General features: G+C 40.7%; 2 protein-coding genes and 1 long non-coding RNA gene across 8 annotated transcripts; 1 reads left to right on the top strand and 2 right to left on the bottom strand.

Moving 5' to 3' along the window:
- Positions 1 to 2391: 2391 nt before the first annotated feature.
- LOC114548810 (uncharacterized) lies at positions 2392 to 14389 on the bottom strand. 2 transcript variants are annotated; one of them, XR_003691418.1, is made up of 4 exons: positions 14361 to 14389; positions 13750 to 13917; positions 10771 to 11194; positions 2392 to 2550 (listed from the first exon to the last, which is right to left on the bottom strand). It is a non-coding gene; the product is annotated as an uncharacterized LOC114548810 (long non-coding RNA). The 2 variants fall into 2 exon arrangements; XR_003691417.1 differs by lacking the exon at positions 2392 to 2550 and having other exon boundaries at positions 10634 to 11194.
- Positions 14390 to 30647: 16258 nt separating this feature from the next.
- Positions 30648 to 46069, bottom strand: LOC114548505 (uncharacterized). Of its 5 annotated transcripts, none has more exons than XR_003691373.1 (7): positions 45645 to 46069; positions 44276 to 44343; positions 43779 to 44138; positions 42531 to 42872; positions 41920 to 42087; positions 38969 to 39392; positions 30648 to 30802 (listed from the first exon to the last, which is right to left on the bottom strand). XR_003691373.1 is itself a non-coding variant. In XM_028568495.1 (7 exons), exons 3-7 carry the CDS (start codon positions 44325 to 44327, stop codon positions 39379 to 39381), a joined length of 936 nt encoding a protein of 311 aa, XP_028424296.1. In that variant the 5' UTR covers positions 44328 to 44343; positions 45645 to 45710; positions 45871 to 46069; the 3' UTR covers positions 38073 to 39378. The 5 variants fall into 5 exon arrangements, 3 of the variants coding, with proteins under 3 accessions (XP_028424296.1, XP_028424288.1, XP_028424307.1); XR_003691374.1 differs by lacking the exon at positions 30648 to 30802 and adding an exon at positions 38073 to 38908 and having other exon boundaries at positions 39200 to 39392; XM_028568495.1 differs by lacking the exon at positions 30648 to 30802 and having other exon boundaries at positions 38073 to 39392; positions 45645 to 45710; positions 45871 to 46069.
- Positions 46070 to 47373: 1304 nt separating this feature from the next.
- Positions 47374 to 54661, top strand: LOC114548600 (myelin-oligodendrocyte glycoprotein-like). The gene is made up of 6 exons (XM_028568591.1): positions 47374 to 47720; positions 49841 to 50068; positions 53175 to 53513; positions 53610 to 53696; positions 53847 to 53948; positions 54455 to 54661. The coding sequence occupies exons 2-6, from the start codon at positions 49987 to 49989 to the stop codon at positions 54601 to 54603; spliced, it is 759 nt and encodes a 252-aa protein (XP_028424392.1). The 5' UTR covers positions 47374 to 47720; positions 49841 to 49986; the 3' UTR covers positions 54604 to 54661.
- Positions 54662 to 72089: the final 17428 nt, after the last annotated feature.

Here is a 72089-nt window from a genome sequence, read left to right on the forward strand (position 1 = left end):
AACCGATAACAATAACTTATTTCACTAGTAAATTGCCGTTGAACGACAAAAACAACCACAAGATGGGAAAAGGGTATTTTACAATAACTTTGAATGCACCCATTTCATTGATTGTTTTTTCAACAACAGCAGCTGCAGACTGTTACGTCCCGCTGTTGGAATCCCCTCCAGTGAAATACAGACACACCGTTTAGCGTTAGCGTTTAGCCGTGTTTAACCCAGCTACTAACTAGCGCTAGGCTAACGTTAGCTGCTGTTGAGTGTTGTGTTAAAGCAACTCTATGTAACTTTTAGCTGAAGTTGTAGTTCCAATGAGACAATCTGTAGGGGGGCCGTCCCCCTACAGGGTCCCGCACAGCGATGTTTCTGTTGTCTCCAACGTCTGTTTTCGGAGCCTCAGAGAGAAGTGCAGGCATATCAGTGGCCCCGAAATGAGGAACCAAATTCCGTGTTGCTATTCGGTGGGGTAGATACCGGACGTTAGAGGCACCGGTGCCGTAGCTATTAACACCGCGTTCAGTACCCAACCCTACTGGAATCTTAGTCCATGATAATAGTATAATATCAATGTTAGTTCAGTTTAGAAACTGGGCAGAAATATAAAATTTAAACAACATGAATAGACATGAAAAAACAATGGATCTGCGCAAACCAAATGGGGGTGTGGTCTTTAATGAAATAACTCATAACGTTTTCCGTTTTATTAAAAGGTGCATGACTCACTGACAGACTAAATGTCAAAAAAAAAAAAAAAAAAAAAAAAATATATATATATATATATATATATATATATATATATATATATATATATATATATATATAATGGATTGAAGCACAAGTCTGAAACAATCCTATGCAACCACCACTGGAATCTTAGTCCGTGAATAGTATAATATCTATAATATATATAATGATAGTTTAGCCTAGGATACTTTATCTCAAACTGGGCAGAAATATCAAATTTAAATAACAGCATGAATAGACATACAAACAAAAAAATGGGGGTGTGACTCGTTTCCCCTTTATTTCAAGTGACAGTGGATAGACATGAAAGGGGGAGAGAGATGGGGGACGACACGCAGCAGGTCAGACTCAAACCCACTGTAGGACTCTCCCACTGGGTGAGCCAGAGGCCTCCCCAGAAATATCAAATATAGACTGGATGATCAATATCTGGATGGAGGACTACTGACCGGGATCACGTGATGTTATTGCTGAAATGTCCTGATTGAAATGTTTGATGCTGAACACCTTGGTGGGTTTAATTGGGCCTTTCACACTTTGACTTCAATAAAGGATTAGTGAACTTTCTTCACCTGTAAATCATAAAGTAAACACAGAATCAGAGCAGAAAGAGAAAACTACACACTGAGCAGCACGTTCCCTTTTTAAACAGGTTTATTTGAAATGATAAAGATAAGTACAAACATCCAGAAAAGTGCTACAGAGTCAGAAAATGATGAAAAGATGTTTTACATGGTGTGCTTCACAGTACAGTCAATAAAATAAATATGAGTTCAACAATAATCAGAGAAAATAAATATTAGGAACAAGGAAAAGAAGTAGACATTTAGGAAATATGCTTATTTGCTCTCTTTCCAAGAGTTAGATGAGATGATCATTACCATGGTTACAGTTCAAATTTGATTTTAAGCTTCTCCTGTTTGTCTATAAAGACCTTAATGGCTGCACCCCCAACCAATTCCCTTTGACGGTGAGCTTGAGAAGAGTGGATCCCGACTCAGGTTTGAAAGACAGTTGGTCAGGGATCAGTTAGGGGTCTGTCAGCAAAGTAACGTGTGTGTGTGTATGTGTGTGTGTGTGTGTGTGTGTGTGTGTGTGTGTGTGTGTGTCACACATTCAAGTGTGTGCTTCCTGCTTTCTATTTCCAAGGAGAGGCTTCTGCTGACAGCGAGACTGAGTCTGAGGATGAAGATGTAGCAGAGGTTGATGTTCCAGGCCGACCCCCGCTGGAGAACACTCCACAATGAAAACCTAAATGCTAACCCAGAATGGCAGGGCCTGCTACCAGGATCTGATGATATCATGTCCCCCCTCCAGTACTTCAGGTGTCTTTTTCTGGAGACAAGTAGATTGAAGCAGTACCTGCCATCAAAAAAAAAAAAAAATGGGGCTACAAGATACTCATGTTGGCTGGTTGTGATGGTGTACCGCACAACCTAGAAGTCTACACAGGGAGAGTTGTACAACCCCCGAGCTAGCATACGTGGGGGCAAGTGGCAACGTTGTTCTCCGCCTGGCTCAGATTACACCAAACACACTGGAGCACACCGTGCCACCGAGGTGGACAGGTGGGATCACCAAAGTCCCCTGCCCTGCTGTAGTGAGAGAATACAACATGAACATGGGTGGGGTGGATCTGCTTGACTCACTGACTGCACTGTACCGGACCAAAACCAGATCAAAGAAGTGGTACCAGCGGCTGGTGTTCCTCTTCCTGGATATGATCACCGTGACCACCTGGCTTCTCTACCGGAGAGATGGTGAAAGCACAAACATGAGAAAGGAGGAACAAATGAAGCTGTATACCTTCAAGTCATACATCGCTGGAGGCCGACGCAAGAGAGGGAAAAGTCTGGAGCACAAGAAAGGTCGTCCCAGTTCCACAACAGCTGGTGAATATGAGGAGAGGAGGAGATAAAGGCCCCCCTACTCCAAGTCCAGGCCCTGATGTGAGCCTCGATGCTACAGCTCACTGGATGGAACAGGAAATCAGTGTGCTTTACCAAAAACAGAAACACTGATTCAAACAATAACCCACACAAGATTAGATTAAACTTTATTGTCATTGTGCAGAGTACAAAGATGATGAAATACAGTTTGTGTCCAACCAGAAGTGTAAAAAAGCAGAAAAGTGCAATGTGATATACAGAGTATAGACAGGTGGTGCATAGGCAGGACAAGAAATATATGGCAGTGTTATAAGAGCAGAATACATACAGTACAGGCCAAAAGTTTGGACAAACCTTCTCATTCAATGGGTTTCCTTGTATTTTCACGACTATTTACATTGTAGATTCTCACACATAGGCAGGACAAGAAATATATGGCAGTGTTATAAGAGCAGAATACTGTACATATAGTTATGTAATATGAACCATGAAACACACACGCACACACACACACACGATTGAAGTATTGCCAGGGATTTCCAAAAAATGAGGTGGAATATTTTTTTTCACCAAAACAAAATAATTCATGCCACAGAGGGTTCAGCTGATGCGTGGCTCTCCGTCCTCCTCCGTCGTCGGGGGCCTCAGGTGTCTCTAAACTATCAAGTTGTCGGACCTCGTCTCTGCTGCTTTCCTCTTCTTCCCTGTGAGAAGATGAAACCACTTTGTGACACACGACATCTCAACAGTTCAGGAAGGTTTGTGTGTGCTGCTAACAAGTAGAGAGCAGGGTTTCTGCAGCTTTCAACAAGTCACATTTAAGACTTTTTAAGACCTTTAAATCGATGAAATTTAACACATATATAACAACATTAAAGAACAACGAAATGCAGAGTCACAAAAGTATTTCAAAGTAAATAAATCTATTCAAACTGAATAAAAGAGAAACCGACAGTAATAATAATCTGTTCATATATACAGCAAATTATATTTGGACTATCAGAAGAAAGAACTACAACACCACAGAATCGCTCTCTGATGCTTCCAACGAGCAGCAGAGGCAGCGTTACAGGGACGTAGGAACATTTAACACCTGTTCATTATTTAAGAACACAATACTTCAGCCAATTTAAGAGTTTTTAAGGCCTAAAATTATGAGTTGGAAATGTTAGACTTTGTTAGAAACGGACGTTATAATAATATCACCACAATATTAATAATTTATGATGTCACATTTTAGCAAATGTATGCAAAATAGGGCTGTAAATGATGATCAGCCGTCCTACACACAGACTACGCCAGGCAGACACACAGCTGACAGCCTCGCAGGTGGAGCTAGTTTTAAACCTCGTGTTGTCTTCCCGTAGAGCTTTCAGCAACTTTTAGTTTTTCTGGGTCTAAATTTAAAGTGAAGACCTCCAGACACTTATCTCACTTTTCCTGAAGTTCTTTGTCAATTTCTTTGGACATTTTGGTTGTTTTGACCAAGAAGGACTTTTTACTTTTGATGAGGAGGAGGAGGAAGACCCAATGTCCTTTAGCGCAGACTCAGAGGTACTATAGTCCATGAGATCAGGCTCAGAGTTAGAAGTTCTCAACCGTCCCCCCCCGAGTGAAAGCTGTGCTCATGAAATACAAACACCGCCACACCACCCAGTGCCCCGGTGGAAAGGCTGGTCAGCCTGGGAGGTCTTGTGCTCACCCCCAGAAGAAACAGACTTTCAGATAAACCCTCCTGATGAGGTGTAATCACCCATGTGGTGCTGATGTGGAATAGGTTGCCTGCCACCCATGCTAGAGACATAGATCAAGTCTATACCTCATATCCTCTTTTCTATCTAAATGTCTTTGCCTCTAAGCTGTTGGTGGAAAACTCCCTGCTGGACTGATGAGCCGACATCACTCCTTGGACTCATGCGCAACTTCACCATTTCCTTTTGTAGTTCGCTGCAGACACGAGTACAGCTGCTCCTAAAGTTACAGGTTACTTGTATAGCATTCTGTTGTGTTGTTGTGTGCGTTATTGAGAACGTAAGCGCACAATTTTATGTCCATGCTGGTGCTGCATGTATCTTTGTTTGTATAGTTAACATGACAGGATTTTTCTTTATTATAGTTCAGGATTGCATGCTTATGTCTACTGTAATGCTAGGAGTTTACTGCAAATATACCATCCAGAAACAATAGTTAATACTTTGATTCATGGATGTATGTTAGTACAGTGTTGTACATTCCTTAATTACAATCCTGCTGAGGATTAGTTCAGCTGCTGCTGGTTTAACTGTTGGAGAGCATGTCACCGTGCCATTCACGCCGCTGGTCTATCACATGACTACTGTACCTGTATGTAGCTGTTATGTTCATGTGTGGTCTTAGAGCGCCATCTAGTGGCCAATAGATGTAACTACATAATAACCTGTATTCTTTACTACATGTGATCGTTGCATAGCAACTATTTATTGCATAGCAATTACGTATATTGCATATAATTATGTATATTGCAGAGTGAGTGGTTGCTTATTGATCTTTAATCTGTATATATGTGTATTCGTTATGTACATGTTATATTTATATATTCTGTATTTCTTTAATTTTACAGAAAACCCCCCCCCACACACAAACCTACTATCACAAGCAACAAGCACTGTATTCACCTGCTGGAATTTTATATTAATAAATCTGTTGAACTAAAACCAAAGGTTGCAGCGACTCTCTTACCGGAGTACATAACGTACACGGACTTCACACTGTATTAATGCCATTTTATTTTATTTACACAAGCCATGACATCAAGCCATTTTGAAGTTATTCTTCTTTCTGTTGGATTTAGATGAGGCATGTTTTATTTTGAGACATATGACCCATTTTGAGGTTATCATGTTGTTCCTAAGCAGCCTATTGATACTATTTTCTTATAAGAGCACAAAAGAAATACCCATTATGTCCTCCATAGTAGAACTTTATGTAGGCCTACACATGTAGGAACAGATATTGGGTTCTGACCCTAGTCAAGCAATATAAAAGTAATGTAAAAAGTTACTTTCCACAGGGGGTAACTAAATAAAGTACCGGATTACTTTATTTCAGACATAACGAGTAAACATTACTTTTTAAAAGTAACTTCCCCAACACTGTTCAGGAGTAAATGTACCAAGTTACTTTCCCCACTGATAATAAAATGCTGTAAAGCAGTTTGTAACTTACAGATGACTCCACGTTTCACCAGGAGAAGAAGAAGAACACCACCAACACCACCAACACCACCAACACCACCAACACCACCAACACCAACAACAACAGCAGCAGCAGCAGCAGCAGCAGTACCAACACCAAAGACACAGGCCTTGAGTTTAGAAGGACAGTTTCCAAAGGTGATGAAGGGGTTTATCAACATACACATCCACTGTCAGAATCTCCCTGCCAGTGTTGGAGTAATGGGTTACAAAAGTAACGCAATTACAGTAATGTATTCCTTTTTGCTGCAACCATAGGCGTCGCTAGGCTATTTTTAGGGGTGCTGAAGCACCCCTAAATATCATCTCAGCACCCCTGAAAATAAAGTCCTTATTGTGATAATGTGAGATCGTTTAGTGCTCAAAGTAGTGGCGGTTTTTGGCACGGGCGAACCGGGCAGCCACTTAACTTAAAAAAAGATATAAATAATCCTCTGTGCTGCGAAGCGTTTTTCTGTTTTCTATCATTTCACTGTGTGGGGAATATGCAGATCAGCGCCCCCAGCAGTTGCAGGCGCCCTGCTTGCTGAGAGAGGTCAGCCCCCCCTACTTTCACAATGAAATGGACTAGTCCGTCCCACAGGGCGCCGCCAAAGATAAACAAACGGTGACAGGAGAAATGGGAAGTACACAGAGACGGAGAAAGACGAGTCTAAACGGTCTAAACCTTTCTGTTATGTCAATGGTCTAAACGCCAAAATGAAAAAAAGTTACCCAAGCGGCTCATTTAAAAGAAAAAAGCGAAAAGACATGTTTTCGGGAGTAGCAGGACCTTCATCAGCTCTACTTTGGTAGCCTACACAATGCTTTCTCTGTTGATTAGTTGATTACATTTGCCTTCTGGTTGACAGCACAAAGGAGCGAGGAGAATAGAGAGGGAGAAGGGCAGAGAGAGCAAGATGAACAAGGGGAGAAAATGGCTAGGTAGCCTATAAGACATGTATATAGTAGGACTACTGTGTTTTATTTTTCTTTTATTTGAAGATTATTTTCTAGTTGATTACAAAATGTTTTGTGTGTGATTGTCAGTGATAGGACGGAGGGAAGGATATAGAGGGAGAGAGGAGGATGGGGGGAGAGAGAGGATGGATGGAGAGAGTGGACAAAGAGAGGGACCTGAAAGAACCAGGTGAGAAAGTGGACATATATTATACGGGCAAAAACACTTAAAACATTCCATTCACATTATATTTACATATGCATTTCATGGAGGACTAGGCTCTTAAGAAAAAGAGATGTTGAGTTTTCCCCATCTGGTTCAGAGGCATTATTAGATTAGATGAAAAAGTTGAAAATTAACAGCAGAAAAAAACATGAATAATCTTGTCTAAAAATATGTTAAGGCTTATTTTACCATTCAAGGTATGTGCAGGGGTGTAGCTCCAAATTCTGGGCCGTGTAGAAAGGCATTTTGGGCCCCTCCCCGCAGCCAAAGCTATGAATTCTAGCATATTTTTGGGCCCTCCTCACATGAGGGCCCTGGGCACTCAGTCCCCCCTGTCCAACACCCCCGGGTATGTGTGCTGCAATAATCATGCTTTGTAGTTTCCTCCTTTTTTCACAGCAGATGCCTTGAATCTGTTGATAGTTTGTCATTATTGCATATCTCAATCTGTCTATTTCTTTCCCCAAAACTCACAAGAAGTCATGATTTAAGGGTTTAAAAAAAAATCTTACGGGAGCATGCCCCCAAACCCCCCTAGCTTAACTGCTATCAACTTTTCATTAGGGGCTGAGCACCCCCAAAGGTCAGATCCTAGAATCGCCCCTGATATCAGGGACATAAAGAACGCTGCTTTCCATCTTTTAACAACATTCAAAGTAACTAGAATCTCACACCTTAACCCGGGTTAGATCACCTAGAAGCTTTGGCCCTTATTTTTACCGTCTGTGGCCTTAACCTCACCGTGAGTTGGACTCTTAAAGGAGAAAATAATTCAACACGTAGCTCTGTTGTTTGTGGTCACGGAGGTCTGTCAGTATGGAGAAAACCGAAAATAATCGGCGTTGCCTTCACCGAGTTCTCCTCCTGCTCCAGTTAGACCCAGGAGGCTGAAACGGGGCAGGTTTGAAACGTGCTTTTAGCCTCTGAACATGTTGGAGATGTCATTACAAGTGCCTAGCCATGTGAACTGATTCCTTCTGAGTCAACACAGTGAATATGACTGCAGTAGATGTGAAAGAAATGCATAAAAGTCGTGTTAATTCAGCCAGTGCACATACCTCTGTTTAGTTCTGGTGTTCTGGTGAAGTCCACACAAGTCGATTGTCGAACTCATACAATCCATTATTCCAAAAACATATCAGGGACATAATGAAAGCTGCTTTCTATCATTTAAAACTATCCAAAGTGACTTGAATCTCCAGCTGGTATATATATATGTCTTCATGTGAAGCTGGTTCAGACTGCTGTGAAGATCTCTCTGCTGGACAACAAACTATGTGAAGGCTTCAGCTCCTTTATGACTTCATCTCTTTAATATCTGGGGCTGAATCAGGCCGTCAGGGGAAATGGTGACAATCAGTCAACACAACTGCTGGATGATGACACAGGATTTTATTTGCTGCACTTTCTTTTGGCTTTTGTTGATGTTAACTTTGTTAAAACATTTTACATAACGTATTTGTCTGATTCGTACTTGGATGTACGAAGCCAAACTTAATGTTCAACTGTAGAACTTATTCCTCCTTAAATCTTATTTCTAAATGCCTACATGATCAAGCTGCTTCTCTCTTAACCGAATGCATTTGTTACCAGACACCCTGTATCTTTATAGATGTATTTGTGATATTTTTGGATGTATTTGTGTATGTACTTTTAACTATTCTATTTGTATATCCTTCTTCTTAAAGCTAAATGAAGTGTTTAAAAAGCCTCTCGGATCAGCTAGTAAATCATCACTAAGATGAAAACTGTTTTGTGGCTAATTAACAGGAAGGAAAATGACTCTATAATCTGCATCTTTCATTTTTTAAGTACAAACTGAGAAACTCCATTTCTCCTGAATCAACTTACCCTGTCTGGTCTGCTCTTTCTCACGTTACTGAGGTTTAACATTAAAGCTGTAGTGTTTCGTAGTCTCTGTCTCCCCCAGGAGGAATTCTAAGTAATGACAACAACACTGTCAGTGCGTCCACATGGTACAAGACTTCTTTGAGAACAAGCAAACTAAAATATCAAAAAAGAATATCTACTCATTATATTAGATGAACATAAATGGCTGTAGCAGCCATATTACTGTTAAATAAAAGCTGCAGTGCATATAATCACCATGATGACAAATAAATGGTGCAAAGTCACAAAATATATTTTACTCAAAATGTGTTTTTGTATTTTCTAGGATCAATTTGTTTTTTAATCAACATTTCAGAGCAGAGTTACTAACTACACAAAACTACGTTTACCTCAGACTGTGAGACTAGTTTACTACAGTACAGAGCAGTACATTAACATGTAACCTCAGACTGGATGGAGGACTACTGACCGGGATCACGTGATGTTATTGCTGAAATGTCCTGATTGAAATGTTTGATGCTGAACACCTTGGTGGGTTTAATTGGACCTTTCACACTTTGACTTCAATAAAGGATTAGTGAACTTTCTTCACCTGTAAATCATAAAGTAAACACAGAATCAGAGCAGAAAGAGAAAACTACACACTGAGCAGCACGTTCCCTTTTTAAACAGGTTTATTTGAAATGATAAAGATAAGTACAAACATCCAGAAAAGTGCTACAGAGTCAGAAAATGTTTAAAAGATTTTTTAGCTTTACATTAGGCTACAGTCAATAAAATAAATACGAGTAACGTTGGGAACCAAAGAAAAATTAAACATCACGACAAAAAACCCAGCTGAAACATGAAATAGAAGCTGGCTGTTGATGAGCAGATGGTCCCATTCAAGGGAAGAAGAAGTAGACTGAAGCAGAACCTGCCATCAAACATTTCGAGAATAAAGTTTAAATTCAACTCCTTTATCGCAAAAAAAAAATAAAAATAAAAAAATAAATAAAATAAATCACATTAGAGCGACTGTCCACCAGGCCAGCTGCCATGTAGCCAACATCACAGATAGGCTACGGGTTACATCCTCGCCTGAGCTCCACTCCTTCAGGATCAAACTATTTGATCAGTTGTCTTATTGGGTCTTGTGATACAACATATGCGTAGGTGTAACCATGGATACCCTTATTGCATCTGTCCATTACAAAGCTACTTCAGTTTGCAGCCTTGAATACGGCCACCTCTACCAATTTGTGTGGTTCGTCCTTCTGAACAGACCCAATTTTCGGCAACATCTCTTAAAAGTCCTAATCCTTATCACCATACTGTGTTTATGCGCTAAAAGAGGAATAATTTCCTTGTTATTAAAACTGATTCTGAAGTATAAATTCACAAGTTCATATAGGCCTTCACAAGGCATTTAGTAGAAGACTAGCAGCTTTGGTTTAGGTTTGGTCCAACGTTTCTTAAAATATCAAGTTTATTCTCGACATTTCGACTTTATTCTGGAAATGCAAAATAAATAAATAAATCTTCCTCCTTGTTTTTTCCCCTTGATGTGGCCCTAATGCTGTCGAGATATGGGAGCACGTGGCATCGTTGTTCTCCGCCTGGCTCAGCTAAAGAACTACAAGCTCTACTCCGACAACTGGTTTACAAGAGTTCCTCTTACTGACCTAAAGAGAGCCGGACGTGGATCTTTAGAATAAAACCATTGGGAAGGTTCTGGATCTGCTTGATTCACTGACTGCACTGTACGGACCAAAACCAGATCAAAGAAGTGGTACCAGCAGCTGGTGTTCCTCTTCCTGGATATGATCACCGTGACCACCTGGCTTCTCTACCGGAGAGATCGAGAAAGCACAAACATGAGAAAGGAGGAACAAATGAAGCTGTATACCTTCAAGTCCTACATCGCTGGAGGCCTACGCAAGAGTCACCAAAAGCTACGTTCCAGAAATGTGACCTTCACCTCTGTTTTACCTCCACCAGCAACTGCTTCCCGAGGTTTTTAACACAGAACAGGAAATCAGTGTGCTTTACCAAAAACAGACAGATTGAAACAATAACCCACGAGAAACAGGGACAGCGTACAATAAACATTAACCCCAAGGGGAGAGATGCATAGTACCAGGTTTTAGATCAAGAGCTAATTTTCCTGCCATAGAGGGTTAAGCTGATGAAGTTTGGATGTGTTTTTATGGTCTCGGACCACCGAGTCTCTCAGACCGTGTCCTGCAGCGCTGCGTGGGTCTACAGGACATCGTCCTCTGGCCTCAGGTATGTCATCGTTTCACTCGTCTCTGCTGCTTACATCTTCTTCCCTGTGAGAAGATGGAAACCACTTTGTGACCCACGACATCTCAACAGTTCAGGAAGGTTTGTGTGTGCTGCTAACAAGTAGAGAGCAGGGTTTCTGCAGCTTTCAACAAGTCACATTTAAGACTTTTTAAGACCTTCAATCAATGAAATGTAACACCTATATCACAACATTAAAGAACAACGAAATGCAGAGTCACAAAAAGTATTTCAAAGTAAATAAATCTATACAAACTGGATAAAAAAGACACCGACAGTAATAATAATCTGTTCATATATAAGAAAGAACTACAACACCACAGAATCGCTCTCTGATGCTTCCAACGAGCATCAGAGGCAGCGTTACAGGGACGTAGGAACATTTAAGACCTGTTTAAAATGATTTAAGAACACAATACTTGAGCTAATTTAAGACTTTTTAAAGGCCTAAAATTATTTTAGACTTTAAGACACGGCGGAAACCCCAATATTAATATTTTCTGATATCACATTTTAGCAAATGTATGCAAAATAGGGCTGGGCACCGAACATCGATACTTTTTCTGGCACAGAAAAGAATACTCAGATCCAAAGAGTATCGCAAAATTATTTATCTTTCGGTGCCAAATTCCGGTTCCAAACGCGTCTGAGCGCAAGCTTATCTATCTGTCTCACACACTCACACACACACACACACACACACACACACACACACACACACACACACACACACACACACACACACACACACACACACACACACACACACACACACACACACACACACACACACACACACACACACACACACACACACACACACACACACACACACACACTGCACTTTTGTTGAAGTCCTGCACTTTTGTTGATGCGATGCCGATAAAGGGGTTTCAGGTGTGGTTACAGTTTTTCTAAACTTCACGCAGACAGCGTTTGCCGTGATATGATATTAATGGCGAGCAGAAAGCATCGTGGTGCTGTTGACGTTACACTTCCTCTGAGACAAGCAGGCACAACGGTGGTTTCTCTGCCCTGAGGACTGACTGACAGGCTGAGGTTGTAAGGCAAGGCAATTATTTCTACAGCACCTTCCAGCAACAAGGCAATTCAATGACATTCCTTTGCACTTAAGTTAGTTCTCCATTAGTTCAATGTAGAGTTTGTTTTGAGTTTGCACTAAAAAGTCTTTGTTCATTACAGTCCTTTACATTTTATTTAGTTCAATATTAGCCTGTACACAATGTCATTTGTTTATTTATTATTATTTATAATATGTCATGTTGTGGCAAAAAGTTGGGAGTGATACCAATCCTGAGTATATGACTGGTGCACCCATATCCAAAAGCACAACCAGTGTTATTAATGTTACTCTGAGTGAGCAGCGTTACCAGAAGTTTTTAATTTTGATAACTGTTTTGATTCACAATTAAGGCGGAAAATAAAAGTTTGGTGTTTAATGTATATTTGTTGATGTTGAAATGGATTTTAAAACATATGGTATGGAAAAAAGTATCGTTAAGGAACCGGCATTGAAACGGAGGTATCGAAATTGGCACCGGATCGGAAGATTTTGAACGATGCCCAGCCCAAATGCAAAATAGGGATTTAAATGATGAATTGTTTAAAATATGCTATACGAGTCAATTTCTCAACTGCAGGTTGCTCTTTGAGATGCTCTTCTTTGTCTGCTCGTGGCTCTCTGCCGGACACAGCGGAGAACACCGGGACACGTCAGGTTACGGTGAGGTGCAGTATGGTGGTTAAACCAGCCGTCCTACACACAGACTACACCAGGCAGACACACAGCTGACAACCTCGCAGGGGAAGCTAGTTTTAAATGCTTCGCTAGTGTCTTTGATTAACCAAATCTACATCTCACCACCAGTCAGACTGACTGCTGGTTTGGGAGGGGGCCTTTCCCCCCCAGCAGCTAAATTAGCTCTCCAAGCTAACGTTAGTCAAAGTGTTGACACATGAAAGAATCAAACATGTATTTTAGATGAAGGAGATGAGAGTATGTCCAGTTGTTTCTCTTCTTTGTTTGCTCAGCGCCGTTAAATTGCGGTAGTTTTACACATTTACATTTGAAATCTTTTTTGCTTATTTAGAAAAATATTTCATTTTTTTTTTATTTATATACAATTACATATATTTATATACAACACTGAGACTAACCCACTTGTGTTATAAAAGCAGAAATCATGAATTATTTTGTTTAAAAGTTAAGATCAAAGAGACGTTTGTTGATGGATAATCACAGACTGTCAAAGTTTAGTCAGAATAATGCTATTAATTGAATAAAACACTCAAAATTCAATAAAAGTACTTAATTGATCCTTCATTTTACTTGCGAAGAGCATTTTATGGAACCGCCTGTGTTATTTTTGGGCAATTAGGTAAAAGTACCAACCAAAACCCAAATGTTCTGATATAGAAACTTTGAAAATGGAGAGTTAACAAACATTGTGATCAGGTCCAATATAGGACCTATATACCTCTCTCTGGGTGTTAAGGAGTAAATGTACAGAGTTACTTTCCCCACTGATAATAAAATGCTGTAAAGCAGTTTGTAACTTACAGATGACTCCACGTTTCACCAGGAGAAGAAGAAGAACACCACCAACACCACCAACACCACCAACACCAACAGCACCAACAACAACAGCAGCAGCAGCAGCAGCAGCAGTACCAACACCAAAGACACTGGCCAGCACTATTTTCCAGACAGATTCCTCCTTTGCAGAGCCTGAAGAAAGATCAGACAGAGTTGAGTTTAGTTTCAAAAGGTGATCCAGGGTTTATCAACATACACATCCACTGTCAGAATCTCCCTGCACCTAAATTAAAGTATCCTCTCAGAACCTATTCTCTGGCTGGAATAGTTTATCCCAACCCAGTCTCCGAGGTCCCCCTCTTCATTGACTGGCCATCTGGCATACCGGGCATTTTCCCGATGGGCCGACGCACTTTTGGGCCAATTTTTCATCCCAGTCCAGCCCTGTTCATTGTTATTCATTCTGATCATTCATCATAGTGTACTGCTCGTGATTTAAAGAAAAAACACATTTACACACATCTCCCACAGTCAGATTATCTTGTGACTCGGTCACTTCTTCTACTGAAAGGCCAGATGTGCTGGAAACCTTTTTAGTAACCAAATAAAACTAATAAACTCAGCATGCAGCTTACCAACAGTGATGTTAATAACAGAACGGGCTTTCAGTTTTTTTGATGTAGACTTTGTATGGACCACTATCAGACAGAGTTACTGAGGAGATCTTCAGAGTCACGATGCCTCTGATCAGGTCTTCATGGTTGATAGTTGTTCTGTCTCTGTATCGATCCATCTGGTCATCCTGTTGGTCCTCTCCCGTCGATAGGGAGTAGACATCACCATAGATACCGAGGTCGAGTCTCGTCACATCCAGCGTGTAGTCAGACAAGTCGACGGGGGGGTCCAGCTGACACTGTATAATGGCATCATCTCCTTGTGCTGCCTCTATGGTCTGAGGACAGGTGAGACGATGCTCTACTGGAGAAACAGACATAACATTCACACAGCTTTAACACCTCTGAAGGACCAGAGTTGATGGTTTACATTCAGTTCTCCAACTATTCCTAAAATGAAGAATGTGCTGCTCCACCTCAGCAATATATTTAATCGATCAACTGGACAGTTTGAGATATATATATATATATATATATATATATATATATATATATATATATATATATGTCAACTTGAATAAAATGAGTTAAAATAAAGAGCAATAAAAAGAGACATCACATGAAAGCCTATAGTCCACATATAGAAATATAAAAATAGGTTTTAAGAAGTGATCTAAAAGATCTGATTTTGAGAGTCTGCAGTTATCGTCATTCACCAATCTGTATAAAACAGTAAAGTCATAAACTGACCCACAACAGGGAGGACACACTAACAAACAGCTGTCCTACAGTAATAACACTGAGAAGGAAAATACTGCATCTGTGAGGCTGGTAAATACAGCAGCCTGATCACGTGCTAGGTCTGGTCTTGTTGGGGACGGTTGTAGTTTGTCAATGACTGTCATGTAAGTCATGTTCAGGAAAATGTACTTTAATCCAACTATTGATATCGCATCACAACAAATATCTGAGGGTTGCTTCATGTTTGTATAATTTACAGCAGAAGTTCTCTGAGAATCTCTTTTATATCCAGATAAACTGGTATTATTACTGAAATGTCCCTAACTAGGATAGAGCTGAGTAAATGTATAAGAGCTTGTCAGAAAGGGGCTGAATAACACTCCAAAGTTAGGCTAACTTTTGGTGAGCTAAAGTCTGTGTCTGGTGTATTTGAATATGGACCCCGGTACAGAATCAGCTGCAGACAAATGAGTGGAAACTATTTATATTTTAAGTACAAACAGAAAAACTCCAGTTCTCCTGAATCAACTTACCAGAGACATTGAGCCAACATTTACCAGAGCTCCTCCCATAACTCGTGAACACTTTACACACATACAGTCCTGAATCATTATTCCTGAGTCTGGACACATGAAGTCTGATTCGTCCTTCTCTGAGGACGTCTTTTGTCCCACTGGACTCGTCCTGCAAACTGTTCATCCTGAGACTTTGGGACCTCAACTCCTCCATGGAGATAAAACAGTGCTAAGGGTCTGAGATCAGTTAACAGATGACACAAGATAATAAGAGAGTTGGAGGAAGTGTGGTTGTTGGTTGTGAAGGTCCACTCCAGTGTGATGTTCTGGTTCTCCTCTGCCTGATAGGAGCTCTGGGTCACATTCACTACAAATGTTCCTGTCGAGGAGACAGAGAGGGAACGTGAGGAGCAGACACACTGACAACTTTAAACTCCATCTCCACATGTTTCTGTGGACTCTTTAGTCATTCTTTGTGTAGTGTTAGTGGAGAATGACGTGAAGCTGTAAACTAACCAGAGACACAGGAGGTCAGCATGATGATCAGCAGCAGGATCTTCATCATCATCTACATCATCTTCTCCCTGTGAGAGGAGACAGAGGTGAAGAGTCACAAACACATGAGCTCAGAGTTCACTTATTACAGGACACAGAGAGGAAATATATATAGTACTTCTTCTGTGGTACTTACAACACATGACTAGCCAGAGGACTGAAAGCCAGATACAGTAATGTATGTCTGTCACAAGATGGCGCCATTTGTCAGAAGAAGGAGGAAGGATTGTGGTTTGAGCTTTGAGAGTCTTTCTGATTAGTGATAGAAAAGCTGCAGAAAGAGACAGAAGGATCCAAAGATAGAGGTTGGTTGGGGCGTAAGTGGCTTTTGGAGGCGGGCTTTAGGCTGCCTACACCCAATCAGAGGTTAGAAACAGTAGCCTATTGTATTTTCTGCACACATTTTTTATTTGGTGGAACAAAACCCAACTGTGCCCTCTTGGTTTGTGTGTGCATTCAGTCCCAGACTGAGTAACGTCTTTATTCACCAAGCTACACCGTGTAGATGTTCAGCTCTGACTGTTTAAAATTTGGTGAAAAGATCTAGCCTAAATGAAAAATCTTTCAGTCGCCTTTTAAAAAATGATACTACTAGTATAGGACTAAATATAGGCAATATATAAGCCTATAGACTATAGGCCAAAAAATATGCAAAATCACATTTCCCTGAGGGAATACACCTTGTTAGGCTATGTAGTGGAGAAGGTTTTCATTTAGTAAGAAAGCTTGAAAAATAAGTATCAACCCATTTTTTCACAACTGATACTTATCATGGGGACACAAATGGCACAATTTGGTTAGAATGACAGAGCTGCTGCTGTTCACCAACAGACAGAAACAATAAGGCGTGTTTCCATTAGCGCGACTCGCCTCTCGATTTCGACAAAGCAGTCAAATGTTTGTGAATAATGTTAAGAAATTCTAGACGTGATCATTGATCTGAGGAGGAAGGAGAGGCTGGGTCTAATTGAAAGATTAAGCATGCCCAGGTTTATTTTGAGTGTCCAGAGGAAGACTTGTCAGGAGGAAGAGTAAGAAAGAGGTCTTCTATCTCTTCTGACTGTCTACAGTTGTAGGTTATCTTATTAATCAGAAACAAAGCTCTTGTATTAATATAGTTCAGGTCAGTTTAAATCCTCACAGATTGTCTTCACAATGCTTAGTTGTGTTATTGTTCAGTAATGAGCTCATATTTAGATTTTCAGAAACATAATTAAATGCGTTTTTTTGGAAACCTTAATTCCACATGTTGCCAATAATCACAGATAGGCTGATTGTCAAAGAAGCAGACTCATATATGAATTAAGCTCACCCAGGATAGTTTCAGGAAACAGGAGAAAAGTTATTAAAATGATCCGTCCAGGAGAGAAGTAAACGTCTTCATCACTTCTGAGATGTTTTGACAACCTGCCTCCTCTCAGCGCAATGCAGTCTAACCACCAGACATGTACCAGTGTTAGTATTTGACTGAGCGGTGACTACTGTCGCCTTCCACCATTGTCCCCTTCCAGGTAGCCCGTAACTCGTGGTTTCACAACCTTCTTAAACCTTCTTACTAAAGGCCTACTCGGGAACTCGTACCAGATCGTTGTACTCCCAGTTACAGTTTTTTCGGTGAGAAATATAAATAAATACTGTAATGAATCATACACGGGTCAGAGTCTAGTTAGCTCCTTTATTAGCTACCAACAACAGCTACAGGCATTAGAACACACAGAGAGGGCCGAGACTTGGCCGGCACTCCCCCAAGAGGCTGAACTTCCTCTCACCAGGCTGCCGACCTCAGCTTGCAGGGGGTCATACGTAGGTGACTGGCAGCCGGTCGCTACAATACACATAAATAGGCGACGTAAAGTAATTCAGCACATTCTAATCAAAACAGCGTTAACGTTAGGTAGCTTGGAACGCTACTAAGTCGTGAGTCTGTGACTTGAAGTCGTAACTTACGAGCTAAAAATGGTGTCATGGAACGCACCAGGGCTTTGAGGCAGCCCAACAGCAGCCCTGGCAGCCTGTGGTTTCAGGCCTGCTTGGCAGCCCTAAAGCAAATGCTTTAGAGCTGAAACCACAGGCTGAAACCACAGGCTGAAACCACAGGCTGAAACCACAGGCTGAAACCACAGGCTGAAACCACAGGCTGCCAGGGCTGCCTCCCGGCAGCCTGTTTTGAGGACTTAAAGGGAAACAAGTCATCCGGATGAAGCTCAACACATGTCCTCTTTTTCTCTGCCTGTCTTTACAACATATAACATGGTGATTGAGAATCACTAGACTGTTTTGTCAAAATCGAAAGTAGTCTAGTCTAGTCTAGAGTCTAGTCTAGTCTAGTCTAGTCTAGTCTCTGTCTCTGGTGCGTTGGTGAACAGGGGCGGGAGCTCTGGTCGGGTGTCAAGTCGATGGAAGATATGTAGCCTACAAGTTTGTTTTTTGGCATTTGAGAATGATCTAAACATGCGCGGAGTTTGTGGGGGGAAGCACTGCCCCCCCTGGTAGCTGAAACGGGTAATTGCATTGTTTCAAAAATGAGTGGAATATTTACTTCTGACATAACCAGATATTTTATAAATGCTTTAAAAACACAAAACCACTAAATGGGGATAGGTAATACATCTGATTTCATATACTGCTTTAGTAAAAATAATATTTTTTCAGGGCTCTGCCTCTCACCTGAGACCATTGTCGACGCATATGCAGGACGCAAAAAACAATAATTTGTTGCACTATAGTCGGGACATCTTACCGCGCCAACGTTACAATAAAGGTTGCCTAAATGCCATGTATATAAATTTGCTGTCAGCTTACTAATTGAATGCGCGTTTTGTGTAGATTTGGACTTTGATACGTTTTATTCCACTTTGTTTAAACGGCGAAGTTCACCTCGTTCACCTGTTTGGAGCCGACTGGTGAATGGGACGCGCGTATAGGCCTTGCTGGATACACCGGGACTCTGTTTGTGAATCTACTGATCGCTGTGGATGACTTGTTTTCATGTCATTGGATTACGGCAAAATACTGATCTTTTTTCTTAACGTGTCTTAACGTTTTATGGTGCGATTGCGCTTGGTTTCTGCGTTTGGAGAGGCATCTCAACAGACTGGAGGTCCAACACTGATTGTTCACTGTTAACCTAGCTACATGTTAGTTGAATTTAAATGTCGGGGCATTCTGCCACCGTCTGTCTATTGTGCTCCAACACAGCCGTACGGGTTTGACTGCCGTTCCAGGGTACTTTCACTATCCTGGGTGAGTTTAATTCATATATGAGTCTGATTCTTTGACAATCAGCCTATCTGTGATTACTGGCAACATGTGGAATTAAGGTTTCCAAAAAAAACGCATTTAATTATGTTTCTGAAAATCTAAAATCTAAATATGAGCTCATTACTGAACAATAACACAACTAAGCAGTGTGAAGACAATCTGTGAGGATTTAAACTGACCTGAACTATATTAATACAAGAGCTTTGTTTCTGATTAATAAGATAACCTACAACTGTAGACAGTCAGAAGAGATAGAAGACCTCTTTCCATAGGCGCGGGAAGTAGATTTCGGAGAGGGCGAGAAGGGCAGCGTATTGGGTGCAGCCCAGCATCCCTAAACCACACACACACACACACACACACACACACACACACACACACACACACACACACACACACACACACACACACACACACACACACACGTAAATAGTTGTTTTATTGTGTTTTCTAGATTCATAGGTTTTGTATTATAACATGTTCTTTTTTAGTACTTTAAGATTCCTTTTTTATTAGATGTTCTTTTTTAGTAGATGTTAAGATTCATTTACTTTTAGTGTGTTTTCAAATGTTGTTCAATATTGGTATGTGTTTAATACAAGTTCCTTTTTACTTAAAATGTCAACTATAATACTGAGCATGCTTAGCTTAAACATGAAGCTAGGAACACCAAATTGGTCAGGTATTCTCAACACAGGCCCACCTTTGAGTTTGAAAAGGTTCAAGGCAAGTTGTAGCTTGAAACAAGCTCCAAAGTAACAGAGTTAAAAAGACAAACAGCCAGAGAACTTGAGACAGAAACCAGCCAGGACCAGTCTTAACTGTTAAATGTATAAGGAGCACATATGCAAATAAAAAGCATTACAAAAATCAGTCCAAGCTGCCTAAACACTTCATTTTCAAGCTAACTTTTACCATACACCTGTCTGATTTTCCTTACTGCAGTAACTGAGGCATTTGAGGTATTTAGGAACATTTGTAAATTGTAGCCACAGAACTTGTGGTTACATTCTAAACTGTTTGGGTCTGTGAATGCACATCAGTCAACCGCCACACCCTGATAGCTGCTGGTTCACTGTGTTTATATAGACCAGTGTTTGGGAGCAAAGAAACTGCATGTAACTAGTTACATGTAATTACTTTACAAAATAAATGTTTAGGTGCTAGAGGCACTGAGGAAAAATGTAATTAATTTAGTTACTTATCAAATATTGATGATTACAATGGGGTTACATTTGAAAATATTCTTTTCGATTAAAAAGCTTATATGTAGCTTTATGTAGCTATTGCATTGCATTTTTATAAGTCTGACTATGTTGGTACTACTGTGAGGTTTAAACTGCCTGGTTTTAATTCACTGTTATTCAGCTGTATAGCCCAGTTTGAAACATGTTAGAATGCTAATCAAAAAGATGTAATAAATTTCACTACTTTGATAAAGTAATTAAAATGGTTACGTTTTAAACTGGGTAACTAGTTATCTGTAGTCTGTTAGATTTCAAACTACCTCAGTAACAACCTTTGCTGGTCTGCAAGTTTGTCAGCAGGATTACTGAACCAAGCTGCACCAGGGCTGCCTCCGAGGCAGCCTGTTTTGAGGACTTAAAGGGAAACAAGTCATCCGGATGAAGCTCAACACATGTCCTCTTTTCTCTGGATGTCTTTACAACAAATAACATGGTCATTGACAATCACTAGACTGTTTTGTCAAAATCGAAAGTAGTCTAGTCTAGTCTAGTCTAGTCTAGTCTCTGTCTCTGGTGCGTTGGTGAACAGGGGCGGGAGCTCTGGTCGGGTGTCAAGTTGCTGTAAGATAGGTAGCCTACAAGTTGTTTTTTTTTGGCATTTGAGAATGATCTAAATAGCCTAATGGAGGTTAAGCCATAGACATGTGGAATTTAGGTTTCCAAAAAAACGCCTTTTATTATGTTTCTGAAAATGTAAAATATAAATATGAGCTCATTACTGAACAATAACACAACTAATCAGTGTGAAGACAATCTGTGAGGATTTAAACTGACCTGAACTATACCTACTGTTGAAACCACAGACACCAATAGTCATCGTTGCGTTGTGCTGGGCATTTATTGATCACAAAGTTCTTCATGTCACCGTGCAAGAAACCATGTGTCCATCAAGCTCCATCAACAAACATTTCATCATCCACATGAGCGTTGCGCACTGTAGCGATTTGATGCGGTCGCTTTGTGCTCCTTCACTTAACAGCTCCCCCTGTTACCTGTTGAAAGGTTCCTACCTATATAGACTTCACTCATATGCCCACCAGTGCCACCAGTTGACAATTTGTGTCCTACAACCAAACCAATGAAAATGGCTCTTACAGGTGCCATCTAACTAACATCTACAAAATGGGCAGCTAAAATGAACATACGCTGGTTATTAACAAGCCGAGCGCTGTTCTGCACTGCATTCAGTTTCTTTAAATGGGTCCGGGCTGAGCCCCGAATCTACTCAAGTCCTAGAAACACCCCTGCTAAAAATCAGATGGAATTTATAAATAAAAGTGCTGCTGTGGAAAAGGCCAATAATCAGAGGTGGTAAGTGACCAAATATTTAAGTTTCAAGAGTTCACATGGCTAGGCACTTGTAATGACATCTCCAACATGTTCAGAGGCTAAAAGCACGTTTCAAAGCTGCCCCGTTTCAGCCTCCTGGGTCTAACTGGAGCAGGAGGAGAACTCGGTGTAGGCAACGCCGATTATTTTCGGTTTTCTCCATACTGACAGACCTCCGTGACCACAAACAACAGTGCTACGTGTTGAATTATTTTCTCCTTTAGGAGTCCAACTCACGGTGAGGTTAAGGCCACAGACGGTAAAAATAAGGGCCAAAGCTTCTAGGTGATCTAACCCGGGTTAAGGTGTGAGATTCAAGTTACTTTGAATGTTGTTAAACGATGGAAAGCAGCGTTCTTTATGTCCCGGATATTAAGAGTCCCAACCTAACCCGGGTTAAGGTGGATACATACATATGCAAAGCTATAAAAATAGAGAAGTAAAACGTACAATAGGCAAGTAGGAGAAAATGAAAATACTCCATTAAAAGTACTTTACAGTTGTATAGAAGTACAGCATAGTTACAGTACATGCAGGAATACCCCGAGTACTAAAAGGAGTCATCTCCGTCTGGTAACTAAATGACAACTAATAAAAATATGTAATATAATGTATATATAATAAACCATCCTGTATGTTGTTAATATGATTTTGTTCGGGGCTTATTGTTGACCAGCTCAGAAGATTTATGTAAAGATCCTTTTCTAATACTGCATCAGGACCAAAAGGACTCCTTGTTATGATCCTGGTTGTGTAAAACCTTTATCAGTCCATGTGGGGAGGGTTCATGTTGTTCTGGTCTCTAAACTCTAAAACTGGTGAAGGCAGTGGGATCGCTTGATGGCCGACCTTCACTGTCCCACTAAATGCTTGCTCTTGGGGGGGATTACTGGAATTGTTGGGTCTTAGTAAATTATAGAGTGTGGTCTAGACCTACTCTATCTGTAAAGTGTCCTGAGATAACTCTTGTTATGATTTGATACTATAAATAAAATTGAATTCAAGCTCTCAGACGAGGTTTCCTACAGTAAGACGTTTCCATTTCCTGCAGCTCTCTCCAGGTCTTCATCTCCTTTTGCTGCTTCCATGTTCAGGTTTTTCATCTCACATCCATTCCCTGCTGTCTCTGGTTCTTGCTCCTTCCTTCCTCTGAGCCTCTCGATGCAACTCTCTGAGAAAAAGAAAAGCAGTTTGCAGAACTTGTTAAAGGACGGAGGAAATAGAGAAGTAGAGAACAAATAGCCTACCTGTTTTAGCCCGAATATAATGTTTTTCTTCCTATGAATATATCTGAAAAAGTTGTGATGCTAACTTTAAGATGAGGGTAAAGTACGGAGAATGAAAGCCCAAAAAGACCTCATGAAGTATTCTTTCAAAAGTGAGTCTTGAAAAAAGGGGGTAAGGGGTCATTGTATTTTCGGGGTTGTCTTATATTCGGGTCAGTGTGGTATATGGCTCACATCTGAGCATTAATGTGGATTAAAGCACACAAAGTGTACCAGGATCAGTCTGTCTGGTTCTGGTTTGACTTCAACAACTTCAAACACAGACATGAGACATCAAGCACTGATATCACATCAGTTCACAGTGGAAACACAGACATGTGGAAAGATACAACTAACACCACAAATGATCAGGAGAAAGAGCTGTGGAGCAAAAGTTACTTATTTTAACTTACTGATCTCTCCTCTCATCAGAACCAGAACCAGAACCAGGAGAGTCCCGAGGAGGAGAAGAGAGGGAAGGATAACAGCACGGGCAGTCTTCCTGTTCTCACCATCTGGAAGAATATCAGAGAAGATGTTGAGTTTAGAAGAAGGGCAGCTTTAAGAAGATCCACACCTAACCCTAACCCTAACCAGAACTCACACACTAACCAGCCTGAGTCAGGACCCTTCAGGTCTCTGGAGGACTATTAGAAGACATTTACCCCCCCGATGGTCTGACTCGGTCTCTTCTCCCACTGGAGGTCCAGATGTGCTGAAATCATTTCTCTTTGTCCCGTTCGCTTTTCTTTCTGTTTTAAATGACACAAAAATCATTATCTGCATTTGCATTATACAAAACATAAAGGTCCCATGGCATGAACATTTCCCTTCATGAGGTTTTTTAACATTAATATGAGTCCCCCCAGCCTGCCTATGGTCCCCCAGTGGCTAGAAATGGTGATAGGTGTAAACCGAGCCCTGGGTATCCTGCTCTGCCTTTGAGAAAATGAAAGCTCAGATGGGCCAATCAGGAATCTTCTCCTTATGAGGTCATAAGGAGCAAGGTTACCTCCTCTTTCTCTGCTTTTTCCTCCCAGAGAATTTGGCCCCCCCATGAGAGAGAGAGAGACATCATGGCTTTCAAACGAGCAAAGTGGCAGTTGGTCAAGACCACACCCCCACCCTCCACCTTGCCCCCCCTCTCTCCTCCTCAATAGCTACAGACACAGAAATGGCACATCCTAAGGAAAGCTCATTGTGGGACTGGCTCATTGTGGGACTGAATTTCAGGAAAGAGACTTCAGATACAGTATTAGGGGACCACTAAGGTCTATATAAAAGAGACTTCAGATACAGTATTAGGGGACCACTAAGGTCTATATAGAAGGACTTCAGATACAGTATTAGAGGACCAAAGGAGACTTCAGATACAGTATTAGGGGACCACTAAGGGGACTTCAGATACAGTAAGGGGACCACTAAGGCCTATATAAAAGAGACTTCAGATACAGTATTAGGGGACCCACTTAAGATACAGTATTAGGGGGACCATAAGGTCTATATAAAAGAGACTTCAGATACAGATACAGACTTCAGATACAGTATTAGGGGGACCAGGTCTATATAAAAGATAAGGTAGGGGACCACTATATATAAAGAGACTTCAGATACAGTATTAGGGGACCACTAAGGCCTATATAAAAGAGACTTCAGATACAGTATTAGGGGACCACTAAGGTCTATATAAAAGAGACTTCAGATACAGTATTAGGGGACCACTAAGGTCTATATAAAAGAGACTTCAGATACAGTATTAGGGGACCACTAAGGTCTATATAAATATATCCAAAGAGCACCATTTCATAGGACCTTTAAATATAAAAATAAAAAAACATAATAAATGACCTGTCCTGCTTACCAACAGTGAGGTAAAATTCACAGCGGGCTTTCAGGTCTGGGACGTAGACTTGGTACGGTCCAGAGTCAGACAGATTTACTGAGGAGATGTGCAGCGTCACGGTTCCTCCGATCAGGTCTTCATGGATCAGAGTTGTTCTGCCTCTGTAGTGATGACTCTGTGGAGGGAAATGGTCCTGTCCATGTCGGTAGAGCGTGGACCAGATAAATCACGGAGGTCAAGTCTCTTCAGATCCAACGTGTAAGGAGTCAAGTTGAGCGGAGGACTCAGAGAACCCCCCAGAGTAACAGCATCACCTTCTACTGCCTCGACCAGAGTCGGACACACCACACGATGCTCTCCTGGAGAAACACACATTATATAGACACAGACATTATTTAGACTGTCTGAAATCCTCTGAAGGACAGACAGCTTTTCAAACTCGTTTCATTGGTTTAAATGTAGCGGCACAACAGTTCTTTAAGTTCACTTTCCCACTTCTCCCCTTCAGGAGGATAGAGCTGAGTAAATGTATAAGAGCTTGTCAGAAAGGGGGCAGGGCTCTTAAGTTTTAAGGACAGGCAAGAGTGACATCTTGTTGAGGAAGTAACCACCTTAAATGTGCATATGACAATTATTCACCTCAATGATAAATGCATTAATTTTAATGAATTAATAAAGCCCTGGACTGTAAGATTTCTGCTCATGTTCAAAACTTTGTGCATATTCAAATATATGTGTTCTCTGAAATTTGGAGGAGTCGTGATATTTTGAGAAAAATAAAGTACCTAAAAAAACAACATATATAAAATATAAAATAATCTACCTGCACCATAGTCTGCTGCTGTGCATTACGTGATTGCTCTGCTGAGACGGTAGATCTCAGACCTTCTGACAGACTCAGAGCCCCGTGTAGGTCTCTGGTCTCTGAATGAGACAACGTTTAGGGAAGTTTCTGTACGCTGCTCTTTGCTTTTTTCCTCATTGGTTGTTGCGTTAAATCTTACCCAGATACCATAGTGCTATTTTCTGATTGGCTATTTATCCCCTTTCTTTTTCTTTTGATTGGTTGATAAGTGGCAGGCTCGACTAAGAACTCCAGGGGAGACACGCTTGATTCCTGCTGGTTCCATAGTGAGAGCGGTGCGCCAGAATAATTATGGGCGCTGCGGCATATTAAATATATTATAAATAGTTTTTCCGCGTGAGAAATAGGCTACAATGTGTGGCGGGAGTGCGTGACAAAAGACTGTCACGCTCAATGTGTGACACTTGAGAGCCCTGAAGGGCGCTGAACAACGCTCCAAAGTTAGGCTAAATGTTGGCGAGGGAAGTCTGTTGTTGTAAAATGGTGCTGCGGCTCCTTTAAGAGAGCTCCGTGCATATAGCTATGTGTGTGTGTGTGTGTCAGTGTGTGTGTGAAGGGGGGAGAGGAGAAAGAGAGAAAGAGAGAAAGAAGAAGCAGACGGTAGATGCGTCCGGAGCGCGATGTTACGAATCCCACTATGGGTGTTCAGTTCCTCCGTTGGCCGCTATGCCCATGGTCGCTTTAAATCATGGCGCTGTTCCTCGGGCCTTTCTAAAACGGGGTAGCTTTACAGAAGTACGGTGGTAATAGTTTGTGACACAAGTGTGAACAGTTTGCACAAAGTGCCCCGCAGCAATCTGGCGGAGCAGCAGCAGAACAGTAAGCTATATAAGCAGCATGTTGATTTAGACGCCAACTTTTGTTGAATTTAGGAGAAATCTACAGACGCAAATAGACCAAGTGTAGTAAAATAAAGACCTAAATGTGTATTTTGGACTTTTTTCACCACAAGTCCGAAAGAAGACATGTTATGGAAGAAAAATTGTCCAAAATCTTAAAATTGACCAGTTCATAAAACATGTTTTTGCTGCCGTGTCTCCCCTTAATCCACTTCTCATTGATCTGTATGTTAATAATTCATCTGAATGTTCTTTTAATCACGTTTTACAGACAAGAATGAATCATGTAATGAAGATAAACACCATTAATTCATGTAATTTAAGCAAACTCCTAATTTAATCAAACACATGGCCAGGTTTATTCTGTGAGTGTCCAGATGAAGACTTGTCAGGAGGAAGAGTAAGAAAGAGGTCTTCTATCTCTTCTGACTGTCTACAGTTGTAGGTTATCTTATTAATCAGAAACAAAGCTCTTGTGTTAATATAGTTCAGGTCAGTTTAAATCGTCACAGATTGTCTTCACACTGCTTAGTTGTGTTATTGTTCAGTAATGACAATTCTACATAATAAAATGCGTTTTTTTGGAAACCTAAATTCCACATGTTGCCAGTAATCACAGATAGGCTGATTATCAAAGAAGCAGACTCATATATGAATTAAACTCACCCAGGATAGTTTCAGGAAACAGGAGAAAAGTTATTAAAAGTATCTTCATCATCACGTCCAGGAGAGAAGTAAACGTCTTCATCACTTCTGAGATGTTTTGACAACCTGCGCAATCCCAGTGAATGAACACGGACTGAGCAGTGACACTGTCAGTAAGACTGAGTTAAAAAAATGCAATGTGCATCATTTCTTGAGGTTCCTGTGTAGCTCATTAACATATGTGTAGCACACAGAGTGTGGCTTCCTGGTGGTTGCTCTAGCCTACTGTCTATGGGTGGTTGTTAACAAAACCACATGGTCTGCTGCTGTACAGCTGACGTCACTGCTGTTGTAGAGTGAGCGTGCATGTGTTGTGGGGCTCTTTGCTGTTTTTTTGTCGGCTCTTCATGCTGAACTGGTTGGCCCCTGACTTAGACTATATATATATATTTTACAAATTAAGGTTTTTGCAAACAAAACACACATAGTTTACAGATACGATGTTTTATTCTACATTAAACTACCACAACAAGAAGGTTACAGCTGACATGATTACACAATTAAACACTGAAATTGACAGAACTGTTTTTAACATTTTCAGTGTCTAAAATGTGACATTGAGTAGCTTACTTATAGCTAGCCTAATATTAATAGGACTACTTTAAGTAGGCTGCATTCTCCTGATAATACTTATTAGCCTTCATACTATTACTTAAATAACATGTTCTTATAGCCTACTTTTACTGTAACAGAGTATTTTACAGTGTGGTGTTAGTAGGTTACGTTTACAAAAGTAAAGGATCTGAATACTTCTTCAACCCTAACCCACTATGAAAACCCACCATGAAAAAAAACTGTGAAATCCCCTCTGTTGTACTTTCACAAATAGAGTAAGATTTTTTAAGACTCTTTAGCCTCTCTGGGATAATTTAGTCCAGATTTGAAAAGTCTAGGTATAGTGGTTTTGGATCTGGACCTGGTCTTATGTGGTCAAGAGAAAAAACAGGAAATCCCCCTTTATTGCATTTTCACAAATGGAGTGAAGCTTTCAGGGATCTGAAACTGTTCTAAAAATGACTCTATACCCTAAAAGCAGCCTAATTTATGCATTATTCCACCTTTCACCAGAACTATGATAACACAGATGACAGCGACAAGAATTAGGAGAACAATGGGAACAATATGAGCACGGGCAGCCTTCTCATTTTCACCTTCTGGAAGAAAATCAGAGGAAATGTTGAGTTTAGAAGAAAGGAAAGTTCATCTATACTGTAACTTCTACAGTCAGATTATCTTCTAGATAAAGTTAATCAAAGACACTTCAGTTTTCTAGACAACTATAGGCCTGTATCGAATATAATTATTATTATTAATTTTTTATACAAAGCTTCCATTGAGGTTTTTGAATGCTGTTGTTACCCTACTTACTCAAAATATAAAAACAGTTAAAACCAATTTTCTTTAATGAAATAACTCATAACGTTTTCCGTTTTATTAAAAGGTGCATGACTCACTGACAGACTAAATCAAAAAAAAAAAAAAAAAAAAAAAAAAAATATATATATATATATATATATATATATATATATATATATATATATATATAAATAAAATGGATTGAAGCACAAGTCTGAAACAATCCTATGCAACCACCACTGGAATCTTAGTCCGTGAATAGTATACTATCTATTATATGTATAATGATAGTTTAGCCTAGGATACTTTATCTCAAACTGGGCAGAAATATCAAATTTAAACAGCATGAATAGACATACAAACAAAAAAATGGGGGTGTGACTCGTTTCCCCTTTATTTATTTCAAGTGACAGTGGATAGACATGAAAGGGGAAGAGAGATGGGGGACGACACGCAGCAAAGGCAGCAGGTCAGACTCAAACCCACTGTAGGACTCTCCCACTGGGTGAGCCAGAGGCCTCCCCAGAAATATCAAATATAGACTGGATGATCAATATCTGGATGGAGGACTACTGACCGGGATCACGTGATGTTATTGCTGAAATGTCCTGATTGAAATGTTTGATGCTGAACACCTTGGTGGGTTTAATTGGGCCTTTCACACTTTGACTTCAATAAAGGATTAGTGAACTTTCTTCACCTGTAAATCATAAAGTAAACACAGAATCAGAGCAGAAAGAGAAAACTACACACTGAGCAGCACGTTCCTTTTTAAACAGGTTTATTTGAAATGATAAAGATAAGTACAAACATCCAGAAAAGTGCTACAGAGTCAGAAAATGATGAAAAGATGTTTTACATGGTGTGCTTCACAGTACAGTCAATAAAATAAATATGAGTTCAACAATAATCAGAGAAAATAAATATTAGGAACAAGGAAAAAGAAGTAGACATTTAGGAAATATGCTTATTTGCTCTCTTTCCAAGAGTTAGATGAGATGATCATTACCATGGTTACAGTTCAAATTTGATTTTAAGCTTCTCCTGTTTGTCTATAAAGACCTTAATGGCTGCACCCCCCCCAACCAATTCCCTTTGACGGTGAGCTTGAGAAGAGTGGATCCCGACTCAGGTTTGAAAGACAGTTGGTCAGGGATCAGTTAGGGGTCTGTCAGCAAAGTAACGTGTGTATGTGTGTGTGTGTGTGTGTGTGTGTGTGTGTGTGTGTGTGTGTGTGTGTGTCACACATTCAAGTGTGTGCTTCCTGCTTTCTATTTCCAAGGAGAGGCTTCTGCTGACAGCGAGACTGAGTCTGAGGATGAAGATGTAGCAGAGGTTGATGTTCCAGGCCGACCCCGCTGGAGAACACTCCACAATGAAAACCTAAATGCTAACCCAGAATGGCAGGGCCTGCTACCAGGATCTGATGATATCATGTCCCCCCCCTCCAGTACTTCAGGTGTCTTTTTCTGGAGACAAGTAGATTGAAGCAGTACCTGCCATCACAACCCAAAAAAAAATGGGGCTACAAGATACTCATGTTGGCTGGTTGTGATGGTGTACCGCACAACCTAGAAGTCTACACAGGGAGAGTTGTACAACCCCCCGAGCTAGCATACGTGGGGGCAAGTGGCAACGTTGTTCTCCGCCTGGCTCAGATTACACCAAACACACTGGAGCACACCGTGCCACCGAGGTGGACAGGTGGGATCACCAAAGTCCCCTGCCCTGCTGTAGTGAGAGAATACAACATGAACATGGGTGGGGTGGATCTGCTTGACTCACTGACTGCACTGTACCGGACCAAAACCAGATCAAAGAAGTGGTACCAGCGGCTGGTGTTCCTCTTCCTGGATATGATCACCGTGACCACCTGGCTTCTCTACCGGAGAGATGGTGAAAGCACAAACATGAGAAAGGAGGAACAAATGAAGCTGTATACCTTCAAGTCATACATCGCTGGAGGCCGACGCAAGAGAGGGAAAAGTCTGGAGCACAAGAAAGGTCGTCCCAGTTCCACAACAGCTGGTGAATATGAGGAGAGGAGGAGATAAAGGCCCCCCTACTCCAAGTCCAGGCCCTGATGTGAGCCTCGATGCTACAGCTCACTGGATGGAACAGGAAATCAGTGTGCTTTACCAAAAACAGAAACACTGATTCAAACAATAACCCACACAAGATTAGATTAAACTTTATTGTCATTGTGCAGAGTACAAAGATGATGAAATACAGTTTGTGTCCAACCAGAAGTGTAAAAAGCAGAAAAGTGCAATGTGATATACAGAGTATAGACAGGTGGTGCATAGGCAGGACAAGAAATATATGGCAGTGTTATAAGAGCAGAATACTACAGTACAGGCCAAAAGTTTGGACAAACCTTCTCATTCAATGGGTTTCCATATAGTTATTGTAATATAGGCAGGAACCATGAAACACACATGAAACACACACACACACACACACGATTGAAGTATTGCCAGGGATTTCCAAAAATGAGGTGGAATATTTTTTTCACCAAAACAAAATAATTCATGCCACAGAGGGTTCAGCTGATGCGTGGCTCTCCGTCCTCCTCCGTCGTCGGGGCCTCAGGTGTCTCTAAACTATCAAGTTGTCGGACCTCGTCTCTGCTGCTTTCCTCTTCTTCCCTGTGAGAAGATGAAACCACTTTGTGACACACGACATCTCAACAGTTCAGGAAGGTTTGTGTGTGCTGCTAACAAGTAGAGAGCAGGGTTTCTGCAGCTTTCAACAAGTCACATTTAAGACTTTTTAAGACCTTTAAATCGATGAAATTTAACACATATATAACAACATTAAAGAACAACGAAATGCAGAGTCACAAAAGTATTTCAAAGTAAATAAATCTATTCAAACTGAATAAAAGAGAAACCGACAGTAATAATAATCTGTTCATATATACAGCAAATTATATTTGGACTATCAGAAGAAAGAACTACAACACCACAGAATCGCTCTCTGATGCTTCCAACGAGCAGCAGAGGCAGCGTTACAGGGACGTAGGAACATTTAACACCTGTTCATTATTTAAGAACACAATACTTCAGCCAATTTAAGAGTTTTTAAGGCCTAAAATTATGAGTTGGAAATGTTAGACTTTGTTAGAAACGGACGTTATAATAATATCACCACAATATTAATAATTTATGATGTCACATTTTAGCAAATGTATGCAAAATAGGGCTGTAAATGATGATCAGCCGTCCCACACACAGACTACGCCAGGCAGACACACAGCTGACAGCCTCGCAGGTGGAGCTAGTTTTAAACCTCGTGTTGTCTTCCCGTAGAGCTTTCAGCAACTTTTAGTTTTTCTGGGTCTAAATTTAAAGTGAAGACCTCCAGACACTTATCTCACTTTTCCTGAAGTTCTTTGTCAATTTCTTTGGACATTTTGGTTGTTTTGACCAAGAAGGACTTTTTACTTTTGATGAGGAGGAGGAGGAAGACCCAATGTCCTTTAGCGCAGACTCAGAGGTACTATAGTCCATGAGATCAGGCTCAGAGTTAGAAGTTCTCAACCGTCCCCCCCGAGTGAAAGCTGTGCTCATGAAATACAAACACCGCCACACCACCCAGTGCCCCGGTGGAAAGGCTGGTCAGCCTGGGAGGTCTTGTGCTCACCCCAGAAGAAACAGACTTTCAGATAAACCCTCCTGATGAGGTGTAATCACCCATGTGGTGCTGATGTGGAATAGGTTGCCTGCCACCCATGCTAGAGACATAGATCAAGTCTATACCTCATATCCTCTTTTCTATCTAAATGTCTTTGCCTCTAAGCTGTTGGTGGAAAACTCCCTGCTGGACTGATGAGCCGACATCACTCCTTGGACTCATGCGCAACTTCACCATTTCCTTTTGTAGTTCGCTGCAGACACGAGTACAGCTGCTCCTAAAGTTACAGGTTACTTGTATAGCATTCTGTTGTGTTGTTGTGTGCGTTATTGAGAACGTAAGCGCACAATTTTATGTCCATGCTGGTGCTGCATGTATCTTTGTTTGTATAGTTAACATGACAGGATTTTTCTTTATTATAGTTCAGGATTGCATGCTTATGTCTACTGTAATGCTAGGAGTTTACTGCAAATATACCATCCAGAAACAATAGTTAATACTTTGATTCATGGATGTATGTTAGTACAGTGTTGTACATTCCTTAATTACAATCCTGCTGAGGATTAGTTCAGCTGCTGCTGGTTTAACTGTTGGAGAGCATGTCACCGTGCCATTCACGCCGCTGGTCTATCACATGACTACTGTACCTGTATGTAGCTGTTATGTTCATGTGTGGTCTTAGAGCGCCATCTAGTGGCCAATAGATGTAACTACATAATAACCTGTATTCTTTACTACATGTGATCGTTGCATAGCAACTATTTATTGCATAGCAATTACGTATATTGCATATAATTATGTATATTGCAGAGTGAGTGGTTGCTTATTGATCTTTAATCTGTATATATGTGTATTCGTTATGTACATGTTATATTTATATATTCTGTATTTCTTTAATTTTACAGAAAACCCCCCCCCACACACAAACCTACTATCACAAGCAACAAGCACTGTATTCACCTGCTGGAATTTTATATTAATAAATCTGTTGAACTAAAACCAAAGGTTGCAGCGACTCTCTTACCGGAGTACATAACGTACACGGACTTCACACTGTATTAATGCCATTTTATTTTATTTACACAAGCCATGACATCAAGCCATTTTGAAGTTATTCTTCTTTCTGTTGGATTTAGATGAGGCATGTTTTATTTTGAGACATATGACCCATTTTGAGGTTATCATGTTGTTCCTAAGCAGCCTATTGATACTATTTTCTTATAAGAGCACAAAAGAAATACCCATTATGTCCTCCATAGTAGAACTTTATGTAGGCCTACACATGTAGGAACAGATATTGGGTTCTGACCCTAGTCAAGCAATATAAAAGTAATGTAAAAAGTTACTTTCCACAGGGGGTAACTAAATAAAGTACCGGATTACTTTATTTCAGACATAACGAGTAAACATTACTTTTTAAAAGTAACTTCCCCAACACTGTTCAGGAGTAAATGTACCAAGTTACTTTCCCCACTGATAATAAAATGCTGTAAAGCAGTTTGTAACTTACAGATGACTCCACGTTTCACCAGGAGAAGAAGAAGAACACCACCAACACCACCAACACCACCAACACCACCAACACCAACAGCACCAACAGCACCAACAACAACAGCAGCAGCAGCAGCAGCAGCAGTACCAACACCAAAGACACAGGCCTTGAGTTTAGAAGGACAGTTTCCAAAGGTGATGAAGGGGTTTATCAACATACACATCCACTGTCAGAATCTCCCTGCCAGTGTTGGAGTAATGGGTTACAAAAGTAACGCAATTACAGTAATGTATTCCTTTTTGCTGCAACCATAGGCGTCGCTAGGCTATTTTTAGGGGTGCTGAAGCACCCCTAAATATCATCTCAGCACCCCTGAAAATAAAGTCCTTATTGTGATAATGTGAGATCGTTTAGTGCTCAAAGTAGTGGCGGTTTTTGGCACGGGCGAACCGGGCAGCCACTTAACTTAAAAAAAGATATAAATAATCCTCTGTGCTGCGAAGCGTTTTTCTGTTTTCTATCATTTCACTGTGTGGGGAATATGCAGATCAGCGCCCCCAGCAGTTGCAGGCGCCCTGCTTGCTGAGAGAGGTCAGCCCCCCCTACTTTCACAATGAAATGGACTAGTCCGTCCCACAGGGCGCCGCCAAAGATAAACAAACGGTGACAGAAGAAATGGGAAGTACACAGAGACGGAGAAAGACGAGTCTAAACGGTCTAAACCTTTCTGTTATGTCAATGGTCTAAACGCCAAAATGAAAAAAAGTTACCCAAGCGGCTCATTTAAAAGAAAAAAGCGAAAAGACATGTTTTCGGGAGTAGCAGGACCTTCATCAGCTCTACTTTGGTAGCCTACACAATGCTTTCTCTGTTGATTAGTTGATTACATTTGCCTTCTGGTTGACAGCACAAAGGAGCGAGGAGAATAGAGAGGGAGAAGGGCAGAGAGAGCAAGATGAACAAGGGGAGAAAATGGCTAGGTAGCCTATAAGACATGTATATAGTAGGACTACTGTGTTTTATTTTCTCTTTTATTTGAAGATTATTTTCTAGTTGATTACAAAATGTTTTGTGTGTGATTGTCAGTGATAGGACGGAGGGAAGGATATAGAGGGAGAGAGGAGGATGGGGAGAGAGAGAGAAGGATGGAGAGAGAGTGGACAAAGAGAGGGACCTGAAAGAACCAGGTGAGAAAGTGGACATATATTATACGGGCAAAAACACTTAAAACATTCCATTCACATTATATTTACATATGCATTTCATGGAGGACTAGGCTCTTAAGAAAAAGAGATGTTGAGTTTTCCCCATCTGGTTCAGAGGCATTATTAGATTAGATGAAAAAGTTGAAAATTAACAGCAGAAAAAAACATGAATAATCTTGTCTAAAAATATGTTAAGGCTTATTTTACCATTCAAGGTATGTGCAGGGGTGTAGCTCCAAATTCTGGGCCGTGTAGAAAGGCATTTTGGGCCCCTCCCCGCAGCCAAAGCTATGAATTCTAGCATATTTTTGGGCCCTCCTCACATGAGGGCCCTGGGCACTCAGTCCCCCCCCCCCTGTCCAACACCCCCGGGTATGTGTGCTGCAATAATCATGCTTTGTAGTTTCCTCCTTTTTTCACAGCAGATGCCTTGAATCTGTTGATAGTTTGTCATTATTGCATATCTCAATCTGTCTATTTCTTTCCCCAAAACTCACAAGAAGTCATGATTTAAGGGTTAAAAAAAAAAAAAAATCTTACGGGAGCATGCCCCCAAACCCTCCCTAGCTTAACTGCTATCAACTTTTCATTAGGGGCTGAGCACCCCCAAAGGTCAGATCCTAGAATCGCCCCTGATATCAGGGACATAAAGAACGCTGCTTTCCATCTTTTAACAACATTCAAAGTAACTAGAATCTCACACCTTAACCCGGGTTAGATCACCTAGAAGCTTTGGCCCTTATTTTTACCGTCTGTGGCCTTAACCTCACCGTGAGTTGGACTCTTAAAGGAGAAAATAATTCAACACGTAGCTCTGTTGTTTGTGGTCACGGAGGTCTGTCAGTATGGAGAAAACCGAAAATAATCGGCGTTGCCTTCACCGAGTTCTCCTCCTGCTCCAGTTAGACCCAGGAGGCTGAAACGGGGCAGGTTTGAAACGTGCTTTTAGCCTCTGAACATGTTGGAGATGTCATTACAAGTGCCTAGCCATGTGAACTGATTCCTTCTGAGTCAACACAGTGAATATGACTGCAGTAGATGTGAAAGAAATGCATAAAAGTCGTGTTAATTCAGCCAGTGCACATACCTCTGTTTAGTTCTGGTGTTCTGGTGAAGTCCACACAAGTCGATTGTCGAACTCATACAATCCATTATTCCAAAAACATATCAGGGACATAATGAAAGCTGCTTTCTATCATTTAAAACTATCCAAAGTGACTTGAATCTCCAGCTGGTATATATATATGTCTTCATGTGAAGCTGGTTCAGACTGCTGTGAAGATCTCTCTGCTGGACAACAAACTATGTGAAGGCTTCAGCTCCTTTATGACTTCATCTCTTTAATATCTGGGGCTGAATCAGGCCGTCCAGGGGAAATGGTGACAATCAGTCAACACAACTGCTGGATGATGACACAGGATTTTATTTGCTGCACTTTCTTTTTGGCTTTTGTTGATGTTAACTTTGTTAAAACATTTTACATAACGTATTTGTCTGATTCGTACTTGGATGTACGAAGCCAAACTTAATGTTCAACTGTAGAACTTATTCCTCCTTAAATCTTATTTCTAAATGCCTACATGATCAAGCTGCTTCTCTCTTAACCGAATGCATTTGTTACCAGACACCCTGTATCTTTATAGATGTATTTGTGATATTTTTGGATGTATTTGTGTATGTACTTTTAACTATTCTATTTGTATATCCTTCTTCTTAAAGCTAAATGAAGTGTTTAAAAAGCCTCTCGGATCAGCTAGTAAATCATCACTAAGATGAAAACTGTTTTGTGGCTAATTAACAGGAAGGAAAATGACTCTATAATCTGCATCTTTCATTTTTTAAGTACAAACTGAGAAACTCCATTTCTCCTGAATCAACTTACCCTGTCTGGTCTGCTCTTTCTCACGTTACTGAGGTTTAACATTAAAGCTGTAGTGTTTCGTAGTCTCTGTCTCCCCCAGGAGGAATTCTAAGTAATGACAACAACACTGTCAGTGCGTCCACATGGTACAAGACTTCTTTGAGAACAAGCAAACTAAAATATCAAAAAAGAATATCTACTCATTATATTAGATGAACATAAATGGCTGTAGCAGCCATATTACTGTTAAATAAAAGCTGCAGTGCATATAATCACCATGATGACAAATAAATGGTGCAAAGTCACAAAATATATTTTACTCAAAATGTGTTTTTGTATTTTCTAGGATCAATTTGTTTTTTTAATCAACATTTCAGAGCAGAGTTACTAACTACACAAAACTACGTTTACCTCAGACTGTGAGACTAGTTTACTACAGTACAGAGCAGTACATTAACATGTAACCTCAGACTGGATGGAGGACTACTGACCGGGATCACGTGATGTTATTGCTGAAATGTCCTGATTGAAATGTTTGATGCTGAACACCTTGGTGGGTTTAATTGGACCTTTCACACTTTGACTTCAATAAAGGATTAGTGAACTTTCTTCACCTGTAAATCATAAAGTAAACACAGAATCAGAGCAGAAAGAGAAAACTACACACTGAGCAGCACGTTCCCTTTTTAAACAGGTTTATTTGAAATGATAAAGATAAGTACAAACATCCAGAAAAGTGCTACAGAGTCAGAAAATGTTTAAAAGATTTTTAGCTTTACATTAGGCTACAGTCAATAAAATAAATACGAGTAACGTTGGGAACCAAAGAAAAATTAAACATCACGACAAAAACCCAGCTGAAACATGAAATAGAAGCTGGCTGTTGATGAGCAGATGGTCCCATTCAAGGGAAGAAGAAGTAGACTGAAGCAGAACCTGCCATCAAACATTTCGAGAATAAAGTTTAAATTCAACTCCTTTATCGCAAAAAAAAAAAAAAAAATAAAAAAATAAATAAAATAAATCACATTAGAGCGACTGTCCACCAGGCCAGCTGCCATGTAGCCAACATCACAGATAGGCTACAGGTTACATCCTCGCCTGACCTCCACTCCTTCAGGATCAAACTATTTGATCAGTTGTCTTATTGGGTCTTGTGATACAACATATGCGTAGGTGTAACCATGGATACCCTTATTGCATCTGTCCATTACAAAGCTACTTCAGTTTGCAGCCTTGAATACGGCCACCTCTACCAATTTGTGTGGTTCGTCCTTCTGAACAGACCCAATTTTCGGCAACATCTCTTAAAAGTCCTAATCCTTATCACCATACTGTGTTTATGCGCTAAAAGAGGAATAATTTCCTTGTTATTAAAACTGATTCTGAAGTATAAATTCACAAGTTCATATAGGCCTTCACAAGGCATTTAGTAGAAGACTAGCAGCTTTGGTTTAGGTTTGGTCCAACGTTTCTTAAAATATCAAGTTTATTCTCGACATTTCGACTTTATTCTGGAAATGCAAAATAAATAAATAAATCTTCCTCCTTTGTTTTTTTCCCCTTGATGTGGCCCTAATGCTGTCGTAGATATGGGAGCACGTGGCATCGTTGTTCTCCGCCTGGCTCAGCTAAAGAACTACAAGCTCTACTCCGACAACTGGTTTACAAGAGTTCCTCTTACTGACCTAAAGAGAGCCGGACGTGGATCTTTAGAATAAAAACCATTGGGAAGGTTCTGGATCTGCTTGATTCACTGACTGCACTGTACCGGACCAAAACCAGATCAAAGAAGTGGTACCAGCAGCTGGTGTTCCTCTTCCTGGATATGATCACCGTGACCACCTGGCTTCTCTACCGGAGAGATCGAGAAAGCACAAACATGAGAAAGGAGGAACAAATGAAGCTGTATACCTTCAAGTCCTACATCGCTGGAGGCCTACGCAAGAGTCACCAAAAGCTACGTTCCAGAAATGTGACCTTCACCTCTGTTTTACCTCCACCAGCAACTGCTTCCCGAGGTTTTTAACACAGAACAGGAAATCAGTGTGCTTTACCAAAAACAGACAGATTGAAACAATAACCCACGAGAAACAGGGACAGCGTACAATAAACATTAACCCCAAGGGGAGAGATGCATAGTACCAGGTTTTAGATCAAGAGCTAATTTTCCTGCCATAGAGGGTTAAGCTGATGAAGTTTGGATGTGTTTTTATGGTCTCGGACCACCGAGTCTCTCAGACCGTGTCCTGCAGCGCTGCGTGGGTCTACAGGACATCGTCCTCTGGCCTCAGGTATGTCATCGTTTCACTCGTCTCTGCTGCTTACATCTTCTTCCCTGTGAGAAGATGGAAACCACTTTGTGACCCACGACATCTCAACAGTTCAGGAAGGTTTGTGTGTGCTGCTAACAAGTAGAGAGCAGGGTTTCTGCAGCTTTCAACAAGTCACATTTAAGACTTTTTAAGACCTTCAATCAATGAAATGTAACACCTATATCACAACATTAAAGAACAACGAAATGCAGAGTCACAAAAAGTATTTCAAAGTAAATAAATCTATACAAACTGGATAAAAAAGACACCGACAGTAATAATAATCTGTTCATATATAAGAAAGAACTACAACACCACAGAATCGCTCTCTGATGCTTCCAACGAGCATCAGAGGCAGCGTTACAGGGACGTAGGAACATTTAAGACCTGTTTAAAATGATTTAAGAACACAATACTTGAGCGAATTTAAGACTTTTTAAAGGCCTAAAATTATTTTAGACTTTAAGACACGGCGGAAACCCCAATATTAATATTTTCTGATATCACATTTTAGCAAATGTATGCAAAATAGGGCTGGGCACCGAACATCGATACTTTTTCTGGCACAGAAAAGAATACTCAGATCCAAAGAGTATTGAAAACTTATTTATCTTTCGGTGCCAAATTCCGGTTCCAAACGCGTCTGAGCGCAAGCTTATCTATCTGTCTCACACACTCACACACACACACACACACACACACACACACACACACACACACACACACACACACACACACACACACACACACACACACACACACACACACACACACACACACACACACACACACACACACACACACACACACACTTTTGTTGCACTGCACTTTGTTGAAGTCACGGCGATGCCGATAAAGGGGTTTCAGGTGTGGTTACAGTTTTTCTAAACTTCACGCAGACAGCGTTTGCCGTGATATGATATTAATGGCGAGCAGAAAGCATCGTGGTGCTGTTGACGTTACACTTCCTCTGAGACAAGCAGGCACAACGGTGGTTTCTCTGCCCTGAGGACTGACTGACAGGCTGAGGTTGTAAGGCAAGGCAATTATTTCTACAGCACCTTCCAGCAACAAGGCAATTCAATGACATTCCTTTGCACTTAAGTTAGTTCTCCATTAGTTCAATGTAGAGTTTGTTTTGAGTTTGCACTAAAAGTCTTTGTTCATTACAGTCCTTTACATTTTATTTAGTTCAATATTAGCCTGTACACAATGTCATTTGTTTATTTATTATTATTTATAATATGTCATGTTGTGGCAAAAAGTTGGGAGTGATACCAATCCTGAGTATATGACTGGTGCACCCATATCCAAAAGCACAACCAGTGTTATTAATGTTACTCTGAGTGAGCAGCGTTACCAGAAGTTTTTAATTTTGATAACTGTTTTGATTCACAATTAAGGCGGAAAATAAAAGTTTGGTGTTTAATGTATATTTGTTGATGTTGAAATGGATTTTAAAACATATGGTATGGAAAAAAAAGTATCGTTAAGGAACCGCATTGAAACGGAGGTATCGAAATTGGCACCGGATCGGAAGATTTTGAACGATGCCCAGCCCAAATGCAAAATAGGGATTTAAATGATGAATTGTTTAAAATATGCTATACGAGTCAATTTCTCAACTGCAGGTTGCTCTTTGAGATGCTCTTCTTTGTCTGCTCGTGGCTCTCTGCCGGACACAGCGGAGAACACCGGGACACGTCAGGTTACGGTGAGGTGCAGTATGGTGGTTAAACCAGCCGTCCTACACACAGACTACACCAGGCAGACACACAGCTGACAACCTCGCAGGGGAAGCTAGTTTTAAATGCTTCGCTAGTGTCTTTGATTAACCAAATCTACATCTCACCACCAGTCAGACTGACTGCTGGTTTGGGAGGGGGCCTTTCCCCCCCAGCAGCTAAATTAGCTCTCCAAGCTAACGTTAGTCAAAGTGTTGACACATGAAAGAATCAAACATGTATTTTAGATGAAGGAGATGAGAGTATGTCCAGTTGTTTCTCTTCTTTGTTTGCTCAGCGCCGTTAAATTGCGGTAGTTTTACACATTTACATTTGAAATCTTTTTTGCTTATTTAGAAAAATATTTCATTTTTTTTACATTTATATACAATTACATATATTTATATACAACACTGAGACTAACCCACTTGTGTTATAAAAGCAGAAATCATGAATTATTTTGTTTAAAAGTTAAGATCAAAGAGACGTTTGTTGATGGATAATCACAGACTGTCAAAGTTTAGTCAGAATAATGCTATTAATTGAATAAAACACTCAAAATTCAATAAAAGTACTTAATTGATCCTTCATTTTACTTGCGAAGAGCATTTTATGGAACCGCCTGTGTTATTTTTGGGCAATTAGGTAAAAGTACCAACCAAAACCCAAATGTTCTGATATAGAAACTTTGAAAATGGAGAGTTAACAAACATTGTGATCAGGTCCAATATAGGACCTATATACCCTCTCTGGGTGTTAAGGAGTAAATGTACAGAGTTACTTTCCCCACTGATAATAAAATGCTGTAAAGCAGTTTGTAACTTACAGATGACTCCACGTTTCACCAGGAGAAGAAGAAGAACACCACCAACACCACCAACACCACCAACACCAACAGCACCAACAACAACAGCAGCAGCAGCAGCAGCAGCAGTACCAACACCAAAGACACTGGCCAGCACTATTTTCCAGACAGATTCCTCCTTTGCAGAGCCTGAAGAAAGATCAGACAGAGTTGAGTTTAGTTTCAAAAGGTGATCCAGGGTTTATCAACATACACATCCACTGTCAGAATCTCCCTGCACCTAAATTAAAGTATCCTCTCAGAACCTATTCTCTGGCTGGAATAGTTTATCCCAACCCAGTCTCCGAGGTCCCCCTCTTCATTGACTGGCCATCTGGCATACCGGGCATTTTCCCGATGGGCCGACGCACTTTTGGGCCAATTTTTCATCCCAGTCCAGCCCTGTTCATTGTTATTCATTCTGATCATTCATCATAGTGTACTGCTCGTGATTTAAAGAAAAAACACATTTACACACATCTCCCACAGTCAGATTATCTTGTGACTCGGTCACTTCTTCTACTGAAAGGCCAGATGTGCTGGAAACCTTTTTAGTAACCAAATAAAACTAATAAACTCAGCATGCAGCTTACCAACAGTGATGTTAATAACAGAACGGGCTCGCAGCTTTTTGATGTAGACTTTGTATGGACCACTATCAGACAGAGTTACTGAGGAGATCTTCAGAGTCACGATGCCTCTGATCAGGTCTTCATGGTTGATAGTTGTTCTGTCTCTGTATCGATCCATCTGGTCATCCTGTTGGTCCTCTCCCCGTCGATAGGAGTAGACATCACCATAGATACCGAGGTCGAGTCTCGTCACATCCAGCGTGTAGTCAGACAAGTCGACGGGGGGGTCCAGCTGACACTGTATAATGGCATCATCTCCTTGTGCTGCCTCTATGGTCTGAGGACAGGTGAGACGATGCTCTACTGGAGAAACAGACATAACATTCACACAGCTTTAACACCTCTGAAGGACCAGAGTTGATGGTTTACATTCAGTTCTCCAACTATTCCTAAAATGAAGAATGTGCTGCTCCACCTCAGCAATATATTTAATCGATCAACTGGACAGTTTGAGATATATATATATATATATATATATATATATATATATATATATATATATGTCAACTTGAATAAAATGAGTTAAAATAAAGAGCAATAAAAAGAGACATCACATGAAAGCCTATAGTCCACATATAGAAATATAAAAATAGGTTTTAAGAAGTGATCTAAAAGATCTGATTTTGAGAGTCTGCAGTTATCGTCATTCACCAATCTGTATAAAACAGTAGAGTCATAAACTGACACAAACCAGGGAGGACACACTAACAAACAGCTGTCCTACAGTAATAACACTGAGAAGGAAAATACTGCATCTGTGAGGCTGGTAAATACAGCAGCCTGATCACGTGCTAGGTCTGGTCTTGTTGGGGACGGTTGTAGTTTGTCAATGACTGTCATGTAAGTCATGTTCAGGAAAATGTACTTTAATCCAACTATTGATATCGCATCACAACAAATATCTGAGGGTTGCTTCATGTTTGTATAATTTACAGCAGAAGTTCTCTGAGAATCTCTTTTATATCCAGATAAACTGGTATTATTACTGAAATGTCCCTAACTAGGATAGAGCTGAGTAAATGTATAAGAGCTTGTCAGAAAGGGGCTGAATAACGCTCCAAAGTTAGGCTAACTTTTGGTGAGCTAAAGTCTGTGTCTGGTGTATTTGAATATGGACCCCGGTACAGAATCAGCTGCAGACAAATGAGTGGAAACTATTTATATTTTAAGTACAAACAGAAAAACTCCAGTTCTCCTGAATCAACTTACCAGAGACATTGAGCCAACATTTACCAGAGCTCCTCCCATAACTCGTGAACACTTTACACACATACAGTCCTGAATCATTATTCCTGAGTCTGGACACATGAAGTCTGATTCGTCCTTCTCTGAGGACGTCTTTGTCCCACTGGACTCGTCCTGCAAACTGTTCATCCTGAGACTTTGGGACCTCAACTCCTCCATGGAGATAAAACAGTGCTAAGGGTCTGAGATCAGTTAACAGATGACACAAGATAATAAGAGAGTTGGAGGAAGTGTGGTTGTTGGTTGTGAAGGTCCACTCCAGTGTGATGTCCTGGTTCTCCTCTGCCTGATAGGAGCTCTGGGTCACATTCACTACAAATGTTCCTGTCGAGGAGACAGAGAGGGAACGTGAGGAGCAGACACACTGACAACTTTAAACTCCATCTCCACATGTTTCTGTGGACTCTTTAGTCATTCTTTGTGTAGTGTTAGTGGAGAATGACGTGAAGCTGTAAACTAACCAGAGACACAGGAGGTCAGCATGATGATCAGCAGCAGGATCTTCATCATCATCTACATCATCTTCTCCCTGTGAGAGGAGACAGAGGTGAAGAGTCACAAACACATGAGCTCAGAGTTCACTTATTACAGGACAGAGAGAGGAAATATATATAGTACTTCTTCTGTGGTACTTACAACACATGACTAGCCAGAGGACTGAAAGCCAGATACAGTAATGTATGTCTGTCACAAGATGGGGCCATTTGTCAGAAGAAGGAGGAAGGATTGTGGTTTGAGCTTTGAGAGTCTTTCTGATTAGTGATAGAAAAGCTGCAGAAAGAGACAGAAGGATCCAAAGTTAGAGGTTGGTTGGGGCGTAAGTGGCTTTTGGAGGCGGGCTTTAGGCTGACTACACCCAGTCAGAGGTTAGAAACAGTAGCCTATTGTATTTTCTGCACACATTTTTTATTTGGTGGAACAAAACCCAACTGTGCCCTCTTGGTTTGTGTGTGCATTCAGTCCCAGACTGAGTACCGTCTTTATTCACCAAGCTACACCGTGTAGATGTTCAGCTCTGACTGTTTAAAATTTGGTGAAAAGATCTAGCCTAAATGAGAAATCTTTCAGTCGCTTTTAAAAAAAATGATACTACTAGTATAGGACTAAATATAGGCAATATATAAGCCTATAGACTATAGGCCAAAAAATATGCAAAATCACATTTCCCTGAGGGAATACACCTTGTTAGGCTATGTCGTGGAGAAGGTTTTCATTTAGTAAGAAAGCTTGAAAAATAAGTATCAACCCATTTTTTTTTTCACAACTGATACTTATCATGGGGACACAAATGGCACAATTTGGTTAGAATGACAGAGCTGCTGCTGTTCACCAACAGACAGAAACAATAAGGCGTGTTTCCATTAGTGCGACTCGCCTCTCGATTTCGACAAAGCAGTCAAATGTTTGTGAATAATGTTAAGAAATTCTAGACGTGATCATTTGATTTCTGAGGAGGAAGGAGAGGCTGGGTCTAATTGAAAGATTAAGCATGCCCAGGTTTATTTTGAGAGTGTACAGAGGAAGACTTGTCAGGAGGAAGAGTAAGAAAGAGGTCTTCTATCTCTTCTGACTGTCTACAGTTGTAGGTTATCTTATTAATCAGAAACAAAGCTCTTGTATTAATATAGTTCAGGTCAGTTTAAATCCTCACAGATTGTCTTCACAATGCTTAGTTGTGTTATTGTTCAGTAATGAGCTCATATTTAGATTTTAGATTTTCAGAAACATAATAAAATGCGTTTTTTTTGGAAACCTTAATTCCACATGTTGCCAATAATCACAGATAGGCTGATTGTCAAAGAAGCAGACTCATATATGAATTAAGCTCACCCAGGATAGTTTCAGGAAACAGGAGAAAAGTTATTAAAATGATCCGTCCAGGAGAGAAGTAAACGTCTTCATCACTTCTGAGATGTTTTGACAACCTGCCTCCTCTCAGCGCAATGCAGTCTAACCACCAGACATGTACCAGTGTTAGTATTTGACTGAGTGGTGACTACTGTCGCCTTCCACCATTGTCCCCTTCCAGGTAGCCCGTAACTCGTGGTTTCACAACCTTCTTAAACCTTCTTACTAAAGGCCTACTCGGGAACTCGTACCAGATCGTTGTACTCCCAGTTACAGTTTTTTCGGTGAGAAATATAAATAAATACACATAAATAGGCGACGTAAAGTAATTCAGCACATTCTAATCAAAACAGCGTTAACGTTAGGTAGCTTGGAACGCTACTAAGTCGTGAGTCTGTGACTTGAAGTCGTAACTTACGAGCTAAAAATTGTGTCATGGAACGCACTGCTGCTGTTGCACATGCAACAGCAGCCCTGGCAGCCCTAAAGCAAATGCTTTAGAGCTGAAACCACTGTGGTTTGCTGAAACTAACCACAGTGGTTTCAGCTAAAGCAATAAAGCAATAAACAATAAAGGTTGCCTAAATGCCATGTATATAAATTCACTGTCAGCTTACTAATTGAATGCGCGTTTTGTGTAGATTTGGACTTTGATACGTTTTATTCCACTTTGTTTAAACGGCGAAGTTCACCTCGTTCACCTGTTTGGAGCCGACTGGTGAATGGGACGCGCGTATAGGCCTTGCTGGATACACCGGGACTCTGTTTGTGAATCTACTGATCGCTGTGGATGACTTGTTTTCATGTCATTGGATTACGGCAAAATACTGATCTTTTTTCTTAACGTGTCTTAACGTTTTATGGTGCGATTGCGCTTGGTTTCTGCGTTTGGAGAGGCATCTCAACAGACTGGAGGTCCAACACTGATTGTTCACTGTTAACCTAGCTACATGTTATATATATATATATATATATATATATATATATATATATTTCTCTCTCTGTCCTGTAATAAGTGAACTTTGAGCTCATGTGTTTGTGAGTCTTTATGTGGAGATGGAGTTTAAAGTTGTCAGTGTGTCTGCTCCTCACGTTCCCTCTCTGTCTCCTCGACAGGAACATTTGTAGTGAATGTGACCCAGAGCTCCTATCAGGCAGAGGAGAACCAGAACATCACACTGGAGTGGACCTAGCACGTGATCAGGCTGCTGTATTTACCAGCCTCACAGATGCAGTATTTTCCTTCTCAGTGTTATTACTGTAGGACAGCTGTTTGTTAGTGTGTCCTCCCTGTTGTGTGTCAGTTTATGACTTTACTCTTTTATACAGATTGGTGAATGACGATAACTGCAGACTCTCAAAATCACATCTTTTAGATCACTTCTTAAAACCTATTTTTATATTTCTATATGTAGACTATAGGCTTTCATGTGAGGTCTCTTTTTATTGCTCTTTATTTTAACTCATTTTATTCAACATATATTTTATTTATTTATTATTTATTGACATATATATATATATATATATATATATATATATATATATATATATATTGATCCATTAAATCCCAGTCCCAGTTGATCCATTAAATATATTGCTGAGGTGGAGCAGCACATTCTTCATTTTAGGAATAGTTGGAGAACTGAATGTAAACCATCAACTCTGGTCCTTCAGAGGTGTTAAAGCTGTGTGTGAATGTTATGTCTGTTTCTCCAGTAGAGCATCGTCTCACCTGTCCTCAGACCATAGAGGCAGCACAAGGAGATGATGTCACTATACAGTGTGGTCTGGACCCCCCCGTCGACTTGTCTGACTACACGCTGGATGTGGCGAGACTCGACCTCGGTATCTATAGTGATGTCTACTCTTATCGACGGGGAGAGGACCACCTGGATGACCAGATGGATCGATACAGAGACAGAACAACTCTCAACCATGAAGACCTGATCAGAGGCATCGTGACTCTGAAGATCTCCTCAGTAACTCTGTCTGATAGTGGTCCATACAAAGTCTACATCAAAAAGCTGCGAGCCCGTTCTGTTATTAACATCATTGTTGGTAAGCTGCATGCTGAGTTTATTAGTTTTATTTGGTTACTAAAAAGGTTTCCAGCACATCTGGCCTTTCAGTAGAAGAAGTGACCGAGTCACAAGATAATGTGGGAGATGTGTGTAAATGTGTTTTTTCTTTAAATCCCGAGCAGTACACTATGATGAATGATCAGAATGAATAACAATGAACAGGGCTGGACTGGGACGAAAAATGGGCCCTGGCATTTTTGGCCCAGGCGGCCCACCCCCACCGTTAATGGTCAGACACATTCCCTGCAGACAGTCCTCTTAAAATATGCATTCTCTGATATGAGTTTCCCAGTGTTCAGAGTTGAATAGTGTTCAGAGTTCATGTGATCGTTTTGGATCCTTCAAGAGGAGTCTCAAGACTTATCTGTTGATCGTACACTTAAATAATTCATTCATTCTTAGAGTTATATGCATGGCATTTCAATAAACTAAACAAAATATGTACATTATCTGGTCACACGGTCACAACAGATTATATTAACCTACTCAATTTACAGATAGCATAATAGCTCTTAGCTATAGAAGTTCTAATTTCTTGTCTTTTTCTTTGCAAAGTCGCAGATCAAATCCTCCCTCAGCAGCTCGCTAAACCCTACTACACATGCGCTGCTGTGTGTTGGGAGCACTTTACAGGCAACGCAACAAATGTCTCCGGTGGACAGTGATCTAGAATCCACTCCCGTGGTACCGGTTCACCGTTGTGAAGGTGTCGGGTCAGTGCCTCGTTAGTGAGAGAGCGGGTCTTTCTGCCGCCAGCCTCGTCCCCCCTCCGAGATGCTGGACATCTAACCGCCGATTCTGAAAGGCTAATATCCCTCTGGGTATAACTTCCTCCCGGACGGTCTCTGTAATCGGCCCCCGTAGTGCAGGGTCTTCAGAGATGATGGTACCTGAGGGGCCATTACCTTGTTCTGTAATGCTGATGACCACCGGCCTCATCTCTGTCTTTTTCCACAACAACTTCGCTAAAGTTAACGTTAGCCACCGTTAGCTGTGGCTGAGTGTAGCTGGTAGAAGGCAGCGATTCTTCCAAGCTAACGTTGGCTAGCTCCTCGACATCCTCCTCTTCGTCATTCCCAGCTCTTTTTAAAAAGCTATTTATTCGCGGGACATTTTTTATAGCAGCCGCTTTCACTCCGTTTTCCACACTTTCACTCGCTGATGCAACCCAATCTGACCGGGGATCAGTTACTAATTAATTCCACTCTTTCAATCTCAACTCGTTCTTAGAAAGCTGATCTTGGATCAGTGCGATGTAAACAACCTGCTCTATGCCCAGCCACGTTTATCTTTAGCCAATCTACACAGTGCATGCGGCCTTCTCCCAATCATTACATTAAACAACTTTTATTTTATTCTGATTGGATAATTATCACCATAATGATTAATGCCCATTGGGTAATACGGGTGCTGCCACCAACAGGGGGTAATGCAGCACCCCCAGCACCCTTACTTCCCGCGCCTATGCTTTGAGTAGTCGTTGAGACTAAAAAAGCGCTATATAAGAACAGTCCATTTACATCGTTATATAGTTTGAATGTGCAGTTTCTTAGCTCTTAACGGAATTAGGTACCATGTGTTAAAGCTAATGTGTTAGGCTAGCATCGCTAGTTTTAAGATGGCTGCCAGGGGGTGTCCCCCTATGCAACTGTCCACAAATGGTGTTGCAACTGTCCCTCATGACAACAATAATGACAATTAGATAAAATTGATATAAAAGGATATTCAGTGGTTTGATAACTCTAGTCTCAAATAAACTGAAAAAATATTTGAATAATTATGCCGAAGTATGAGTTTTATTACATCTAAATGAATGTTGCAACATTTATCAAGGTCCATTTAAGTACAAATTACTTTCATATTATCATATGTACACATGTTTCAGCAGTATGGGCAAGTAGGTGACATATATGGGTTTGATATATAATTCTTTTTGTCTTTCTAATACAAACGGTTGCTGAGAAACTGAAGGAAATGTAAAAAGTGTTGCAACCGCCCCACTCTCCCCTCAAGGATCTCAATACTTCTTCAACCATTCACCAGCGTCATTTCATTTACCACCACAGCGTGGTTTCCACATTGTTTTTATTCTTACAGGGGCGTGGCGTGCACAGGCTGCAGGCTCGGGATCGTGGGCGGAGTGAGTCTGTCATGATTGAAAAGAGCCGAACGACTGTCCTGCGCTAACCGACTGGAGTGAGCTGAGGACTCTCCACAGTTGGATCCATTTCTCTCCAGAAGTGATGAAGACGTTTACTTCTCTCCTGGACGTGATGATGAAGATACTTTTAATAACTTTTCTCCTGTTTCCTGAAACTATCCTGGGTGAGTTTAATTCATATGAGTCTGCTTCTTTGACATTTAGCCTATCTGTGATTATTGGCAACATGTGGAATTTAGGTTTCCAAAAAAACGCATTTTATTAAGTTTCTGAAAATGTAAATATGAATATGAGCTCATTACTGAACAATAACACAACTAAGCAGTGTGAAGACAATCTGAGACGATTTAAACTGACCTGAACTATATTAATACAAGAGCTTTGTTTCTGATTAATAAGATAACCTACAACTGTAGACAGTCAGAAGAGATAGAAGACCTCTTTCTTACTCTTCCTCCTGAAACGTCTTCATCTGAACACTCACAAAATAAACCTGGCCATGTGTTTGATTAGAAAATTAGGAATTTGCTTAAATTACATGAATTAATGGTGTTTATCTTCATTAAATGATTCATTCTTGTCTGTAAAACGTGATTAAAAGAACATTCAGATGAATTATTAACATACAGATCAATGAGAAGTGGATTAAGGGGAGACACGGCAGCAAAAACATCGTTTTCTATGCACTGGTCAATTTTAAGATTTTGGGCTATTTTTCTTTCATAACATGTCTTCTTTCGGACTTGTGGTGAAAAGAATTCCAAAATACACATTTAGGTCTTTATTTGACTAGACTTTGTCTATTTGCGTCCTTAGATTTCTCCTAAATTCAACAACAGTTGGCGTCTAAATCATGATGATTTAGACGATTTAGACCCCAAGGAAGGCAATATGCAAATATGCAGCAGCGGCTTCCACTTGTGCTTGCTGCTTGCGCGGCTTCCCGATCACAGACATGGTCACAAACGTCACGCCACTCCGTTAGAAAGGCCCGAGGAACAGCGCCATGTCTTAAAGCAACCATGGGCATAGCGGCCAACGGAGGAACTGAACACCCTCTGGCCCAGAAAGAGTTTCCCAGAGACTTTGCATGGCGGAAGAACTGATAGAACTTATATTTCAGAGGATATTTGTTATTACCTTTTTGTTATTTAAGATAAAATACGATTTCACTAGCCCTTTTAATAAGAGGACATCTCTGTTATTTTGCACAGTTTATAAAGGAGCAGTTTTCACTCATTTGTCTGCAGCTCATTCTGTACAAAATCCTGAGAAAACCGTGTATTGAATCGTGAGTTGAGTGTATCTTTACATCCCTGATGATATATGTAGAAATATCAAATAGACCATACACAGTGTTAAAATTTCCTGATCGCTTCTTTTCCGACCGTGGTCAGAAAACCAGGAAGACTCGTTACCTCCAGGGCCGACTTTATAAGACCAATAACGTCGGGGTTAAAATCCCGTTTCCGGTGAGACAATGATGGAGCTTGGCTTTTAGTCTTCTGGAGTTTATTTCCAACAGCGCACACACTGGGTACAAAATTTAAAGTTATTCTACCAACTCTGCTCCGGTCGCATATACCGTCTGCTTTCTCTTTCTCTCTTTCTCCTCTCAACCCTTGACACACACACACTGACACACACACACCTAGCTATATGCACGGAGCTCTCTTAAAGGAGCCGCAGCACCATTTTACAATTTACTCAGCTCTATCCTCCTGAATGGGAGAAGTAGGAAAGGTAACTTTTACTGTTGTGCCACTACATTTAACCCTCATGCCCTCTATGGGCATTTTTGTATATTTTTCTCAATTTCTTTATTTTATATTGTTTTTTCATTTTGTGATATTTTTTGCTGTGTTACTGCTTATGGCATGACATTTTGTAGGAACCTTTTTTTGGTCAACATTTTTAAATACAGTGTTTTTTATGTAGTTCCAGATACTCTCTCTGGACACCTTCGTGGACAAAAATGCCTCATTGACTTCCATTATAACCACATGTTTTATCTCACTGCCTTTACAGTATAAAACCATGCATTCTGTAATGTCAGCGTTTCATTTGAAACGTGTGTGTGTGTGTGTGTGTGTGTCTTAGAAACTGACCAGTCCTAACTGAGCCCTGAGCCAATCCCCTCCCTCCCCTCTTGTATAATTATTTTTTATTTTAATTTTTTTTTTGTGATTGGTCTGTTCTGTCTCTTTTGTCCTGGTGTGTGAGTGCTGGGTTTTACTTTTCTGTGGGTGGGCTATATAGGGACCTGAAGACAGGTGTGTGGAAGGTCCAGTAAATGGGTGTGAAGCTCCTTTTTGTTATCACTTATCTGTACAACACTTTGTTCATGCAAATGTTGCTAACTTGAAAAAACAATAAAGAGATTGGGGTGGGGGGGGAGAACATTGTCTCCTGTATTTGCTGTAAACTGGCGCTTATCATTTCAAATCGTTTGTGGGACATGGTGTCCCTGAAGACTGGTCTCCCACTATGGACATCCCACAGGCTCCGGGTGGATTCCCCTTTGGACCGGTACACAGCTGCCAGGATGAGAAGTGCCATGTATGGTCGAATCTCTTGAGCATCCACATCACTCCATCCTGAGATTGAACACCTCCCGTGTAGGTTTGTCATTTCCTGAATCAGCTGGATCAAGTCAAGAGTGAAGAAAAGGTCGGGAGGAGGATGCCACATCATGGATTCTTGATATGGCATATCTCGTGGGCTCTGGCATCAATGCAGAGGAAGGGTTAGAGGCACTCACAGAATTGGAGGACACCAGTGACCATTTTGTGTAAGACTCCCGAAACTTCCAGCGAACTGCAGGACTCCTCTTCAGATCAGTTTTGTTGCTTATCTTTGACATATCCAAGACTCTAATCACCACCAAAGCACCATTCCCCTACGATTTATTTTACGGAAAATAATTAATGTTCTGTTGGGTTTTTCATAAATAATTGTTACTTCAAAGAATCAAATCTGGCATTTAAAGGGTTAAAATCCAGAAAATAAAAGTTTGGTAGTTTTGAGCAAGTTAGAAGTTGTTTAAGTGACTTATGGAATAAATATTGATATAGCCTATGATGATTTAATAGCAGTTTTTGTGTGCGTGTACATTTTTGCCATGAAGTTGTCCAGTGTTTTTTTTTTTTTTTTTTTTGAGGAGGGCATGAGGGTTAAACCAATGAAAAGAGTTTGAAAAGCTGTCTGTCCTTCAGAGGATTTCAGACAGTCTAAATAATGTCTGTGTCTATATAATGTGTGTTTCTCCAGGAGAGCATCGTGTGGTGTGTCCGACTCTGGTCGAGGCAGTAGAAGGTGATGCTGTTACTCTGGGGGGTTCTCTGAGTCCTCCGCTCAACTTGACTCCTTACACGCTGGATCTGAAGAGACTTGACCTCCGTGACGATGTGGTCCACGTCTACCGACATGGACAGGACCATTTCCCTCCACAGAGTCATCACTACAGAGGCAGAACAACTCTGATCCATGAAGACCTGATCGGAGGAACCGTGACGCTGCACATCTCCTCAGTAAATCTGTCTGACTCTGGACTGTACGAAGTCTACGTCCCAGACCTGAAAGCCCGCTGTGAATTTTACCTCACTGTTGGTAAGCAGGACAGGTCAATTATTATGTTTTCATATTTAAGTTGTGTATAATGCAACTGGAGATAATGAAGAACTTTGTTTGTGTCATTTAAAACAGAAAGAAAAGCAAACAGGACAAAGAGAAATGATTTCAGCACATCTGGACCTCCAGTGGGAGAAGAGACCAAGTCAGACCATCGGGGGGGTAAATGTCTTCTAATAGTCCTCCAGAGACCTGAAGGGTCCTGACTCAGGCTGGTTAGTGTGTGAGTTCTGGTTAGGGTTAGGGTTAGGTGTGGATCTTCTTAAAGCTGCCCTTCTTCTAAACTCAACATCTTCTCTGATATTCTTCCAGATGGTGAGAACAGGAAGACTGCCCGTGCTGTTATCCTTCCCTCTCTTCTCCTCCTCGGGACTCTCCTGGTTCTGGTTCTGGTTCTGATGAGAGGAGAGATCAGTAAGTTAAAATAACTAACTTTTGCTCCACAGCTCTTTCTCCTGATCATTTGTGGTGTTAGTTTTATCTTTCCACATGTCTGTGTTTCCACTGTGAACTGATGTGATATCAGTGCTTGATGTCTCATGTCTGTGTTTGAAGTTGTTGAAGTCAAACCAGAACCAGACAGACTGATCCTGGTACACTTTGTGTGCTTTAATCCACATTAATGCTCCGATGTGAGCCATATACCACACTGACCCGAATATAAGACGACCCCAAAAATACGATGACCCCCCACCCCTTTTTTCAAGACTCATTTTTGAAAAAATACTTCATGAGGTCTTTTTGGGCTTTCATTCTCCGTACTTTACCCTCATCTTAAAGTTAGCATCACAACTTTTTCAGATATATTCATAGGAAGAAAAACATGATATTCGGGCTAAAACAGGTAGGCTATTTGTTCTCTACTTCTCTGTTTCCTCCGTCCTTTAACAAGTTCTGCAAACTGCTTTTCTTTTTCTCAGAGAGTTGCATCGAGAGGCTCAGAGGAAGGAAGGAGCAAGAACCAGAGACAGCAGGGAATGGATGTGAGATGAAAAACCTGAACATGGAAGCAGCAAAAGGAGATGAAGACCTGGAGAGAGCTGCAGGAAATGGAAACATCTTACTGTAGGAAACCTCGTCTGAGAGCTTGAATTCAATTTTATTTATAGTATCAAATCATAACAAGAGTTATCGCAGGACACTTTACAGATAGAGTAGGTCTAGACCACACTCTATAATTTACAAAGACCCAACAATTCCAGTAATTCCCCCCAGAGCAAGCATTTAGTGGGACAGTGAACCCTTCACCAGTTTTAGAGTTTAGAGACCAGAACAACATGAACCCTCCCCACATGGACTGATAAAGGTTTTACACAACTCAGACACAACCAGGATCATAACAAGGAGTCCTTTTGGTCCTGATGCAGTATTAGAAAAGGATCTTTACATAAATCTTCTGAGCTGGTCAACAATAAGCCCCGAACAAAATCATATTAACAACATACAGGATGGTTTATTACACGGCTGCTCACTAAAGCAATCAAACATTTTACACATTTTACACAAATATTGATTTAAAGGCCGAGCTGCAGGGTTCATTTTACAACAGATTTGCTCAACTTTCTTATTGGTAAATGAATGTAAACTGTTTTCTGTTGTATTTGATGTTGTTGGGTATCACAAAACAGAATATAATATGAAAAAGTAGGTACTACTTTACAGAGGTTTGCTGTGATTCTCCTTTCCCCCACAATGCATTGCATCACGTCTCCTTGGGGAGACGACAGACCAAAGCCCTCCTTGAGACCCATATTTTTTTTAGTTGTCATTTAGTTACCAGACGGAGATGACTCCTTTTAGTACTCGGGGTATTCCTGCATGTACTGTAACTATGCTGTACTTCAATACAGCTGTAAGGTACTTTTAATGGAGTATTTTCATTTTCTCCTACTTGCCTATTGTACGTTTTACTTCTCTATTTTTATAGCTTAGCATATGTATGTATCCACCTTAACCCGGGTTAGGTTGGGACTCTTAATATCAGTGACATAAAGAACGCTGCTTTCCATCGTTTAACAACATTCAAAGTAACTTGAATCTCACACTTTAACCCGGGTTAGATCACCTAGAAGCTTTGGCCCTTATTTTTACCGTCTGTGGCCTTAACCTCACCGTGAGTTGGACTCTTAAAGGAGAAAATAATTCAACACGTATCTCTGTTGTTTGTGGTCACGGAGGTCTGTCAGTATGGAGAAAACCGAAAATAATCGGCGTTGCCTACACCGAGTTCTCCTCCTGCTCCAGTTAGACCCAGGAGGCTGAAACGGGGCAGGTTTGAAACGTGCTTTTAGCCTCTGAACATGTTGGAGATGTCATTACAAGTGCCTAGCCATGTGAACTGATTCCTTCTGAGTCAACACAGTGAATATGACTGCAGTAGATGTGAAAGAAATGCATAAAAGTCGTGTTAATTCAGCCAGTGCACATACCTCTGTTTAGTTCTGGTGTTCTGGTGAAGTCCACACAAGTCGATTGTTGAACTCATACAATCCATTATTCCAAAAACATATCAGGGACATAATGAAAGCTGCTTTCTATCATTTAAAACTATCCAAAGTGACTTGAATCTCCAACTGGTATATATATATGTCTTCATGTGAAGCTGGTTCAGACTGCTGTGAAGATCTCTCTGCTGGACAACAAACTATGTGAAGGCTTCAGCTCCTTTATGACTTCATCTCTTTAATATCTGGGGCTGAATCAGGCCGTCAGGGGAAATGGTGACAATCAGTCAACACAACTGCTGGATGATGACACAGGATTTTATTTGCTGCACTTTCTTTTGGCTTTTGTTGATGTTGCACTTTGTTAAAACATATTAGATAACGTATTTGTCTGATTCGTACTTGGATGTACGAAGCCAAACTTAATGCTCAACTGTAGAACTTATTCCACCTTAAATCTTATTTTTAAATGCCTACATGATCAAGCTGCTTCTCTCTTAACCGAATGCATTTGTTACCAGACACCCTGTACCTTTATGGATGTATTTGTGTATGTACTTTTAACTATTCTATTTGCATATCCTTCTTCTTAAAGCTAAATAAAGTGTTTAAAAAGCCTCTCGGATCAGCTAGTAAATCATCACTAGGATGAAAACAGGGCTGTTTTGTGGCTAATTAACAGGAAGGAAAATGACTCTATAATCTGCATCTTTCATTTTTTAAGTACAAACTGAAAAACTCCATTTCTCCTGAATCAACTTACCCTGTCTGGTCTGCTCTTTCTCACGTTACTGAGGTTTAACATTAAAGCTGTAGTGTTTCGTAGTCTCTGTCTCCCCCAGGAGGAATTTTAAGTAATGACAACAACACTGTCAGTGCGTCCACATGGTACAAGACTTCTTTGAGAACAAGCAAACTAAAATATGTAAAAAGAATATCTACTCATTATATTAGATGAACATAAATGGCTGTAGCAGCCATATTACTGTTAAATAAAAGCTGCAGTGCATATAATCACCATGACGACAAATAATCAAACGGTGCAAAGTCACAAAATATATTTTACTCAAAATGTGTTTTTGTATTTTCTAGGATCAATTTGTTTTTTAATCAACATTTCAGAGCAGAGTTACTGACCACACAAAACTACGTTTACCTCAGACTGTGAGACTAGTTTACTACAGTACAGAGCAGTACATTAACATGTAACCTCAGACTGGATGGAGGACTAATGACCGGGATCACGTGATGTTATTGCTGAAATGTCCTGATTGAAATGTTTGATGCAGAACACCTTGGTGGTTTTAATTGGACCTTTCACACTTTGACTTCAATAAAGGATTAGTGAACTTTCTTCACCTGTAAATCATAAAGTAAACACAGAATCAGAGCAGAAAGAGAAAACTACACACTGAGCAGCACGTTCCCTTTTTAAACAGGTTTATTTGAAATAATAATAATAATAATAATACATTTATTTATAAAGCGCTTTCAAGTCAAAGTGCTGTACAGAACATAGAAAATGCAGTTTAAAAACAGTTCCAATGACTAAAATATAACACACACTCTCAGAAAAACATTAGATTAAAAATTAGGTCTCATACACAACAGTAAACAGATGGGTCTTTAGCTTTGCTTTAAAAACCTCAACAGAACAAGCCTGCCTGATGTTCAGAGGTAAGCTGTTCCACAATGTTGGTGCTTGCTGGAAGGAAAAAGCCCGTTCCCCAATTGTCTTCTTTTTAACCCTTGGGACACTCAGAAGACCCGTCCCCTGAGAACGCAGGGCTCGAGCAGGCACATAGGGTTTCACTAGGTCATTGAGATACAACGGTGCGCTGCCATTTAATATTTTATAAATTATCAGCAACACCTTAAAGTCTGCTCTGGCATGAACAGGGGAGCCAATGGAGAGAAACTAACACTGGTGTAATATGTTCATATCTGAGGCTCCAGTCAGAACACGAGCTGCAGCATTCTGAACCAACTGCAGACTCCGCAGACTTTTCTTTGGCAGACCCGACAGAAGCACATTACAATAATCTAGCCTGGATGACACAAAGGCATGAATGAGGACCTCAGCGTCCTTAAACGACAGTATTGATCTTATCTTTGAGATGTTTCTGAGATGGAAAAAAAGCAACTCTGGTCACCTCCTTAATATGTAAACCAAAAGAAAGTGTCTGATCAAAGAGCACACCAAGATTCTTAACTTGGTGTCTACGATTGATTACACAATCATCGAGAGACAAAGTAAAGTGATCATAAAGATGACCTAGTTTTGCTGGTCCAATAACCATCATTTCGGTCTTGGCAGAATTAAGCAACAAAAAATTTGTTGATAACCACCTCTTAACAGCTGCAAGACAGGCCTCAAGTTTAGCTGTGTTAGACTCGCTTCCTACATCTAGTGGCATATACAGCTGCATGTCGTCAGCATAACAATGAAAAGCAATCCCAAAAGAACGGAAAATCTGACCCAATGGGGATAGGTAAAGTGAAAAAAGCAATGGACCCAGTACAGAGCCTTGGGGAACCCGTGGTTAACGGCACAGGACATCCGAAAATATGTTGTCATATAAAACACATTGAAATCTTTCTGACAGGTAGGATCTTAACCACTCTAGAACTTGTCCTGAGATACCAAAGAATTTCTCAAGTCTATCCAGTAATATACAGTGGTCAACCGTGTCGAAAGCAGCGCTAAGATCTAACAGCAAGAAAACGCTTGTTGACCCCGAATCTATAGACAGTAGCAAGTCATTCACCACTTTTGTAAGTGCTGTTTCTGTGGAATGATTTACCCGGAAAGCCGATTGAAATGGCTCAAATAGCTTATTTAGTGACAAATAATTTAAGAGCTGATTTGAGACCACTTTCTCAAACACTTTTGACAGAAAAGCCAAATTTGAGACAGGTCTATAGTTGGTCATGGAGTCTACATCCAAACTAGGCTTCTTTAGTAGGGGTTTAACCACAGCAGTTTTGAAGCAAGCTGGAAAGACTCCAGTGAGGAGGGAAGAGTTTAAGATCATTGAAACATAAGGTCCTAATGTAGGCCATAGCTCTTTGACAACCCAAGAAGGCAGAGGGTCAAGTGAGCAGGTTGTACACCGTGCTACCGTTACAACCTTACTCAAAGAAGCCAAGGAAATTGGTTCAAATTGAGAAAAGCCTTGTCCTGTGCAGATAGACAAATCAAAAACACACTCTGCATTGTCACTGTAAGACTGGGGTATTTTGGCTCTAATGTCCTCTACCCTTTCATTAAAATACAATAAGAAATCATGTGCAGATAGGTCAGTACCACTAACTGCATGAACACGCTGTGAGAGTCGAGAAACAGTGTCAAATAACAGTCTGGGATTATGCCTATTATTTAAAATCAAATTAGAATAGTAGGCTGCTTTTGCAGCTGACATCCTAGATTGGTAGTTGGTCAGACTGTCTTTCCATGCATGATAAAACACTTCAAGCCTTGAGTGACGCCACTGACGTTCAATTTTTCTGCAGCTCTTTCTAAGCATTTGTAAATCATCATTTAACCAAGGGGTATGGTTCTTTATAAGACACCTCCGGGTCTTTACTGGAGCCACAGAGTCAAGAAGGCCCCGAAGAACACTGTTAAAATTAGATGTAAGGAGGTCAACTGAAAGAGCCTGATTAAATACTGGATCGACCACATCCGCAAACCCATAGCTAGATCATGTAAAGCTCTTGTGCTGATATGACGAGATGACCTTATTGTCCTTGTTTCTTTCCCAAGGATGAGTGAATTTGGAATTAAAATTTCAAATGAAATTATTGAGTGATCTAAAACAGGTAACACAGAAATTTCATTTACAGATACAGACAACCCATAACCTAACACTAGATCAAGTGTATGTCCGTGCTGATGTGTTGATCCAGTCACAAATTGTGTGAGATTAAAAGACTCAATAATATTTAAAAAGTCTTTAACCAGAGGCTTGTCAATACAACAAATGTGAATGTTAAAATCACCAACAATCAAAATCCTTTCATATTGCAGAAAAAAGCTGGATAAAAAGTCTGCAAATTCAGAAATAAATTTATCATGATATTTGGGTGGACGATAGATAACAGCAACCAAAACAAAGAGGGATTATTCAAGGTGAAAAGCTGCAGTTCAAAACTAGTGAAGACAGGGAGGTTTAGCAACTGTTTGCATTTAAAACGGTCCTTAAAAAGTGAGGCCACCCCACCTCCTCTGCCTGTCAGTCGAGGAGAACTGAAGAAACTGGAATCAGGAGGACAGAGTTCCACCAGGGGCGCTAATTCACCGACATGCAACCACGTCTCTGTTAAAAAACATTACATCCAATTCATGGGAGTCATAAAAGTCTCGGAGGATAAACGTCTTATTGGACAGTGACCGAGCGTTAAGGAGAGCCATTTGGACTTTCCCTACCTCAACACCCGATGAAGTTTTACAATCCAGGTAACGCAAGTTATCCAGACAAGCACCTCCCCTTCCACGCATCCTTTGTGACCAGCAGGGCTGCAACAGCTGATCGAGCTCAGGAGACACCGGGTAAACAGGAAGAATCCACCGCTGTCGGCACGCAAAATCCAATTTACATCTGACATACACAGCATGATCCCTGTTCGTCATCCTCTCTACGGTTTTAATCTTCACATGTATGCCCGAGCGTGTACCGCGTGCACGCCCGTGTCTCCTGCGGGTCCTTTTTCGGGGTAGGAAAACTGGCTTACGGCGAAACAGTTCCTCCGGTACTGAAGCCAGAAACGGAGGAAGCCTCGATTTCTGTTGTTGACCATACTCATGAGGAATCCTCCGAACAAAGTTACATATGTCATAAAGTGCCTGGCGCTCGTACACCAACAGCGATTGGGTATTTACAACAAGCAAAGACGCCACTATAAACACAATAAACAACTGAGAGAGAAAAGACACAGGGACAGAGAGATGGCGTGCCATGACACCCGGCGCCATCTTCAATCTGTTAACCTGTTAATGATAAAGATAAGTACAAACATCCAGAAAAGTGCTACAGAGTCAGAAAATGTTTAAAAGATTTTTTAGCTTTACATTAGGCTACAGTCAATAAAATAAATATGAGTAACGTTGGGAACCAAAGAAAAATTAAACATCACGACAAAAAACCCAGCTGAAATATGAAATAGAAGCTGGCTGTTGATGAGCAGATGGTCCCATTCAAGGGAAGAAGAAGTAGACTGAAGCAGAACCTGCCATCAAACATTTCGAGAATAAAGTTTAAATTCAACTCCTTTATCGCAAAAAAAATAAAATAAATCACATTAGAGCGACTGTCCACCAGGCCAGCTGCCATGTAGCCAACATCACAGATAGGCTACGGGTTACATCCTCGCCTGACCTCCACTCCTTCAGGATCAAACTATTTGATCAGTTGTCTTATTGGGTCTTGTGATACAACATATGCGTAGGTGTAACCATGGATACCCTTATTGCATCTGTCCATTACAAGCTACTTCAGTTTGCAGCCTTGAATACGGCCACCTCTACCAATTTGTGTGGTTCGTCCTTCTGAACAGACCCAATTTTCGGCAAAATCTCTTAAAAGTCCTAATCCTTATCACCATACTGTGTTTATGCGCTAAAAGAGGAATAATTTCCTTGTTATTAAAACTGATTCTGAAGTATAAATTCACAAGTTCATATAGGCCTTCACAAGGCATTTAGTAGAAGACTAGCAGCTTTGGTTTAGGTTTGGTCCAACGTTTCTTAAAATATCAAGTTTATTCTCGACATTTCGACTTTATTCTGGAAATGCAAAATAAATAAATAAATCTTCCTCCTTTGTTTTTTTCCCCTTGATGTGGCCCTAATGCTGTCGTAGATATGGGAGCACGTGGCATCGTTGTTCTCCGCCTGGCTCAGCTAAAGAACTACAAGCTCTACTCCGACAACTGGTTTACAAGAGTTCCTCTTACTGACCTAAAGAGAGCCGGACGTGGATCTTTAGAATAAAAACCATTGGGAAGGTTCTGGATCTGCTTGATTCACTGACTGCACTGTACCGGACCAAAACCAGATCAAAGAAGTGGTACCAGCAGCTGGTGTTCCTCTTCCTGGATATGATCACCGTGACCACCTGGCTTCTCTACCGGAGAGATCGTGAAAGCACAAACATGAGAAAGGAGGAACAAATGAAGCTGTATACCTTCAAGTCATACATCGCTGGAGGCCTACGCAAGAGTCACCAAAAGCTACGTTCCAGAAATGTGACCTTCACCTCTGTTTTACCTCCACCAGCAACTGCTTCCTGAGGTTTTTAACACAGAACAGGAAATCAGTGTGCTTTACCAAAAACAGACACACTGATTGAAACAATAACCCACGAGAAACAGGGACAGCGTACAATAAACATTAACCCCAAGGGGAGAGATGCATAGTACCAGGTTTTAGATCAAGAGCTAATTTTCCTGCCATAGAGGGTTAAGCTGATGAAGTTTGGATGTGTTTTTATGGTCTCGGACCACCGAGTCTCTCAGACCGTGTCCTGCAGCGCTGCGTGGGTCTACAGGACATCGTCCTCTGGCCTCAGGTATGTCATCGTTTCACTCGTCTCTGCTGCTTACATCTTCTTCCCTGTGAGAAGATGAAACCACGTTGTGACCCACGACATCTCAACAGTTCAGGAAGGTTTGTGTGTGCTGCTAACAAGTAGAGAGCAGGGTTTCTGCAGCTTTCAACAAGTCACATTTAAGACTTTTTAAGACCTTCAATCAATGAAATGTAACACCTATATCACACATTAAAGAACAACGAAATGCAGAGTCACAAAAAGTATTTCAAAGTAAATAAATCTATACAAACTGGATAAAAAAGACACCGACAGTAATAATAATCTGTTCATATATAAGAAAGAACTACAGCACCACAGAATCGCTCTCTGATGCTTCCAACGAGCATCAGAGGCAGCGTTACAGGGACGTAGGAACATTTAAGACCTGTTTAAAATGATTTAAGAACACAATACTTGAGCGAATTTAAGACTTTTTAAAGGCCTAAAATTATTTTAGACTTTAAGACACGGCGGAAACCCCAATATTAATATTTTCTGATATCACATTTTAGCAAATGTATGCAAAATAGGGCTGGGCACCGAACATCAATACTTTTATGGCACAGAAAAAAATACTCAGATCCAAAGAGTATCGAAAACTTATTTATCTTTCGGTGCCAAATTCCGGTTCCAAACGCGTCTGAGCGCAAGCTTATCTATCTGTCTCACACACACACACACACACACACACACACACACACACACACACACACACACACACACACACACACACACTCACTCACTCACTCACTCACTCACTCTGCACTTTTGTTGAAGTCACGGCGATGCCGATAAAGGGGTTTCAGGTGTGGTTACAGTTTTTCTAAACTTCACGCAGACAGCGTTTGCCGTGATATGATATTAATGGCGAGCAGAAAGCATCGTGGTGCTGTTGATGTTACACTTCCTCTGAGACAAGCAGGCACAACGGTGGTTTCTCTGCCCTGAGGACTGACTGACAGGCTGAGGTTGTAAGGCAAGGCAATTATTTCTACAGCACCTTTCAGCAACAAGGCAATTCAATGACATTCCTTTGCACTTAAAGGAACACGCCGACTTATTGGGACTTTATCGTATTCACCGTAACCCCCAGAGTAAGACAAGTCCATACATACCCTTCTCATCTCCGTGCGTGCTGTAACGCTGTCTGACGGCTCCAGCATTAGCTTAGCCTAGCACAGATCCTGCAGGTAACTGGTTCCAACTAGCCTACTGCTCCGAATTGTGACAAAAGTGACAAAATAACACCAACATGTTCCTATTTACATGTTGTGATTTGTAGAGTCTGGCGTGTACAAAAATCAGCGTAACATGAGACACAGCCGTCTTCTAACTGTAAACAAACCGGGAACTATATTCTCAGACAGGCTTGCTGCGAGCATATCCTCCGCCCAAGTACTATATTCTTCCGGCTTGAGAATATAGTTCCCGGTTTGTTTACAGTTAGAAAACGACTGTGTCTCATGTTACGTTGTTTTTGCGCTGTCCTCTATAAATCACAACATGTAAATAAGGAACATGTTGGCGTTATTTTGTCGCATTGGGGAGCAGTAGGATTACTGGAACCATTCACCTGCAGGTTCTGTGCTGGCCTGATGCCGCTGGAGCCGTCAGACAGCATTACAGCACGCATGGAGATGAGAAGGGTATGTATCGACTTATCTAACTCTGGGGGTTACGGTGAATAAGCTAAATTCCCAATAAGTCGGCGTGTTCCTTTACGTTAGTTCTCCATTAGTTCAATGTAGAGTTTGTTTTGAGTTTGCACTAAAAAGTCTTTGTTCATTACAGTCCTTTACATTTTATTTAGTTCAATATTAGCCTGTACACAATGTCATTTGTTTATTTATTATTATTTATAATATGTCATGTTGTGGCAAAAAGTTGGGAGTGATACCAATCCTGAGTATGTGACTGGTGCACCCCTATCCAAAAGCACAACCAGTGTTATTAATGTTACTCTGAGTGAGCAGCGTTACCAGAAGTTTTTAATTTTGATAACTGTTTTGATTCACAATTAAGGCGGAAAATAAAAGTTTGGTGTTTAATGTATATTTGTTGATGTTGAAATGGATTTTAAAACATATGGTATGGAAAAAAGTATCGTTAAGGAACCGGCATTGAAACGGAGGTATCGAAATTGGCACCGGATCGGAAGATTTTTGAGCGATGCCCAGCCCAAATGCAAAATAGGGAAGTAAATGATTAACTGTTTAAAATATGCTATATGAGTCAATTTCTCAACTGCAGGTTGCTCTTTGAGATGCTCTTCTTTGTCTGCTCGTGGCTCTCTGCCGGACACAGCGGAGAACACCGGGACACGTCAGGTTACGGTGAGGTGCAGTATGGTGGTTAAACCAGCCGTCCTACACACACAGACTACACCAGGCAGACACACAGCTGACAACCTCGCAGGGGAAGCTAGTTTTAAATGCTTCGCTAGTGTCTTTGATTAACCAAATCTACATCTCACCACTGGTCAGACTGACTGCTGGTTTGGGAGGGGGCCTTTCCCCCCCAGCAGCTAAATTAGCTCTCCAAGCTAACGTTAGTCAAAGTGTTGACACATGAAAGAATCAAACATGTATTTTAGATGAAGGAGATGAGAGTATGTCCAGTTGTTTCTCTTCTTTGTTTGCTCAGCGCCGTTAAATTGCGGTAGTTTTACACATTTACATTTGAAATCTTTTTTGCTTATTTAGAAAAATATTTCACTTTTTTTACATTTTTATTTATATACAACACTGAGACTAACCCACTTGTGTTATAAAAGCAGAAATCATGAATTATTTTGTTTAAAAGTTAAGATCAAAGAGACGTTTGTTGATGGATAATCACAGACTGTCAAAGTTTAGTCAGAATAATGCTATTAATTGAATAAAACACCCAAAATTCAATAAAAGTACTTAATTGATCATTTTACTTGCGAAGAGCATTTTATGGAACCGCCTGTGTTATTTTTGGGCAATTAGGTAAAAGTACCAACCAAAACCCAAATGTTCTGATATAGAAACTTTGAAAATGGAGAGTTAACAAACATTGTGATCAGGTCCAATATAAGACCTATATACCTCTCTCTGGGTGTTAAGGAGTAAATGTACAGAGTTACTTTCCCCACTGATAATAAAATGCTGTAAAGCAGTTTGTAACTTACAGATGACTCCACGTTTCACCAGGAGAAGAAGAACACCACCAACACCACCAACACCACCAACACCAACAGCACCAACAACAACAGCAGCAGCAGCAGCAGCAGCAGTACCAACACCAAAGACACAGGCCAGCACTATTATCCAGACAGATTCCTCCTTTGCAGAGCCTGAAGAAAGATCAGACAGAGTTGAGTTTAGAAGGACAGTTTCAAAAGGTGATCCAGGGTTTATCAACATACACATCCACTGTCAGAATCTCCCTGCACCTAAATTAAAGTATCCTCTCAGAACCTATTCTCTGGCTGGAATAGTTTATCCCAACCCAGTCTCCGAGGTCCCCCTCTTCATTGACTGGCCATCTGGCATACCGGGCATTTTCCCGATGGGCAGAAGCACTTTTGGGCCAATTTTTCGTCCCAGTCCAGCCCTGTTCATTGTTATTCATTCTGATCATTCATCATAGTGTACTGCTCGTGATTTAAAGAAAAAACACATTTACACACATCTCCCACAGTCAGATTATCTTGTGACTCGGTCACTTCTTCTACTGAAAGGCCAGATGTGCTGGAAACCTTTTTAGTAACCAAATAAAACTAATAAACTCAGCATGCAGCTTACCAACAATGATGTTAATAACAGAACGGGCTCGCAGCTTTTTGATGTAGACTTTGTATGGACCACTATCAGACAGAGTTACTGAGGAGATCTTCAGAGTCACGATGCCTCTGATCAGGTCTTCATGGTTGAGAGTTGTTCTGTCTCTGTATCGATCCATCTGGTCATCCTGTTGGTCCTCTCCCCGTCGATAAGAGTAGACATCACTATAGATACCGAGGTCGAGTCTCGCCACGTCCAGCGTGAAGTCAGACAAGTTGACGGGGGGGTCCAGCTGACACTGTATAATGACATCATCTCCTTGTGCTGCCTCTATGGTCTGAGGACAGGTGAGACGATGCTCTCCTGGAGAAACAGACATAACATTCACACAGCTTTAACACCTCTGAAGGACCAGAGTTGATGGTTTACATTCAGTTCTCCAACTATTCCTAAAATGAAGAATGTGCTGCTCCACCTCAGCAATATATTTAATCGATCAACTGGGACAGTTTGATTTGATATGTATGTATGTATGTGTATATATATATATATATATATATATATATATATATATATATATATATATATGTCAAGTTGAATAAAATGAGTTAAAATAAAGAGCAATAAAAAGAGACCTCACATGAAAGCCTATAGTCCACATATAGAAATATAAAAATAGGTTTTAAGAAGTGATCTAAAAGATCTGATTTTGCGAGTCTGCAGTTATCGTCATTCACCAATCTGTATAAAAGAGTAAAGTCATAAACTGACCCACACCAGGGATGTTGTTTGTCAATGACTGTCATGTGAGTCATGTTCAGGAAAATGTACTTTAATCCAACTATTGATATCGCATCACAACAAATATCTGAGGGTTGCTTCATGTTTGTATAATTTACAGCAGAAGTTCTCTGAGAATCTCTTTTATATCCAGATAAATTGGTATTGTTACTGAAATGTCCCTAACTAGGATAGAGCTGAGTAAATGTATAAGAGCTTGTCAGAAAGGGGCTGAATAACGCTCCAAAGTTAGGCTAACTTTTGGTGAGCTAAAGTCTGTGTCTGGTGTATTTGAATATGGACCCCGGTACAGAATCAGCTGCAGACAAATGAGTGGAAACTATTTATATTTTAAGTACAAACAGAAAAACTCCAGTTCTCCTGAATCAACTTACCAGAGACATTGAGCCAACATTTACCAGAGCTCCTCCCATAACTCGTGAACACTTCACACACATACTGTCCTGAATCATTAGTCCTGAGTCTGGACACATGAAGTCTGATTCGTCCTTCTCGGAGGACGTCTTTGTCCCACTGGACTCGTCCTGCAAACTGTTCATCCTGAGACTTTGGGAGCTCAACTCCTCCATGGAGACGAAACAGTGCTAAGGGTCTGAGATCAGCTAACAGTTCACACAAGATAATAAGAGAGTTGGAGGAAGTGTGGTTGTTGGTTGTGAAGGTCCACTCCAGTGTGATGTTCTGGTTCTCCTCTGCCTGATAGGAGCTCTGGGTCACATTCACTACAAATGTTCCTGTCGAGGAGACAGAGAGGGAACGTGAGGAGCAGACACACTGACAACTTTAAACTCCATCTCCACATGTTTCTGTGGACTCTTTAGTCATTCTTTGTGTAGTGTTAGTGGAGAATGACGTGAAGCTGTAAACTAACCAGAGACACAGGAGGTCAGCATGATGATCAGCAGCAGGATCTTCATCATCATCTTCATCATCTTCTCCTGTGAGAGGAGACAGAGGTGAAGAGTCACAAAACACATGAGCTCAGAGTTCACTTATTACAGGACACAGAGGAAAAATATATAGTACTTCTTCTGTGGTACTTACAACACATGACTAGCCAGAGGACTGAAAGCCAGATACAGTAATGTATGTCTGTCACAAGATGGCGCCATTTGTCAGAAGAAGGAGGAAGGATTGTGGTTTGAGCTCTGAGAGTCTTTCTGATTAGTGATAGAAAAGCTGCAGAAAGAGACAGAAGGATCCGAAGTTAGAGGTTGGTTGGGGCGTAAGTGGCTTTTGGAGGCGGGCTTTAGGCTGACTACACCCAGTCAGAGGTTAGAAACAGTAGCCTATTGTATTTTCTGCACACATTTTTTATTTGGTGGAACAAAACCCAACTGTGCCCTCTTGGTTTGTGTGTGCATTCAGTCCCAGACTGAGTACCGTCTTTATTCACCAACCTACACCGTGTAGATGTTCAGCTCTGACTGTTTAAAATTTGGTGAAAAGATCTAGCCTAAATGAGAAATCTTTCAGTCGCCTTTTAAAAAATGATACTACTAGTATAGGACTAAATATAGGCAATATATAAGCCTATAGACTATAGGCCAAAAAATATGCAAAATCACATTTCCCTGAGGGAATACACCTTGTTAGGCTATGTCGTGGAGAAGGTTTTCATTTAGTAAGAAAGCTTGAAAAATAAGTATCAACCCATTTTTTCACAACTGATACTTATCATGGGGACACAAATGGCACAATTTGGTTAGAATGACAGAGCTGCTGCTGTTCACCAACAGACAGAAACAATAAGGCGTGTTTCCATTAGTGCGACTCGCCTCTCGATTTCGACAAAGCAGTCAAATGTTTGTGAATAATGTTAAGAAATTCTAGACGTGATCATTTGATTTCTGAGGAGGAAGGAGAGGCTGGGTCTAATTGAAAGATTAAGCATGCCCAGGTTTATTTTGAGAGTGTACAGAGGAAGACTTGTCAGGAGGAAGAGTAAGAAAGAGGTCTTCTATCTCTTCTGACTGTCTACAGTTGTAGGTTATCTTATTAATCAGAAACAAAGCTCTTGTATTAATATAGTTCAGGTCAGTTTAAATCGTCACAGATTGTCTTCACAATGCTTAGTTGTGTTATTGTTCAGTAATGAGCTCATATTTAGATTTTAGATTTTCAGAAACATAATTAAATGCGTTTTTTTGGAAACCTTAATTCCACATGTTGCCAATAATCACCGATAGGCTGATTGACAAAGAAGCAGACTCATATATGAATTAAGCTCACCCAGGATAGTTTCAGGAAACAGGAGAAAAGTTATTAAAATGATCCGTCCAGGAGAGAAGTAAACGTCTTCATCACTTCTGAGATGTTTTGACAACCTGCCTCCTCTCAGCGCAATGCAGTCTAACCACCAGACATGTACCAGTGTTAGTATTTGACTGAGCGGTGACTACTGTCGCCTTCCACCATTGTCCCCTTCCAGGTAGCCCGTAACTCGTGGTTTCACAACCTTCTTAAACCTTCTTACTAAAGGCCTACTCGGGAACTCGTACCAGATCGTTGTACTCCCAGTTACAGTTTTTTCGGTGATAAATATAAATAAATACACATAAATAGGCGACGTAAAGTAATTCAGCACATTCTAATCAAAACAGCGTTAACGTTAGGTAGCTTGGAACGCTACTAAGTCGTGAGTCTGTGACTTGAAGTCGTAACTTACGAGCTAAAAATGGTGTCATGGAACGCACCAGGGCTTTGAGGCAGCCCAACAGCAGCCCTGGCAGCCTGTGGTTTCAGGCCTGCTTGGCTGACCACAGGCTGAAACCACAGGCTGAAACCACAGGCTGAAACCACAGGCTGAAACCACAGGCTGCCAGGGCTGCCTCCGAGGCAGCCTGTTTTGAGGACTTAAAGGGAAACAAGTCATCCGGATGAAGCTCAACACATGTCCTCTTTTTCTCTGCCTGTCTTTACAACATATAACATGGTGATTGAGAATCACTAGACTGTTTTGTCAAAATCGAAAGTAGTCTAGTCTAGTCTAGTCTAGTCTAGCCTAGTCTAGTCTAGTCTAGTCTAGTCTAGTCTCTGTCTCTGGTGCGTTGGTGAACAGGGGCGGGAGCTCTGGTCGGGTGTCAAGTCGATGGAATATATGTAGCCTACAAGTTTTTTTTTTGGCATTTGAGAATGATCTAAACATGCGCGGAGTTTGGGGGGGGGAAGCACTGCCCCCCCTGGTAGCTGAAACGGGTAATTGCATTGTTTCAAAAATGAGTGGAATAATTACTTCTGACATAACCAGATATTTTATAAATGCTTTAAAAACACAAAACCACTAAATGGGGATAGGTAATACATCTGATTTCATATACTGCTTTAGTAAAAATAATATTTTTTCAGGGCTCTGCCTCTCACCTGAGACCATTGTTGACGCATATGCAGGACGCAAAAAACAATAATTTGTTGCACTATAGTCGGGACATCTTACCGCGCCAACGTTACAATAAAGGTTGCCTAAATGCCATGTATATAAATTTGCTGTCAGCTTACTAATTGAATGCGCGTTTTGTGTAGATTTGGACTTTGATACATTTTATTCCACTTTGTTTAAACGGCGAAGTTCACCTCGTTCACCTGTTTGGAGCCGACTGGTGAATGGGACGCGCGTATAGGCCTTGCTGGATACACCGGGACTCTGTTTGTGAATCTACTGATCGCTGTGGATGACTTGTTTTCATGTCATTGGATTACGGGAAAATACTGATCTTTTTTCTTAACGTGTCTTAACGTTTTATGGTGCGATTGCGCTTGGTTTCTGCGTTTGGAGAGGCATCTCAACAGACTGGAGGTCCAACACTGATTGTTCACTGTTAACCTAGCTACATGTTAGTTGAATTTAAATGTCGGGGCATTCTGCCACCGTCTGTCTATTGTGCTCCAACACAGCCGTACGGGTTTGACTGCCGTTCCAGGGTACTTTCACTATCCTGGGGGAGTTTAATTCATATATGAGTCTGATTCTTTGACAATCAGCCTATCTGTGATTACTGGCAACATGTGGAATTAAGGTTTCCAAAAAAAACGCATTTAATTATGTTTCTGAAAATCTAAAATCTAAATATGAGCTCATTACTGAACAATAACACAACTAAGCAGTGTGAAGACAATCTGTGAGGATTTAAACTGACCTGAACTATATTAATACAAGAGCTTTGTTTCTGATTAATAAGATAACCTACAACTGTAGACAGTCCGAAGAGATAGAAGACCTCTTTCCATAGGCGCGGGAAGTAGATTTCGGAGAGGGCGAGAAGGGCAGCGTATTGGGTGCAGCCCAGCATCCCTAAACACACAGACACACACACACACACACACACACACACACACACACACACACACACACACACACACACACACACACACGTAAATAGTTGTTTTATTGTGTTTTCTAGATTCATAGGTTTTGTATTATAACATGTTCTTTTTTAGTACTTTAAGATTCCTTTTTTATTAGATGTTCTTTTTTAGTAGATGTTAAGATTCATTTACTTTTAGTGTGTTTTCAAATGTTGTTCAATATTGGTATGTGTTTAATACAAGTTCCTTTTTACTTAAAATGTCAACTATAATACTGAGCATGCTTAGCTTAAACATGAAGCTAGGAACACCAAATTGGTCAGGTATTCTCAACACAGGCCCACCTTTGAGTTTGAAAAGGTTCAAAGGCAAGTTGTAGCTTGAAACAAGCTCCAAAGTAACAGAGTTAAAAAGACAAACAGCCAGAGAACTTGAGACAGAAACCAGCCAGGACCAGTCTTAACTGTTAAATGTATAAGGAGCACATATGCAAATAAAAAGCATTACAAAAATCAGTCCAAGCTGCCTAAACACTTCATTTTCAAGCTAACTTTACCATACACCTGTCTGATTTTCCTTACTGCAGTAACTGAGGCATTTGAGGTATTTAGGGAACATTTGTAAATTGTAGCCACAGAACTTGTGGTTACATTCTAAACTGTTTGG

Source organism: Perca flavescens, chromosome 2 (genome assembly GCF_004354835.1).
Source record: "Perca flavescens isolate YP-PL-M2 chromosome 2, PFLA_1.0, whole genome shotgun sequence".
Classification (NCBI taxonomy): Eukaryota; Metazoa; Chordata; class Actinopteri; order Perciformes; family Percidae; genus Perca; species Perca flavescens.

What these genes read in the sequence shown, in the direction of transcription:
- LOC114548505 (XM_028568495.1), bottom strand. Translation starts at nt 44,327, where the DNA reads ATGATGATGAAGATCCTGCTGCTGATCATCATGCTGACCTCCTGTGTC. An exon ending in GCTGACCTCCTGTGTCTCTG is followed by an intron (nt 44,139 to 44,275) that starts GTTAGTTTACAG and finishes TCTCCTCGACAG; the next exon opens with GAACATTTGTAGTGAATGTG. An exon ending in ATGTTGGCTCAATGTCTCTG is followed by an intron (nt 42,873 to 43,778) that starts GTAAGTTGATTC and finishes CTGTTTCTCCAG; the next exon opens with TAGAGCATCGTCTCACCTGT.
- LOC114548600 (XM_028568591.1), top strand. Translation starts at nt 49,987, where the DNA reads ATGAAGACGTTTACTTCTCTCCTGGACGTGATGATGAAGATACTTTTA. An exon ending in GTTTCCTGAAACTATCCTGG is followed by an intron (nt 50,069 to 53,174) that starts GTGAGTTTAATT and finishes GTGTTTCTCCAG; the next exon opens with GAGAGCATCGTGTGGTGTGT. An exon ending in CAAGTCAGACCATCGGGGGG is followed by an intron (nt 53,697 to 53,846) that starts GTAAATGTCTTC and finishes ATATTCTTCCAG; the next exon opens with ATGGTGAGAACAGGAAGACT.